The sequence below is a fragment of the Salvelinus fontinalis genome, chromosome 32, assembly GCF_029448725.1.
Source record: "Salvelinus fontinalis isolate EN_2023a chromosome 32, ASM2944872v1, whole genome shotgun sequence".
NCBI lineage: Eukaryota > Metazoa > Chordata > Actinopteri > Salmoniformes > Salmonidae > Salvelinus > Salvelinus fontinalis.
Window position 1 is genome coordinate 31,143,271 of NC_074696.1, and position 72,089 is coordinate 31,215,359.

Here is a 72,089-nt window from a genome sequence, read left to right on the forward strand (position 1 = left end):
CAACACCAACAGTGTTCCAGAACCCTGGCCAACACCAACAGTGTTCCAGAACACAAGCCAACATCCAGTGTTCCAGAACACAAGCCAACATCCAGTGTTCCAGAACACAAGCCAACATCCAGTGTTCCAGAACCCTGGCCAACACCAACAGTGTTCCAGAACCCTGGCCAACACCAACAGTGTTCCAGAACACAAGCCAACATCCAGTGTTCCAGAACACAAGCCAACATCCAGTGTTCCAGAACACAAGCCAACACCCAGTGTTCCAGAACACAAGCCAAATATCCAGTGTTCCAGAACACAAGCCAACATCCAGTGTTCCAGAACACAAGCCAACACCCACAGTGTTCCAGAACCCTGGCCAACACCAACAGTGTTCCAGAACCCTGGCCAACACCAACAGTGTTCCAGAACCCTGGCCAACACCAACAGTGTTCCAGAACCCTGGCCAACACCAACAGTGTTCCAGAACCCTGGCCAACACCAACAGTGTTCCAGAACCCTGGCCAACACCAACAGTGTTCCAGAACCCTGGCCAACACCAACAGTGTTCCAGAACCCTGGCCAACACCAACAGTGTTCCAGAACCCTGGCCAACACCAACAGTGTTCCAGAACCCTGGCCAACACCAACAGTGTTCCAGAACACAAGCCAACATCCAGTGTTCCAGAACACAAGCCAACATCCAGTGTTCCAGAACCCTGGCCAACACCAACAGTGTTCCAGAACCCTGGCCAACATCCAGTGTTCCAGAACACAAGCCAACATCCAGTGTTCCAGAACACAAGCCAACACCCACAGTGTTCCAGAACCCTGGCCAACACCAACAGTGTTCCAGAACCCTGGCCAACACCAACAGTGTTCCAGAACACAAGCCAACATCCAGTGTTCCAGAACACAAGCCAACATCCAGTGTTCCAGAACACAAGCCAACACCCACAGTGTTCCAGAACCCTGGCCAACACCCACAGTGTTCCAGAACACAAGCCAACATCCAGTGTTCCAGAACACAAGCCAACACCCAGAGTGTTCCAGAACCCAGGCCAACACCCACAGTGTTCCAGAACACAAGCCAACACCCACAGTGTTCCAGAACACAAGCCAACACCAACAGTGTTCTAGAACACAAGCCAACACCCACAGTGTTCTAGAACACAAGCCAACACCCACAGTGTTCTAGAACACAAGCCAACACCCACAGTGGCCAACACCAACAGTGTTCCAGGACCCAGGCCAACACCCACAGTGTTCTAGAACACAAGCCAACACCCACAGTGTTCTAGAACACAAGCCAACACCCACAGTGTTCTAGAACACACGCCAACACCCACAGTGTTCTAGAACACACGCCAACACCCACAGTGTTCTAGAACACAAGCCAACACCCACAGTGTTCCAGAACACAAGCCAACACCAACAGTGTTCCAGAACACAAGCCAAATATCCAGTGTTCCAGAACACAAGCCAACATCCAGTGTTCCAGAACACAAGCCAAATATCCAGTGTTCCAGAACACAAGCCAACATCCAGTGTTCCAGAACACAAGCCAACACCCACAGTGTTCCAGAACCCTGGCCAACACCCACAGTGTTCTAGAACACAAGCCAACACCAACAGTGTTCCAGAACACAAACCAACACCCAAAGTGTTCCAGAACACAAGCCAACACCCACAGTGTTCCAGAACCCAGGCCAACACCCACAGTGTTCCAGAACACAAGCCAACACCCACAGTATTCCAGAACCCAGGCCAACACCCAGAGTGTTCCAGAACCCAGGCCAACACCCACAGTGAAAGCACTGCTTGGCCAACTGCACCTCAGGTCATTTCATTGAAGGACATCCAAAGAGCTATCCTGAATATTTATAGCTAAACATATGTTGCGTATTGTACTGCAGCCTATCAAACTATGCCTCATGATCCATAGCAGTCAAAGAGACAGCTGCACTCTTCAATGACTTGCATCACAGTGACTTACCACCACATCACAGTGGAGATGTGTGGACTTGGTTTTGAATTAGGTTTCAGAATGACAAACAGGAGCTATACTACAGTAACATAATGGTTTTGTAACTGGAAAATGCTTTTTAGCCCATTGATATGAACGTCGGCTGTTTGATTCCAGTGCTCCGCATAGCAAATATTGCAGAAGGTTCTAGTTTTATAATTATTTGCTTGGCTTGTTTCTTAATTTCATATACATTTGTGATTATTCAAAACAACCAACTGTATGCAATTGATTTAGGTTTTTTGTTCATTATACTGTTAAATTATTTACAGTTTGAAGTACCTATAGCCTACCATATGTGGAATGTTAGAAATGGTTTTACAGTGGTAACCCTTACCTGTTTATCCTAACAAACTGGTGCTGAAATATCCTTAATTACTGGCTGGTATATTTCTAAGTATTGGAAAGGTATATTATGTACTGTATCATGTTGTAATAAATACCGGAACAGATCCCTTTTTATAGAAGGCATTTCCTTTCCTTTGTGAGTACTGTCATCTTCCTGTGTGCAGGTATGAATTTCATTCTCAATTATTAGGTTTCCTAGGCATTTGACAAGACCATGCCTTCTATTGAATGTCAATAGCAACTTCTACAGACCCATTCAAATGACCAGAAATTGCTCAGTTTTACATTTTCTCCCAGTATCATTTGCATAGCAAGCACGATTGCCACTTCTGTAAAATATCTAACCTGTTTGTATTGCTTATCAGAATTTCAATTTTACTGAAATGATCCATTGTGGAACTTTTGCATGTTAGTATTTTATGGACAATCTATTATTCTATGGGATGCCAGTAGATCCATGATTAGACCTATGAAGACAAAAAGATGCTGTTGAGGTGGAGGAAGGGAGAAGGGGGGTAAAGAGGAGGGGGAGGATGGGAAGGCTAGTTCCAGCATCTCCTGGTTACAGCCAACAGCCAGGAGCTATACTATAAAGGTCATATTGACTCGATAAATTAATCTCTGGTGTATAGACTCAGAGAATGGGATGTTGACTCTCCTCTCTCAGTAACTAGGCAACGATGGACCAGACGACCCTGCAACGTCTGTAACAAAGACTGACCAAACTGGTCTCTTGGTGGTCTTGGTCTGTCCCCTGGCTGCAACAGCTTCAACAAACAGAACTCTCTATGGTAATCGTGATGCCACAAAACAGCTCTCAAATGGTAAAGTCATGAAGCTGTCAATCTAGCATTTTGGTATTCTATGAATGCCTGTTATATCCGGCTCGAAGGACCAACATAAAACATGGACTAATGGTTTGTTCTAAAATGCTTCACTAAAGGTAAAGCTAGCTGTTTTTACGTTCATAAAAACAACTCACCGGTCTAACATGAAATATTTCCCAGACGAATCAGTTTATTACATTGTTAGAAAACAAAACAGGGAAAACGTATACTGTATAACAGATTATCCTATGATCAAGTGACTGCATGAAAACATGAACTACCAATATCGGTTTATAGCTCGTAACGGTAGTAGACTTTTTCTGTCATTGTTTATTGATTAACATTGAAAATGAATGATTCCAAAGCAAAGTTTGCAGTTTTGTTATTTGTGAAAGGCTGAGCTTCGTACTGTACATTGTGCTGGAGAGGACGTTTTTGATGACTTTATTTAAACAAGGAATTAAACAGTACATGCATAGAAGAAAAAGGCCAAGTATTTAACCTTTGTATTACTTGAAAACCAACATAGTGCCCTGTTTGTCTGCCCAACATACAGTATGTCTGCTGAGTGAGAGTAAGCAACAATATTGAACAATATGGTCATTTTATAAGTTTGTCTAGTTTGTATTGGTCTTTGGGGCAGCTCTTGTGCCATGATGGGCCACTTGCCAGCTGAAAGGCTAGATTAAAATCAATAGCAGCTGTCTTAGAAAGCACAACATCAGATCAGCTCTCTCTACAAAAAAAACGATGCATCAGTCTGTTTGAAAAATGTCTATACAGTATATTCTAAATTACATTTGCCATGTCTCTGTTTCCTGTTGTGTTTTTCTTTGGTTCTGTGGTGCGATGATGGAGACGTAAAGACTCCCATGTATTACCCCTCCTGAACTGGGTACCTCATGTCTCTATTGCTGCTGCTAGAGATGAAATGTGTTCCGGAATGTGTTCTGAGCTCCTGTTTGTGTTCCTCACGGCCCCTTCCTGTAGCTGGAGGATTTCTTCCCCCCATGCATCATGTAGAGAGGTGGGGGCCTGCCTATACAGTTTGAGGGGTCACAATAGCCTGGGGCTCCTGTAGCTCCCCTGGTACCAGAGGCACCTGGGCTACCATTAACACCGTCTTTACCGGGAGCTCCATCTTTACCGTCCTTCCCGATGCCAGGGCTGCCAGCCACACCTGAGAGAGAGACAAAGGATTAGGGAGATGACGGAAACAGGTACTGAACAACATCCCCTCATGTCAATGTGTGACCGACTGGGTTCGCACCCTCTTGAGCGACACCAGACTGTTAGCCTGCTGAGATAAAGCCTTCGCATAAACTTGAGGAGCTAAAGTCTTCAGGTCTTAGGCAAGAAAAGAACAGAGTGAGGGGTGGTGTTACCTTGTGGGCCTGGTTCGCCTGGACTTCCTGGGATTCCAACTCCATTTTGTCCCTTATGTCCTGTATCCCCCTTTACACCAGCATCACCTACAGAGAAGAGGAAGACATTTCCTTTCAGATGTTTTACATTGACTGTCTGAAATGGGCTATTATCCCCACAGGAGGTGTCTGTATGCCCGTGCCTGCGTGTGTGTGCGTGTGCGTGTGTGCGTGTGTGTGAACAACAGGGATGCAATTAAAAGGATTTAGCAGAGAGGGCTTTAAGTCTATACTGTCTGAGTCTATACTTTTCTAGTTGTAGTTTCTATGTTCTCCACTGTGCACAATGAAATGGGCATTTGCAAGATGGTCCGAGTATTCCATTGGAATGATCAGTTCTTTATACATTTCACCTTTTATCTAGTAAGTTATTGATGCATGATTCTCCATTACCTTGTTTTCCAGGTGTACCTGGTAACCCAAAGTATCCATGTGGTCCCTTCATTCCCATCAGTCCTCTGGGGCCGGCCTCTCCTACAGTCCCTGCTGGCCCCGGGGGACCTGGAGGGCCCGGCAGTCCTGCCAATCCAGGGGCCCCGATCGCTGCTGGTTTCTTCAGGACCTCCTTCTTAAACTCTGCCAAGTGTTCTAGATGGAGAGAATGATTAAAATGTCCATTTGACAAAGCACCCTACTGTACATGGCAGACTGCCTTGAGCTACAAATGTTACAGTGTGTACACAATATTCACGTACCTTCAACAATTGCTGAGCATAGTTCTCGAAGTTTAATATCATTCACTTTAGGACCCTATTGGATTTGAAAGTGGAAAAAGTATATTAATTAATACTAGAACATTTATATGTCACTCCATTCCAAAAAGTATTCTAGAGGATTATTTAGTACTTGTGTTTTACAGTCTTCGTTCACTTCGTGGAAGAAGGTACTTACAGGTAGGCCCCTAGGCCCAGGTGATCCAGTTAACCCTCTCTCTCCCTCCAGTCCATTGGTTCCCTGGGGACCGGTCAAACCTTCATGACCTGGCTGCCCTGGTCTACCATCTTCCCCGGTATATCCCTTCAGGCCCTTCTCTCCAACCTAGAGGCGAGTGGACAACGCAACATGTCTTCAATGTCAACGTATTCAATTATTCCACCCATCAATCAATCAATCAACCAGTCAATCAATTGATTTGTAACATTGTTCTGTACCTGTCCTTTGAGTCCAGGAACACCAGGAGGACCCTATAGAAACAACAATGGATTGAATTAGGACCATTGTAGTTATTACAAATACTGGGGAGTACTAAAGCTAGATCAAATGTTTCTCTCAGTAGAACATATACCTGGTCTCCCTTGACTCCAGAATCTCCTGGAAGACCTGGATCACCCTGTGGATAGCGGTAAGATTGTCAGTACAGATACTGTATCTTACGAAAGCATACTGTATCATCATTGACATGATATATGGTATTGACGTGAATCCATAGACTTACTTCACTTCCCTTTGGGCCAACAGGACCAATAGAACCCTAGGAACAAGGCACAGGAAATTAGAAGTCATTCAAGCCCCTTCATTTACAAACGGACAACTATTACCAAAACAGTAAGCTACACATCAGAACTTACCTGGTCTCCCTTATATCCAGTGTGACCTTTCAGTCCTTTTTCACCAGTGTCACCTTTGTCCCCTTTGTCACCCTGGATGCCTGTATCACCTGTGACGCCCACTGGTCCCTGCTTTCCTGTCTCACCCTGAGGAGAGTGATGCAGGACAAATGAAATGTAACTAAAGATACTCTCTGTCTGGTGGGTTTATGTGAGGTTAGCTATCAGCTCATTGTTACCATCAGACAGGGGTTGTTATTGAAGAGCAGTATGCATGACAATCCTAGTTGAATATATGAATAATAAATGACTACTGGCATGTATATTTAATAACCGATCATTATAAGCAGTTGAACTAGAATCAAATGTTACATATGGTCAACTTACAGAAGCTCCCTTGTCTCCTGGTTGTCCATCTCCTCCTGATGGTCCAGTTGCCCCCTAAACAACCACGACAGTCTTATTAAGCATCTTCAGCACCATCAGTAGAATATGGATCCACAGTCATGGCTAGCAGTGTTGAGTGATAGTAAACCCTGAAGTGTGAAATGTGATACTCACTGTCTTCCCAGGAACTCCGATTGGTCCTACTGGTCCTTCATCTCCTGTATCACCCTGTACAAAAAATATACTATTTTACAATAGACAAACACAAGGAGTGAAACTGTACCCAAGACAGGCATGCACCCACACAGTCACAGGCAGACACACAGTCACACACACACACACATACACTTCACCTTGGCACCTCCAGCTCCAACTAGCCCCTGCATTCCTGGTAACCCCTAGAGAAACAACACAGGATATCCTCAGAATACCGTACAGTATATTGGTATTTTTGAAAGCACTACGGCATTAGGGATAGACTACTTCCTTATTGTGTTGTTTCTGTTGATTCTGTTTTCCCTGCCATGGGAATGATTTATTCATCTGGTCTGCAGTACAGTTTGACTGGGAGATAAACGCTCTATTGATTTTCACAGCTTTTGCTTTCATTTAAATACCAGCAAAACCTTGTAAGGTCATCTAATCTACAACACTGTTTGTAAATGAATAATATTTCAAGACAAATGTCCCAGATTAATATTACACTCACTGGAATTCCAACTTTACCCCTGACTCCAACAGTCCCGGGAACGCCAGCCTCTCCCTGTTGGAAAGATGACAGGGATGTTTATAGGATAAACGATTGATTTCTTGACAGATCTTGTAAGACTGGATACATTCTCTTTATTTAAACTATATATGTATAGTAGCCATAAAGTGTAGACTAACTTTAGCTCCATCCACTCCAGGGAGTCCATCCATGCCGTCTTCCCCAGGAGTACCCTGTAATGACAGTTCATCATTGATCACAACAACAACAATAACAACAACACCACCACTCCGCATCATAATCACAGTTTATGTGTCGGGGGGCTAGGGTCAGTCTGTTATATCTGGAGTACTTCTCCTGTCTTATCCGGTGTCCTGTGTGAATTTAAGTATGCTCTCTCTAATTCTCTCTTTCTTTCTCTCTCTCGGAGGACCTGAGCCCTAGGACCATGCCTCAGGACTACCTGGCATGATGACTCCTTGCTGTCCCCAGTCTACCTGGCTGTGCTGCTGCTCCATTTTCAACTGTTCTGCCTGCGGCTATGGAACCCTGACCTGTTCACCGGATGTGCTACCTGTCCCAGACCGGCTGTTTTCAACTCTCTAGAGAACAGGAGTGGTAGAGATACTCTAAATGATCAGCTATGAAAAGCCAACTGACATTTACTCCTGAGGTGCTGACTTGCTGCACCCTCGACAACTACTGTGATTACTATTATTTGACCATGCTGGTCATTTATTAACATTTGAACATCTTGGCCATGTTCTGTTATAATCTCCACCTGGCACAGCCAAAAGAGGACTGGCCACCCCTCATAGCCTGGTTCCTCTCCAGGTTTCTTCCTAGGTTTTGGCCTTTCTAGGGAGTTTTTCCTAACCACCATACTTCTACACCTGCATTGCTTGCTGTTTGGGGTTTTAGGCTGGGTTTCTGTCCAGCTCTTTGAGATATCAGCTGATGTAAGAAGGGCTATATAAATACACATTTGATTTGATTTTGCAAAATGTTAATTATTCATGGAAATCTAACTATACAACTAACAATACAAAAGGATCTCGCATGCATCTGATAACTTATTGGTAAGGACATCGTTTATGATGTATTAGTTGTTTACTCACAGTGTCTCCCTTTGCACCAACAGGACCCTGATCTCCTTGAGGACCCATCGCTCCCTAAGAAAACACACATGCAATGAACCATGAAACAATTTAAGGCAAACAAAAAGAAAAACCTTTAGAGGTAGAAGAGAGGAGATACTCACATCATCACCTTTTTCTCCCTCCAGACCCTGACGTCCACGACTGCCCTCCACACCCTAAAAGAAGACAAGTGGTCAGTCACTACAGTACATAACGGCAGACATTTTGGAAAACACTCTTCAGCCCGAGGTGATGTCAACCACAGTCTGTCCTCCAGTCCGCCTACGGACATTGAAAATGGCAGTTATAATTGATTGGGTTAATTAAATGAGTAGTGCTTACAGGAGATCCCGGTGGTCCAGTGGGTCCTGGGATACCGTTGAAACCAGGGGGACCCTGAGTGGAGCAGAGAACACAGATGGTGAGTTTAAGACTTTAAACACTAGAGTAAAACGTCAATAAGACTTGCAGTAAATATTGTTTTAAAACCTTACCCTGTCTCCTTTCTCTCCAAGAGTACCAGGAAAACCAATTGGACCTCTTTGTCCCTGGAATGTATTACAGACGTTAAAATGAATTATATTTCATATGATTTACAGTGATGCGCAGCAAACACATTAATCAGTTATAAATGGCTGGTTGTATGAGCAATTTCCACTTGAAGCAGAAATCCTATGTACCATCTTTGAATGCGCAAGATACACATTTTGCGCTTAAGGCAGAAATCCTATGTAACATGTCGGTATTCTCATTACCTATGTTCAGCTTGGAACAGAAAAACAGAAGTATATAAATGACAAAGCAAGAGAATTTGGGACTTTCATTATCAGACAGTGAAGTAGATTAGATCAGTCTATATGTGTTGGTACAGTTGAAGTCGGAAGTTTACATACACCTTAGCCAAATACATATAAACTCAGTTTTTCACAATTCCTGACATTAAATCCTAGTAAAAAAGTCCCTGTCTTAGGCCAGTTAGGATCACCACTTTATTTTAAGAACGTGAAATGTCAGAATAATAGTAGAGAGAATGATTCATTTCAGCTTTTATTTATTTCATCACATTCCCAGTGGGTCAGAAGTTTACATACACTCAATTAGTATTTGGTAGCATTGCCTTAAACAATTTAATCTTGGGTCAAATGTTTCAGGTAGCCTTCCACAAGCTTCCCACAATAAGTTGGGTGAATTTTGGACCATTCCTCCTGACAGAGCTGGTGTGTGAATCAGGTGTGTAGGCCTCCTTGCTCACACATGCTTTTTCAGTTCTGCCTACAAATTTTCTATTGGATGTGGTCAGGGCTTTGTGATGGCCACTCCAATACCTTGACTTTGTTGTCCTTAAGCCCTTTTGCCACAACTTTGGAAGTATGCTTGGGGTCATTGTCCATTTGGAAGACCCATTTGCAACCAAGCTTTAACTTCGTGTCTGATGTCTTGAGATGTTGCTTCAATATATCCACATCATTTTCCTCCCTCATGATGCTATCTATTTTGTGAAGTGCACCAGTCCCTTCTGCAGCAAAGCACCCTCACAACATGATGCTGCCAGCCCCGTGCTTCACGGTTGGGATGGTGTTCTTCAGCTTGCAATCCTCCCCCTTTTTCCTCTAAACATAACAATGGTCAATATGGCTAAATAGTTCTAGTTTTGTTTCATCAGACCAGAGGACATTTCTCCAAAAAGTACGATCTTTGTCCCCATGTGCAATTGCTAACCCTAGTCTGGCTTTTGTTATGGCAGGATTTGGAGCAGTGGCTTCTTCCTTGCTGAGCTGCCTTTCAGGTTATGTTGATATAGGACTCGTTTTACTGTGTATATAGATACCCTGGTGCCTGTTTCCTCCAGCATTTTCACAAGGTCCTTTGCTGTTGTTCTGGGATTGATTTGCATTTTTCGCACCAAAGTACGTTCATCTCTAGGAGACAGGACATATCTCTTTCCTGAGCGGTATGACGGCTGCATGGTCCCATGGAGTTTATACTTGCGTACTATTGTTTGTACAGATGAACGTGGTACCTTCAGGTGTTTGGAAATTGCTCCCAAGGAGGAACCAGACTTGCGGGGGTGTACATTTTTTTTATTGAGGTCTTGGCTGATTTTTTTTGATTTTCTCATGATGTCAAGCAAAGAGGCACTGAGTTTGAAGGTAGGCCTTGAAATACATCCATAGGTACACCTCCAACTGACTCAAATGATGTCAATTAGCATATCAGAAGCTTCTAAAGCCATGACATCATTTTCTGGAATTTTCCAAGCCGTTTAAAGGCACAGTCAACTTAGTTTATGTAAACTTCTGACCCACTGGAATTGTGATACAGTGAATTATAAGTGAAATAATCTGTCTGTAAAAAATTGTTGGAAAAATTACTTGTGTCATGCACAAAATAGATGTCGTAACCGACTTGCCAAAACTATAGTTGTTGACAAGAAATTTGTGGAGTGGTTGAAAAACGAGTTTTAATGACTCCAACCTAAGTGTATATAAACTTCCGACTTCAACTGTATCTTTCAGAGCAAGTACGGTTCTTACATCATCTCCCATCTTGCCTGGTAGTCCCTGCACCCCAGATGGTCCTGGCTCACCCTGTGGATTAGCAACATAGGAAAAACACAAATACTCACATGTAGTGATTTGTATGCTTGCATAATCATCCTAACCACCCAATGTACTGTACTTAAGCACATTGTCAGACATCACACTTCTTCACTAAACATGAGAATTGATTGCTTGTCATACCTTTTGTCCAGCTTCCCCTGCAGCTCCATCATCACCTGGTAATCCATTGTGCCCCTAGAGAAGACATAGCAATCCAGTTCAGACTGAATGTCATCAAACTACTATCAGACGCTCTACACATCGGTAGTTCACACAGGGAGTTTCCCCCTAAACTGTAAAGCGCTTTGAGAATCTGGAAAAGCCCTACAGTACATCAATCCATTACAATTATTAGATACTGGGATCTCAGAGAAAACCAGTGACCACAATGGTATAAATGATGATAAGGGCTCTGTTGCTCAAAGCCAGGTACAGGGCCTTGCAAAAGTATTCATCCCCCTTGGCGTTTTTCCTATTTTGTTGTATTACAACCTGTAATTTAAACTGATTTTTATTTGGATTTCATGTAATGAACATGCACAAAATAGTCCAAATTGGTGAAGTGAAATGAAAAAAAATTACTTATTTCAAAAAACTAAAAACAACAACAACTGAAAAGTGGTGCATGCATATCTATTCACCCCCTCTGCTATGAAGCCCCTAAATAAGATCTGGTGCAACCAATTACCCCCAGAAGTCACATAATTCGTTAAATAAAGTCCACCTGTGTGCAATCTAAGTGTCACGTGATCTCAGTATATATACACCTGTTCTGAAAGGCCCCAGAGTCTGCAACACTACTAAGCAAGGGGCAGCACCAAGTAAGCGGCACCATTAAGACCAATGAGCTCTCCAAACAGGTCAGGGACAAAGTTGTGGAGAAGTACAGATCAGGGTTGGGTTATAAAAAATATCAGAAACGTTGAACATCCCACGGAGCGTCATTCATTATAATTTTTTTTTTTAAAGAATATGGCACCACAACAAACCTGCCAAGAGAGGGCCACCAACACTCACAGACCAGGCAAGGAGGGCATTAATCAGAGAGGCAACAAAGAGACCAAAGATAACCCTGAAGGAGCTGCAACGCTCCACAGCGGAGATTGGAGTATCTGTCCATAGGACCACTTTAAGTCGTACACTCCACAGATATGGGCTTTACGGAAAAGTTGCCAGAAAAAAGCCATTGCTTATAGAAAAAAATAAGCAACCACGTTTGGTGTTTGCCAAAAGGCATGTGGGAGACTCCCCAAACATATGAAAGAATATACACCTCTGGTCAGATGAGACTAAAATGTAGCTTTTTGGCCATCAAGAAAAACACTATGTCTGGCACAAACCCAACACCTCTCATCACCCCGAGAACCCCATCCCTACAGTGAAGCATGGTGGTGGCAGCATCATGGTGTGGGGATGTTTTCATTGGCAGGGACTGGGAAACTGGTCAGAATTGAAGGAACGATGGATGGTGCTAAATACAGGGAAATTCTTGAGGGAAACCTGTTTCAGTCTTCCAGAGATTTGAGACTGGGACGGGGGTTCACCTTCCAGCAGGACAATGACCCTAAGCATACTGCTAAAGCAACACTCGAGTGGTTTAAGGGGAAATATTTAAATGTATTGAAATGGCCTAGTCAAAGCCCAGACCTCAATCCATTTGAGAATCGGTGGTATGACTTAAAGATTGCTGTACACCAGCGGAACCCATCCAACTTGAAGGAGCTGGAGCAGTTTTGCCTTGAAGAATAGGCAGAAATCCCAGTGGCTAGATGTGCAAGCTTATGGACACATACCTCAAGAGACTTGCAGCTGTAATTGCTGCAAAAGGTGACTCTACAAAGTAATGACTTTGGGGGGGGGTGAATAGTTATGCACACTCAAGTTCATTTTTTTTGTCATATTTCTTGTTTGTTTCACAATTAAAAATATTTTGCATCTTTAAAGTGGTAGGCATGTTTTGTAAATCAACTGATACAAACCCCCCAAAAATCTATTTAAATTCCAGGTTGTAAGGCAACAAAATAGGAAAAATGCCAAGGGGGGTGAACACTTTCACAAGCCACTGTATGTACTCATTCAGTTTCTGTCATTAAGATTCCTCACCTTTATCCCTGGTAGCCCTGGGCTTCCCTGTGGTCCAGCTGGACAGGCAGCAGGGCACTGCAAACAAACAGACAGACACAGACATTACATTATCACTACACCTGCAAGGGGCTCACCTCCTATTCGATAGCTACTAACCGAAGAACACCTAAGCTACCAATTTTCCACATGCAGGTTTGTCAGAATTAAATGACAGCAACAACAACCGTTTATAAAAGAAGTGTGAATTAAGCTGAAGTGTAGTTATTGCAGCAACATTAGGCTCTGAAGCACTTAGTCCAGGGCTCTCCAACCCTGTCCCTGGAGAGCTACTGTCCTGTAGGTTTCCACTCCAATTCTACTCCAGCACTCCTGATTATAATAATTAGCTGGTTGATTAAACTGAGCCAAGTTAGTTATAAATGGGGGTTGGGGCAAAAACTTACAGAAGGGTAGCTCTCCATGAACAGGGTTGGAGACCCCTGACCTAGCAGACCCTGTGAAAGATGGTTTAACCCTGTGAAAGATGGTTTAACCCTGTGAATTTTTTGTTATATTTTTTTTATATTTTTATTTCACCTTTATTTAACCAGGTAGGCCAGTTGAGAACAAGTTCTCATTTACAACTGCGACCTGGCCAAGATAAAGCAAAGCAGTGTGACAAAAACAACAACACAGAGTTACACATGGGATAAACAAACGTACAGTCAATAACACAAAAGAAAAATCTGTACACAGTGTGTGCAAATGAAGTAAGGAGGTAAGGTAATAAATAGGCCATAGTGGTGAAGTAATTACAATTTAGCAATTAACACTGGAGTGACAGACATGCAGATGAGGATGTGCAAGTAGAAATACTGGTGTGCAAAAGAGCAGAAAAACAAAAACAAATATGGGGATGAGGTAGGTAGTTGGTTGGATGGGCTATTTACAGATGGGCTGTGTACAGCTGCAGCGACCGGTAAGCTGCTCTGACAGCTGATGATTAAAGTTAGTGAGGGAGATATAAGTCTCCAACTTCAGTGATTTTTGCAATTCGTTCCAGTCATTGGCAGCAGAGAACTGGAAGGAAAGGCGGCCAAAGTAGGTGTTGGCTTTGGGGATGACCAGTGAAATATACCTGCTGGAGTGCGTGCTACAGGTGGGTGTTTTTATGGTGACCAGTGAGCTGAGATAAGGCAGATCTTTACCTAGCAAAGACTTATAGATGACCTGGAGCGAGTGGGTTTGGCGATGAATATGTAGCGAGGACCAGCCAACGAGAGCATACAGGTCGCAGTGGTGGGTAGTATATGGGGCTTTGGTGACAAAGCGAATGGCACTGTGAAAGACTGCATCCTATTTGCTGAGTAAAGTGTTGGAGGCTATTTTGTAAATGACATCGCCAAAGGCAAGGATCGGTAGGATAGTCCGTTTTACGAGGGTATGTTTGGCAGCATGAGTGAAGGAGGCTTTGTTGCGAAATAGGAAGCCGATTCTAGATTTAATTTTGGATTGGAGATGCTTAATAATATGAGTCTGGAAAGAGAGTTTACAGTCTAGCCAGACACCTAGGTATTTGTAGTTGTACACATATTCTAAGTCAGAACCGTCCAGGGTTGTGATGCTAGTCAGGCGGGCGGGTGCGGGCAGAGATTGGTTGAAGAGCATGCATTTCGTTTTACTAGCATTTAAGAGCAATTGGAGGCTACGGAAGGAGTGTTGAAGGCATTGAAGCTCGTTTGGAGGTTTGTTAACATGGTGTCGTCTGCGTAGAGGTGGATCAAAGCATCACCTGCAGCAAGAGCGACATCATTGATATGTAGAGAGAAAAGAGCCGGCTCGAGAATTGAACCTTGTGGCACCCCCATAGAGACAGCCAGAGGTCCGGACAACAGGCCCTCCGATTTGACACACTGAACTCTATCTGCGAAGTAGTTAGTGAACCAGGCGAGGCAGTCATTAGAGAAACCAAGGCTGTTGAGTCTGCCGATAAGAATACAGTGATTGACAGAGTCGAAAGCCTTGGCCAGGTCGATGAAGACGGCTGAACAGTACTGTCTTTTATCGATGGCGGTTATGATATCGTTTAGGACCTTGAGCGTGGCTGAGGTGCACCCATGACCAGCTCGGAAACCGGATTGCATAGTGGAGAAGGTACGGTGGGATTCGAAATGGTCAGTGATCTGTTTGTTCACTTGGCTTTCGAAGACTTTAGAAAGGCAGGGCAGGATGGATATAGGTCTGTAACAGTTTGGGTCTAGAGTGTCTCCCCCTTTGAAGAGGGCCACTTTCCAATCTTTAGGAATCTCAGTGAAAGATAGTTTAACCCTCTGAAAGATGATTTACAGTAACCCTGTGAAAGATGGTTTAACCATGTGAAAGATGATTTACAGTAACCCTGTGAAAGATGGTTTAACCATGTGAAAGATGATTTACAGTAACCCTGTGCAAGATGGTTTAACCATGAGAAAGATGGTAAAAAGAGACTCACATCTTCCCCACTCCCTTCAGCTTTGCCAGCCCCAGGTGGTCCCTAAAACACAGCAGAGTGAGTGACAGAGATAAAACAGCACATATCTGTTTTAGACATAGGTCTAAAACAGAGTGTAGATGTCCACAGACACTACAGCAAAGATCTCCAGTGTTCGAGGCTGTGCAATCAGTGTCAAGTAATGCAGGAGTGATACTGATTATCACTCTACATCAGGGTTAAGATGTCAGTATAATAATTGGAGAGAACTCTTATGACAATATGGATTTAAAAAAACACTTAGGTTAATGGGAAAGACCAAAGAGACAAAGCTACATCTGAAACCTCAACAGATAGAAACATAGGTCAGACTCATGATGATACAGATGTTGAATTCACTTATTTCAGGTTAGATCCATAAGTAAGAGGTTAGCATCAGTACTTACCGCAGGTCCAGGTGGTCCTGGTAGACCAGGGGGACCAGCGAGACCCAGACCCCCTCTAGGCCCAGGGGCACCCTGATAACAATAGATCATTGCATTTAGAGCTCAAACACCTGGAATGTCCTTCTAGACATTTCAGACTTCTGAAAAGTCTGATATATATTAGTAACAAAATTGTCCACAGGATATCAAAAGAACCAATGAAACAGTACAGAAGGCAGCACATTATGCTAAAATGTTTATTCTATTCTACTGAGCCATTTACTATATGTTCATATTCTTATATTTTATTATTTCTTATTGTCAAAAATCCTGTACATATTGTATTGTATTGTTGTATTGTCAAATCCTGTACATATGACTAAGACAACTTGAAACATATCCTGTATGTTTTTATTGCTGGATGTGTTCTTGTTAATCACTCATCTACTGTAGTTATGTAGGATGTGATCCTTATTTGAACACTGACCTCAGGCCCAATGTTCCCCTCGTCTCCTGGAGTTCCTGCTTTCCCAGGTGGGCCCTGTAGGGAGCGACATACACAAGTTATACAATTATTCTATAGCCCCTTAGTAGGGCTCGATATAAGTACTGTATGCTGTCTTAATGCCATTTAGAACACGGGGTGAAGATTCTCTGAAGATGTTGAAGAGTTTGTAGTACATACGGGAGGTCCAGCTGTCGCAGGTCCCTGGGAAATGAGAGAAAACGCTATCAGACAAATCATATTATTTAGCTATAGAAATAAAGTGGTCTGACATGTTCCATGGCTTCATGGCTATTCATGTCAGCAAAATGTTCCCATTAATATCTGACGATCTAAAGATGACAAAGATAGTGGATACTTACAGGAGAGCCTGCTGGCCCAGGAAAACCTTGAAGTCCCTGTTATTAGACACAGAGCAGTCAGATATTAGTTAACATTGTCCCTGCTGTTACAGTTATTAGGAAGACATAGTTTCTTTAGTAGGTTCTGGTAAGAAAAAAAACTCACTCTCTCACCCACAGGTCCTCTTGGGCCCATTGAACCAGGTATTCCCTTCATTAAAAAGAGAAGAAATCCTTGATTCACACACAATCTACAAGCTAAAACATTCTCTCGCCACCAGCTTGAATTCTAATAATATCAGTTGAGTGGTGGATAGCTGGTGTTAACGGTTCAATGAATAAGGTGATAGAGAACAACTCTGTCTTGCTCCACAAGACAAAATAGAGGTTGAGTGTGTGACAGGAGGTGTGTGTTGTGTGTGCTACAAGTAGGAGGTAGTGATGCTTACAGCAGCTCCTGGTAGGCCAGGCATGCCTCTATGTCCAGGAAGACCAATCTCCCCCTGGTCCCCTTTGGCCCCCTGAGAAACAGACACAACACACAGCTGAGTTACAGACACAACAGACAGCCAAGTTACAGACACAACAGACAGCCTAGTAACAGATACAACAAACAGCCTAGTAACAGATACAACAAACAGCCTAGTAACAGATACAACAGACAGCCTAGTAACAGATACAACACACAACCTAGTAACAGACACAACACACCGCCTAGTAACAGATACAACACACAGCCTAGTAACAGACACAACAGACAGCCTAGTAACAGATACAACAGACAGCCTAGTAACAGATACAACAGACAGCCTAGTAACAGATACAACACACAGCCTAGTTACAGACACAACAGACGCCTAGTAACAGACACAACAGACAGCCAAGTTACAGACACAGCCGGCAGCTGAGTTACAGACACAGCCGGCAGCTGAGTTACAGACACAACAGACAGCCTAGTAACAGATACAACACACAACCTAGTAACAGACACAACAGACAGTCTAGTAACAGATACAACAGACAGCCTAGTAACAGATACGACAGCCTAGTAACAGATACAACACACAGCCTAGTTACAGACACAACAGACGCCTAGTAACAGACACAACAGACAGCCAAGTTACAGACACAGCCGGCAGCTGAGTTACAGACACAACCGACAGCCGAGTTACAGACACAACAGACAGCCTAGTAACAGATACAACAAACAGCCTAGTAACAGATACAACAGACAGCCTAGTAACAGATACAACACACAACCTAGTAACAGACACAACAGAAAGCCTAGTAACAGATACAACAGACAGCCTAGTAACAGATACAACACACAACCTAGTAACAGACACAACAGACAGCCTAGTAACAGATACAACACACAACCTGGTAACAGATACAACACACAACCTAGTAACAGACACAACAGACAGCCTAGTAACAGATACAACACACAACCTAGTAACAGACACAACACACCGCCTAGTAACAGATACAACACACAGCCTAGTAACAGACACAACACACAACCTAGTAACATACACAACAGACAGCCTAGTAACAGACACAACACACAGCCTAGTAACAGACACAACACACCGCCTAGTAACAGATACAACACACAGCCTAGTAACAGACACAACACATAACCTAGTAACAGACACAACAGACAGCCTAGTAACAGATACAACACATAGCCTAGTAACAGATACAACACACCGCCTAGTAACAGACACAACACACAGCCTAGTAACAGACACAACACACAGCCTAGTAACAGATACAACAAACAGCCTAGAAACAGACACAACTGTCAGTCTAGTAACAGATACAACACACAGCCTAGTAACATATACAACACACAGCCTAGTAATAGATACAACAGACAGCCTAGTAACAGATACAACACACAGCCTAGTAACAGACACAACACACAGCCTAGTAACAGACACAGCAGGCAACTGAGTAACAGACATGACAGACAGCCTAGTTACAGATACAACAGACAGCCTAGTAACAGATACAACACACAGCCTAGTAACAGATACAACACACAGCCTAGTAACAGATACAACACACTGCCTAGTAACAGACACAGCAGACCGCTGAGTAACAGATTTAACTGACAGAATAGTTACAGATACAACAGACAGCCTAGTAACAGATACAACACACAGCCTAGTAACAGACACAACAGGCAACTGAGTTACAGACACGACAGACAGCCTAGTAACAGATACAACAGACAGCCTAGTAACAGATACAACAGACAGCCTAGTAACAGATACAACAGACAGCCTAGTAACAGATACAACAGACAGCCTAGTAACAGATATAACAGACAGCCTAGTAAGAGATACAACAGACAGCCTAGTAACAGATACAACAGACAGCCTAGTAACAGATACAACAGACAGCCTAGTAACAGATACAACAGATAGCCTACAACAGACAGCGAGAGAGAGATTAGAGGCAGGCAAGGTGGAGGAGAGAACACTGATCTATTTTTGCAGCTAAATTGATTGTAAGTAATGAGGTTGAGCTACAGGATGGCAACAAAGAGTCAAATAAATAGTTAGAGAATGAAACACATTTAATAATATGACATCTCGTACTTACAGAAGTGCCAGCATTGCCAGGTGAACCTGGAAGGCCCTGCAAGAAAAAAGGAAGACAGTTGTTGTCCATTCTAGTCATTGAGAATAGAGAAATAAGAAAAGTGCGTACTGTCTGTCTAATACATCTTACCAATTCACGCAGTTTGAGGCAATATCCAGCATGGTTAATTACATAACGCTATGGTTAATTCTTCATTCTACATGTAGTTTGGATGAGGTGGATAGACTTACATCTCTACCGTCCCTGCCGTCCTCTCCATGTGGCCCCCGGGGCCCCTCAGGGCCGGTGGGACCGGGAGGGCCAGGGATAGGCTTGGGGTCAGGCTGGAGGGAGAAGAGACATCACAGTCGATGAGTACATGAGAAGGAGTGAAGGCCACTCTGAGGGGAGTGGAGAAGCTTCTTACTCCAGCCAGAGTTTGATTGTGCCACTAAAGTAACAAAGCATCAAGGCAATTAGGCAACAGAGCATTGAAGTAGATTATTTGCCCCAAAAAACACCAAGAAAAAAAGGAAGAAAGATAAATACCTCAGCATTGGCATACATCTGAAGAAGCAAGAGAAATGAGAAACATGTAGAGTTAGTGAAGTAGTCACACCACCTTCACCCAGAGTGTCAGAAGAAGCTAAAGCACCTGTCCAAAAGAAACCCTCAAAGCTAGAGGGAATAGACCATTGCCAAATTGATATTTGAATCATAAAGAAAGACATTACTTTTTTCTGCAGTCTACGGGACAATAGGACAGCCCCCTCATAATAGCATGTATTCTAATATACAATTCTGACCTGAGGAGTCAGACTTTAATATGCTGACAAAATGGGGCTAAATTGAGAGTGAGATCCAGCAGTATTCACTCTGTATGGAGGTAAGTGCTTATTTGACGTACAGTACCAGTCATAAGTTTGGAAACACCTACTCATTCAAGAGTTTTTCTTTATTTTTACTATTTTCTACAATTGTGAAGACATCAAAACTATGAAATAAAACATTTGGAATCATGTAGTAACCAAAAAAAGTGTTAAACATATGAAAATATATTTTACATTTTAGGTTCTTCAAAGTAGCCACCCTTTGCCTTGATGACAGCCTTGCACACTCTTGGCATTCTCTCAACCAGCTTTACCTGGAATACTTCTCCAACAGTCTTGAAGGACTTCCCACACATGCTGAGCACCTGTTGGCTGCTTTTACTTCACTCTGCGGTCCAACTCATCACAAACCATCTCAATTGGGTTGAGGTCGGCTGATTGTGGAGGCCAGGTCATCTGATGCAACAACATCACTCTCTTGCTTAGTCAAATAGCCCTTACACAGCCTGGATGTGTGTTTTGGGTCATTGTCCTGTTAAAAAACAAATTATAGTCCCACGAAGCGCAAACCAGATGGGATGGCGTATCACTGCAGAATGCTTGAATTCTAAATAAATCACAGACAGTGTCACCAGCAAAGCCCCCCACACCATCACACCTCCTCCTCCATGCTTCACGGTGGGAACCACACATACGGAGATCCTCCGTTCACCTCCTCTGCGTCTCACAAAGACATGGCGGTTGGAACCAAAAATCAGAAATTTGTACAGATTTCCACCGGTCTAATGTCCATTGCTCATGTTTCTTGGCCCAAGCAAGTCTCTTCTTCTTATTGGTGTCCTTTAGTAGTGGTTTCTTTGCAGCAATTAGACCATGAAGACCTGATTGACACAGTTGATGTTGAGATGTGTCTGTAACTTGAACTCTGAGGCTAGTAACTCTAATGAACTTATCTTCTGCAGCAGAGGTAACTCTGGGTCTTCCTTTCCTGTGGTGGTCTGAAGAGAGCCAGTTTCATCATAGCCCTTGATGGTATTTGTGACTGCACTTGAAGAAACTTTCAAAATTCTAGACATTTTCTGGATTGACTGACCTTCATGTCTTAAAGTAATGATGGGCTGCCATTTCTCTTTGCTTATTTGAGCTTTCTTGCCACAATATGGACTTGGTCTTTTACCAAATAGGGCTATTTTCTGTAAACCAACCCTACCTTGTCACAAGATGCCGCCTGGAGAAGAAGGAAGACGTTTAATGTGCCCACAGGCGATTGTAACTCATTTAAAAAAATGATTTTGTAAATAATGTTACATTATGACCGAAAATATGATGTACGGGCAGGATAGAACAGCGGCATCTGGTAAGACAAGTGGTGGCGGTACATGTATTTTTGTAAACAACAGCCGGTGCACGATATCTAAGGAAGTCTAGAGATATTGCTCGACTGAAGTAGAGTATCTCATGATAAGCTGTTGACCACACTACCTACCGAGAGAGTTTTCATCTGTATTCCTTGTAGCTGTTTACATACCACCACAGTCAGAGGCTGGCACTAAGACAGCATTGAATGAGCTGTATTCCGCCATTAACAAACAAGAAAACGCTCATCTAGAGGCTGCACTCCTAGTAGCCTGGGTACTTTAATGCAGGAAAACTTAAATCCGTTTAACCAAATTTATATCAGCATGTTAAATGTGCAACCAGAGGAAAAATAACTCTGGCCCACCTATACTCCAAACACAGCGATGCAAACAAAGCAATCCCTCGCCCTCCATTTGGCAAATCTGACCATAATTCTAACCTCCTGATTCCTGCTTAGAAGCAAAAATTCAAGCAGGAAGCACCAGTGACTAGATCAATAAAAAAATGGTCAGATTAAGCAGATGCTAAGCTACAGGACTGTTTTGCTGGCACAGACTGGAATATATTCCGGGATTCCTCCGATGGCATTGAGGAGTACACCACCTCAGTCATCGGCTTCATCAATAAGTGCATTGACGACGTCAATACATACATACCCCAACCAGAAGCCATGGATTACATGCAGCATCCACACTGAGCTAAAGCTAGAGCTGCCGCTATCAAAGAGCCCTCCGACGAACCATCAAACAGGCAAAGCGTTAATACAGGACTAAGATCGTAATACACCAGCTCTGATGCTAGTCGGATGTGACAGGGCTTGCAAACCATTAAAGACTACAAAGGGAAGCATAGCCGAGAGCTGCCCAGTGACACAAGCCTACCAGACGAGCTAAACTACTTCTATGGTTGCTTCGAGGCAAATAAAACTGAAACATGCATGAGAGCACCAGCTGTTCCCGGAAGACTGCCGATGTGAGTAAGAACTTTAAACAGGTCAACATTCACAAGGCCTCAGGCCCAGACGGATTACCAGGACGTGTACTGCGAGCATGCGCTGACCAACTGGCAAGTTTCTTCACTGACATTTTCAACCTCTCCCTATCCTATCCGTCTGTAATACCAACATGTTTCAAGCAGACCACCATAGTCCCTGTGCCCAAGAACACTAAGGTAACCTGCCTAAATGACGACCGACCCGTAGCACTCACGTCTGTAGCCACGAAGTGCTTTAAAAGGCTGAAAAGATTTGGCATAGGTCCTCAGATCCTCAAAAGATTCTACAGCTGCACCATCGAGAGCATCCTGACTGGTTGCATCACTGCCTGGTATGGCAACTGCTAGGCCTCCGACCACAAGGCACTACAGAGGGTAGTGCAAACGACCCAGTACATCACTGGGGTCAAGCTTCCTGCCATCCAGGACCTCTATACCAGGCGGTGTAAGAGGAAGGCCCTAAAAATTGTCAAAGACTCCAGCCACCCTAGTCATAGACTGCTCTCTCTGCCACCGCACGACAAGCGGTGGCAGCTTCTACCCCCAAGCCATAAGACTCCTGAACATCTAGTCAAATGGCTACCCAGTGTCACGCCCTGACTTTAGAGAGCCATTTTATTTCTCTATTTGGTAAGGTCAGGGTGTGATGTTTTGTATTTCTTTGTGTTTGGCCGAGTGTGGTTCCCAATCAGAGGCAGCTGTCTATCGTATTCTCTGATTGGGAATCATACTTAGGTAGCCTTTTTTCCCACCTATGTTGTGGTATCTTGTTTTTGTACAGCTCTTGTAGCTTACGGAACGGTACGTTCGTTTTGGATTCACTTTGTTATTTTGTTGCTTGTTCTCATTTAAATAAATATGATGACCACAAATTACGCTGCGCCTTGGTCCACTTCTTCAGACGAACGTTACAGAAGATCCCACCACAAAAAGACCAAGCAGTGTTTTCTGGAGGAGGACATGGGAGGAGATACTGGAAGGCAAGGGACCCTGGGCGCAGGCTGGGGAATATCCCCATTCTAAGGAGGAGATGGAAGCAGCAAAAGCGGAACGGCGAGGATACGAAAAGTTGGCACGACGAAGCATGCATGAGAGGCAGCCCCCCCAATTTTTTGGGGAGGGGGCACACGGGGAGATTGGCGGAGTCAGGTTGTAGACCTGAGCCAACTCCCCGTGTTTACCATGGGGAGCGTGTGACCGGTCAGGCACCGTGTTATGCGGTAAAGCGCACGGTGTCTCCAGTGCGCATGCACAGCCCAGTGCGCTCGGAGCCAGCTCTCCGCAAATGCTACACTAGAGTGGACATCCAACCAGGGCGGATTGTGCCAGCTCAGCGCTCTTGGTCTCCGGTGCGCCGTTTTGGCCCAGGGTATCCTGCGCCGGCTCTGCGCACTGTGTCTCCGGTGCGCTGTGACAGATCAGTGTGTCCTGTGCCTGCGCTCCGCACGTTCCGGGCTAAAGTGGGCATTCAGTCACGAAGAGCGGTGCAAGTTCTAAGCGCCAGATCTCTAGTGCTCCCCCACAGCCCGGTTCGACCTGTGCCTGCGCTCTGGAGGTGCCGGGCTAAAGTGGGCATTCGGCCTGGAAGAGTGGTGCCAAGGATAAGCACCAGATCTCCAGTGCTCTCTCACAGCCCGGTTCATCCTGTGCCTGCTCCACGGGTCAGTCCGGAGCCTGCAGCAACGGTCTCCAGTCCGGAGCCTCCAGCGACGGTCCCCAGTCCGGAGCCTCCAGAGACGGTCCCCAGTCCGGGGCCTGCAACGGGGGTCCCCAGTCCGGGACCTGCGGAGAGGGTCCCCGCACCAGAGGCGCCACCAAAATGGGTGGAGTCAGAGGTGGAGCCGCCTTTAAGGGTAGATGCACACCCGGACCCTCCCTTATAAGTTCAGGTTTGCGCCTGGAGTCCGCACCTTTGGGGGGGGGGGGGGGGGGGGGGGGGGTACTGTCACTCCCTGATTTTAGAGAGCTGTTTTATTTCTCTATTTGGTGAGGTCAGGGTGTGATGTGGGGTGGGCATTCTATCTTTTGTATTTCTTTGTGTTTGGCCGAGTGTGGTTCCCAATCAGAGGCAGCTGTCTATCGTTGCCTCTGATTGGGAATCATACTTAGGTAGCCTTTTTTCCCACCTATGTTGCGGGATCTTGTTTTTGTACAGCTATTGTAGCCTACGGAACGGTATGTTCGTTTTGGTTTCACTTTGTTATTATGTTGCTGGTTCTCATTTAAATAAATATGATGACCACAAATTACGCTGCGCCTTGGTCTCCTTCAAACAACGAACGTTACACCCAGACTATTTGTATTGCCCCCCCTACCCCCTCTTTACACCACTGCTACTCTCTGTTGTCATCTGTGCATAGTCACTTTTAGTAACTCTACCTACATGTACTATTACCTCAACTAACCGGTACAAATTGACTCTGTATTGGTACCCCCCTGTATATATATTGCAATTTTACTGCTGCTCTTTAATTATTTGTTACTTTTATCTCTTATTCTTATCTGTATTTTTTGAAACTGCATTGTTGTTTATGGTCTTGTAAGCATTCCACTGTAAGGTGAAATACCTGTTGTATTCGGCGCATGTGACGGATACAATTTGATTTGATTTGAATGGCTCAAACGCATTAAGAAGGAAAACAATTCCACAAATTAACTTTTAACAAGGCACACCTGTTAATTGAAACGCATTCCAGGTGACTACCTCATGAAGCTGGTTGAGAGAATGCCAAGAGTGTGCAAAGTTGTCATCAAGGCAAAGGGCTACTAGCTACTTTGAGGAATCTCACTTTTTTGGTTACTACATGATTCCATATGTGTTATTCATAGTTTTGATGTCTTCACTATTATTCTATAATGTAGAATATAGTAAAAAATAAAGAAAACCCTGGAATGAGTAGGTGTGTCCAAACTTTGACTTGTACTGTATGTATTGTAATCATGGCACTCCTACAGTAGTATAACAGGCCATCCTATCTTCTCACATTTTGGCAAGTGCAGATTCACAGAAGCCAGTTAGTGAAATCTATGTTACTGGTCGATATGAATCCAAACCCAAAGCAAGTAAAGACCAGGTGGAGACAAGGTCGTTGTTGTTACCTCTGTGATAGGCAACTCCTGGCAGTTCTCTCTATTGGCTCTCTTCGGGTCACAATGGATCAACATCCACTGAAGTTCAAACTAGAAAAAGACAATGGCATGATATTGATCATATAACATGACTCATATGATAACGCTTACTGTATAACAACGCACCACTGGGGAACCAACACCTTCTCAGCCTTAGCCTGATCCCAGATCGGTTTGTGCTGTCTTACCAACTCCAACTCTGTCATGCCAAACAACGACCATAAGAGTTGGCAATACAGCACAACCGGATCTGGGGCCAGGCTATCCTTGCCCTGCTCACCACAACAGAAGCATCAGCGTCAGTATCCAGCCTCCCAATAAGCGTATCTCCCTCTGTGTTGACGGGGCCTTTCCCCTTGATGGGCTTCTTGTCCACCGGCTGACAGTCCACATACAGGGTGACCTGGTCTCTCTCCACCCCAATCATCACCTGTAAGGATATGCTATAGGGTTACTGTTGTTGATCCTCAGGGGCCACCGTAATTCATGTCATTGCGAGACTACTAGCTAAATAAACCAGTTTAGAAAATGCTAATTAGTGATCAGTTATCACTAATTACATTGTATCAGGAGTAGGGTTGCACATTTCCAGTAACTTTATCAAAATTCCTAGGCTTTCCAGGATGTACAGCTTATTCCCTCTTGATTCCGGAATCTTCCATCCGAGACTTCTGGAAAACCGGGGAGTTTTGGGATAGTTACTGTATTTTGCAACGCTAACCAGGAGTGCCATCACTCATTCCATCACCTTGTGCCACTTGGTGTTGAACAACACAGAGAGCCCTGGGAAGGTGACGGTCTGCAGGTTGCCATCCTGGCCCATCAGGAAGTACTCCAAGGCCTGCTGGTCTCCATTCAGCTTGAGCCCTGCCTGCTTCCGGCCGTCTTCATCCACCACCTGCCACACGTTCCACACCTTGTTCACCGTGTTCTTGATCATACGGAATGTGACCATGACAGAGTACTCGTCAGGGAAACCCCGGGGGAAATTGAGCCTGGGTGGAGAAGAACAGAAGATGAAAATGAAGATACAGATGGGTGGGAGAGAAAAGGGTTAATACATGAATGAGTCCAGTGAAGCCCCTGTGGAAGGTCATCCTCAGTGGGAGAGGGATAGATGGACAGAAGAAATGGTTAAAACTTCTCTTTACAAAATCATAAAGAATGCAGTTCATTTAGAGTCATAGAGAAAAGGGCACTGGGGGCGACACTTCACAGTGGGTAAAAAAGCAGCTTTCCATCGCATACACACAGCACACATTGGGTGGTTCTAGGATTTCAGATTTCTGATGGCGGCTAATGTCAAAGACACTCCATGATCACAAAGCAGAGGTAAAGCTGCTGCAGGCCACGTTTAAAAAGCATCACACACAGCGGCTCAGTTCCCTTCCCGGTCCTCACGCCCACGATAACATCATGAATGGAGACATCAATCAAACCCTAACACTTTTATGTTCAAAGCACTTCCATTCTCTTTCTCTCTCTATCCCTCCATCTCTCCCTGTCTCAAATGCATGATGCATGCATAACGCAACAGTTACAAATACTCCAAAGGAACAACGAGGCCCTTTATTTTTCCATCAAACCCTTTTGTTATAAACAGAAGCAGAGCCTCGGTGGCTCTGATCAACAGATCAATTAAGCAGTCGTCCCGTCTCCGTCTCCAACACGTAAACTGCTCTCCAGTCTCCCCAGTCCTAAACCTCTAGGCTGGTATTAATAAAGAGTCTCAGATGCTGATCTCAGATTAAAGCCCCTTCAGTCCATTCATTATCATCTAAAAGGTTAAACTGATCCTAGAGCAGCACTCCTACTTGTCGCTTTATGAATACGAGCCCTGGGGTTTTAACTAGCCAGGCCAAGGGCTCCATAGGTGGTGCCTTTATGGACGGGAGCTGCAGAGCTGCAGCCGGCTTGTAAATGGATCAAGACAAGGCAATAAAAAAGGAGTTTCCTGTAACCCAATAAAACAAATGAAGACCACTCTCTCTAACGTTCCTGCAGTGTGCCTATGTGTGTGTGTGTTTGTGTGTGTTGAAGGCACCTTGGGCGAAAGTATCTCACAGCCTATGCCAGAGTTTGATGTGTGTTGTGTTTTAGGCCTTATCCCCTGCAGTGATAAGGACACAGGTATCGGAAATGAACCTTTCTGACGACAGACTTCAAAGCCCAGACAGACTGGCCACTGGACTCCGAGAGATAAATGTTTTTGTGATTAGCGTCACGTTGTCCTGAGTGGCATGAGGCAGACTGGAAGATGTCAGTATGTTACATAACAGTTTATGTGAAAACAGGACCAATACAAGTCATTTGCCAGACCAGCAGTGAAACACCAGAAGACAGCTTTAGTTATGTAAGGAGGTAACCACGTAACAACAACTTCTAGCCTACTAAGCAATATGAAAACAGTCTAAGCTGAAAATGAAAGTTTGTGCACTGGTTTTCGTATTTTCTTTTTACAGGGTAGAATACTAGGCTAGAGGATCCCCACACGTAAACTGCTTGATCTAGGCAAGACACACACACACACACACACACACACACACACACACACACACACACACACACACACACACACACACACACACACACACACACACACACACACACACACACACACACACACACACACACACACACAGGAAGGTGCTCGGGCTGTCATCACCTGTCTCTTTTGATTTCCAGAATCCTTTATGAGCACAGACAGAAACAAGTGAATAAAACTACAACTAAAAATGCTGCATGATGAAATATGTCTCTATGTTTCTGGTACGAGATATTTAATGGTTACACGAGGTCTGGGCGGGTGGGGTCCACTGCTTTCCCCCCTCGTTGCTAAGAGATGCCAAATCAGTTCAGACATGTTGTTCTCTGCCAATTATAAGCTGTTTCACAGAGTGATAACACCTGTCTGAGACCTGCAATAATACAACACCTGCATCGACCCAGGGGAAAGTATTTATTATGTGTGCGTGTGTGTGTGAGTGTAGCGATTATGTGTGTGTTTCTGTTTCTGGTTTCTTCATTCTTTCTTCACCTGGTAGGTATTTGAAAGCTGGCCTCCGTATTGAGCCAGAATAATACAACACCTGCAGCAAGCCTGGACAAGCTCCAATATCATGTTTCTTTTTCTATCTTTCCTTACCTGGTAGGGATCTGGAAGTTGGCCTCTCTATCGAGGCGATATGCCACCTGGAGAGGAGTGGAGCCCTCCACCTTCCTCACCCCCTTCAGAGGAATAACATCCAGCTGGAACTGGGTGATCAGATCAAATCCTAAAAGAGAGGGGAATGGATTTTCAGATATCTCCTGTTGCAGTATTATACAACTGGTGGGTCTAATTCTGAATGCTGATTGATTAAAAGCGCATTCCAGCCGGTGTCTATTCCACAAGTTACCACCAGATAAATCTATGATGTTAAAATGCCTATTTACTCTGTTCCATCTGACTGAGCAATCCACTGTCTCATCAGCCCAGCCAGGCACTTTATCAACTATAAAAAACATCTAGACATTATCTCACATTTCTTTTAGACTAACATTTGGTTTTCAACAGTGGATATTTGTATAAACATTGCTGTCTGTCTCTCCGACATTTGCAACGTTGTTCCAATATTCAAATTGATCTCCAGCTGTCCCATAGTAATGAAAGTGTTGGGAGTCGGGACAAGACAGGCAAGCAGTGTTTCTTAAACAGTCCTGTAGTTTAGCATCTGCTTCATCTGACCACTTTTTTATAGACTGGTGCATATTCACGAAGTGGACATTTTGGAATGTCAGTGTTTTCCCACTTTACTATGTTTAACGGTTTATTCTTGTTTCATAATCTGTATGCAAAACAGGGTGCAGTGATATGACAAACATATGATTCTAATTAGTTGTTCTCTTATATGTAGGCCTGTACCTTCCCTGCCTGGGCTCGCAACACATTGTACACCATGTGATTTGAAGGTAGATAATGCATCTGTTCCTACCAGGGTGCTGGTACACAATTAACGTCTTGCTGAGCTAGAATTGTTCCTACTAAAATCTATCAGGCTTCAGCGGAATATTTTATGTGGCTCATTTGAAATCTAAACGTGTCTCAAGCCATTAAGCATTTAGACAGCCCAGCCTAGTTCACTAAGCAATCACAGCAGCTAGCTTAGTTGTGATGTTCTGTATTTTGCTTCCTCAGGGATTTCTGTAAACCAAGGCTAGTGGTTTCCTGGGCATTTAAAATGTACGTCTATGCTGTCTAGCAAAGAGAAAAACCACAGGGACTATAGTGTTAAACTACTGCTCCATACGGAGCCCCTTCTGACCTGGTATGTTGATGTGAGGTGAGACTTGGTCACAGAAAGACATCTCAAAACTACTAGCTCAGACCTCCTGAGATGTCTTGTAGTGTACGAGACAACGTTGAGATATGTAATATGTCTTCCCCTGCAGGTCTCCTTTGATGACGTCATAAACTATATCCACATCTCATGGGACAGGGCACAAGCAAGATATAGCCAAAGACATACCGGAAGCAAATTGTTGCTGTTTTACAGTATGTCCAACCAGGGATGAAGAGGACTAAGTTAGTACGCATATTCACAGAGTCATAGTATCTATACTTCACCTGGAAGGTCATCTTGTCCATTTCTCATGGGAGGGCAGACAGCCGTGTCCCCATCTAACCTGTTGAGATCTAACTCTGATGGAACACATACAGAGACAGAAGCTTGGTTAGGATGTTTCCGTTCACAGCATTCACATTGTAGTTATTTAGCAGACACTCTTATCCAGAGCGACTTACAGTAGTAAGGGGATGCATTTTGTACTTTTTCCTGTACTGGTCCCTCGTGGGAATCAAACACACAACTGTGGCATTGCATGCACCATGCTCTACCAACTGAGGCACCAACCAAACACTGAATCAGAATTCACAGAGGCAACTCCATGGGAAAGCCACAGGGAGATCAGGCAACGGTGAGAAATCAAGGTAAGAACGTAATTCCCCTTACACTCTTGATTCATTTTTTATGTTGGTTATTCTTAAAGCTGTGGCATCCTATATTTGATATCACAAGCACACACACAGGTATGTAGAGAAGTATCAGATTATCAAAAGATAACAGCCTGGTCTCATAGACTAGACAAAACAAATTGAAAATGTAAATAAGGGACACTCAAATTAGTATGTTACTTTTGGTATGGTTACATAAGACACAAGGTTACTTAAGGCAAAAACGAAAGTAGGGTGGTTGGTGGGTGTATAATGTGAACGTCTAGCAACTCAAAGGTTGCGTGTTGAAATCTCATCATGGACTACTTTGCAATCTAACACTAACCCCTGGCTAATGTTAGCCACAATAAATTGGAATTCATAACATATTATATGTTATTATATTCTTTGCAAATTCGCAACATGTTGAACATACGACATACAAGATTTACATTTACTATGCTACGTCTACACCTGAGCCTAGATTGAAGATAATATTGATGTATGCATGTAGCTGTTGTAGCCTGAATGTGGATCGGGGTAAGGCCATATCAGTTTATTAATCTACAGATGTAGCATCTAAATTTGATCACCCTGTTGAAAACATGTATTGTATTTGAGGTTCAAAAAGGCTTCTGAAGTTTGTAATTTCCACTTTGAAATTTCAGACTTGATTGTCCCTTATGAAAAATGTATGAACCCCTACAAAAACATAACAATTCACATTTTCTTTTTCTGCAGGATTATTTTCCTGCTGCAGCAAATGGGCTCAAATGTAGATGCTACATCTGTACTTGTGATTTATTGAGATGAAAATCTCTCTGTGGAACTAACTTAAAAGGCCATCAATAATCAATCACACTGTCATGCTATAATTTCTGCTTTCATCCTCAATGTTTTTCTCGGGTGATTGAGTAACCTATAATATTAGTCTTGTGTATTTAGTATTTGTTTATGTACTATAACCTACATATCTGGCTGGGATTAACTGTCATTGGGATTAATTGAAAAAGAGAGCTACTGTAATGTAACTGAAACCTGAGGTGATTTTTGAAATGTCCTTCTCAACTAAAGCTTTAAGTGAATCTTGAAACAATGAGAGCGGAAACATTTGATAATGTTTCATTAAAGAGCCTTGCTCTACTGTAGAAGTATTATCTCAATGTGATAATTGTAAAGTATTCAGAGAACACATCTTCTCCTCTTCTCCCCCTGTTTGATTTGAGGATGAAAACGCAGTGCAGGGGAAACTAGGAAACAAAGATCTGGAAGTAATGAAACAACGCTGGGAGCCGGAGGGCTTCTAGCCTCTACTCCCAGAGTCAATAACCTGATTCAGCTCATTTGGAGGTGCAGAGTGTGGAGGCAACACATCTGGAAGACCCTATCGGTTCCACCATAACTGCTGAGTAGAGGAGATACTTTGGTGAGATGGTATTTATCCTGTGTGTTTACTAGCCATAAACACTTCTCTCGCTGTGCAGTGGGAGCTGTAAGTAGTTAACCACTCCCTCCCCAATACCATGGGGTACGTCCCAAATGGCATCCTATTCCCTATATAGTGCACTATTTATTTTTTTTACCAGATCCTTTCGGGCCCTGATCAAAAGTAGTGCACTATAGTGGGAATAGGGTGCCATTTGGGATGCACCCCATGTGTTTTAGCAGCCTATTCATTACGCTAAACGAGCAGTAGATGGAGATGGACCTCAGCTCAGCTTTTACGACACCGCCGTCACGTGTGACTGAGTGCTATAAGGATGACTAGTGGATATAAGCAGACCCTTTCCAAAAGGAAAGTAATCTAGCTACGTATTAGACCACACATCATGTGCTTGAACTGCAACAGTAAACCATGCTATAAGATGGTATTCACTTTACATGTAATAAGAATCAACATTTTGTTTGTTTACTGCTGTAAGTATACCCCAAGTCTGTATTGTATTTGTGTTGATGGTGAAAAACATCCCATAATGTGGATAGATGTGTTATTGCATCTCTCTTGACAGCTTGCGAGAGAGGCTTATACAGATGCAGGATCTTAATTTGAGCAAGTTTGCTACATTAGGAAAATAATGTGAATTATTATGTGGATTATAATTAATATTTGTTTTTCATTGTAGGGGTTGAAACATTTTTCGTCAAGGCAAATCAAGTCTGACATTTTTAATTGGAAATTACAAACATTAGAATCCTTTTTAAACCTCAAATACACTACAAGTTTAAAAAAGACAAAAACAGGATGATCAAAAACTGGATAATCAAATTAAGATACGGTATCTGTAAGAATTAAGAAACTAGAGATTATCTGAATTAATTTTACAGACTAGTACAGTAGGCTACACTACATCTGCTGTTTCTGTCTTAATCTTAGATTTGCATTTATATTAAATGGAATGACTTGGGATAGTATTCCTGAAACAACGTGTGTGTTTTGATACCAAAATCAAAAGTAGTCGTGCAAACAAATACCATATCCCAGTAGTACACTGCTACGTGTCTATCATGAGCCTGAAGGCTTCTGGGTAACTTACGGCCGAGGGCAGGAGAGAGTAGCAGAGAGAGGAGGGCCATGCAGGTAGAGGGATACAGCAACATCGCTGGGTGCTGTGGTCGCTTCCTGAGAGAAGAGAGAGAGGGAGAGGGCGAGAGATAGTGAGGGAGAGGGCAAGAGAGAGAGAGAGAGAGAGTGAGAAAGAGAGAGAGAGAGGGAGAGGGCGAGGGAGAGCGAGAGAAAGGACAGCTGGGTCAGTGATCTGATGTCTTCAGTCATCATGTCTACCATCTCTGGCCTGATTTGATAAAGCTTTAGAGTAGCGACACATTAAAAGACATTACAACGCACATATACACATCAATATTATCTGAAAAGAGTGACAAATGTGTCATACTGATCAGTACGATCAGTTTGATCGATGAAGACCTCATGACAACACAAGCACATGTTATCATGGAAATACAGAAACCCATACATTTCTCCTTTTGCAGGTAATGGAGGAAACTGTGACAGGATGACGTGCATAAGCAGTCGAGTGTTGTTTTACTGATGCCAGACATGAGTGTACATTGTCTAATACATTAGCTCAACTCCATAGTACGAATGTCTGTCCATACTAAGTAAGCTTACAGAAATAGTGAAGTAATAACTACACACAGTAAAGACAGACATTGTGTCGTAGAAAGCAGCAACAGTGAAAATGACTTGCTCGAGACGGCCATTGTTGTCATACATAGGCCTACACCACATAATAATGGCCGGAACGGAGAGAGTGGAATGGCACCAAACACATGCACACCATGTGTTTGATACCATTCCACTTATTCCGCTCCAGCCATTACCACAAGCTCGTCTTCCACAATTAAGGTGCCACTAGCCTCCTGTGGCTTACACATGAATGTGTACTACATAAAAGCAAAACGTTGTGTTGTGTGTCCTCAGACCGCTCCACTGGCCTTGTTTTCCTCAACCTTCCTCAGCCCCTTCATCAGCCCTATCAGAAGGCTGACAGGCAGGGTGATATGGAGTGATGGCCGAGGGTGTATGTGGAGGTCTTTTTTCATAAGAGAGATGACGTGTTAAAGCCTTGATCCGCATTAGGAGAAACAGTGCCGCTGGCTGCCCCCTGGCAAATTTGCTATTGCTGTTTCTTTGTTTATTAAACGGCAGTGAGGATCTCCAGTGTCAAGAAAAAATAATCGCAGTACATACTCTGCTGTTCTATCAAGAGAGCAATGGTGTCCTACGGAAAAAAAGGGTTTTCTGTTTGAAGTAACGTCTTCGTTGGTGTAATATCGCAAACGAACGTGGCAGTTTCACCGCTACAGATTCCAACTTTAAGGAGACAGGGAAGACAGGGAGAGAGAGGGGGGTGCTATCAGAGAAATTAATAATGGCTTACTCAGCAAGGTCCCTACAGAGGAGGGAGGGAAGAGGCAGTTAGCCACTAACATATGTCCTTCACTATGGAGGACACTGCCCAAATCACTACAGGCTGGCAGCCCTGCATCTCCCCATGCCCATTAATCTATCTACTAGCCTGGCAGCCAAGAACAGCCCTGACCTTATAATGGTTATGGGGAGGGCTTTCACTGACAGGAACCCTGGACCACAGTACAGTACACCCGCCAACACAAACCACTGGACTATATGGATCAGGTAGCTATCTGAATTTGTTTGCTTTACTGTGAAATGATCTTGCCCTGCACTTCCATATATGGCCACTAGTTGTGCTGAGCAGCTTTGGTGTGAAGAGAGAGAGAGAGAGAGAGAGAGAGAGAGAGACAGAGAGACAGAGAGAGAGAGAGAGAGAGAGAGAGAGAGACAGAGAGAGAGAGAGAGACAGAGAGACAGAGAGACAGAGAGACAGAGAGAGAGAGAGAGAGAGAGAGAGACAGAGAGAGAGAGAGAGAGAGAGAGAGAGAGAGAGAGAGAGAGAGAGAATAGAATAGAATAGAAATGTAGCACTAATTGGGGTTCATTCACAACAGAGATGTCCTTCTGTGCTATCAGCTTTTGGGCATTTCAATTTGCATTTGTCCTTAGATCCAGTCTGATGTTGTAATATATAGGAAAGGAAAGCTTAGCGTTCTTTGATGCCTTGTGTACAATAGACTCCCAACCCCTCGAGATAAACTGTCACAGCAAGCAATAGCATCAAAAACATTCTGACACTGATGGTCTGGGAAAAGCTTGACAGCGGTCTTAACATCAGCTCTTGAGCTGCAGGAAATATATTTGGAAAAACAATTGTGTTTTGACTTTTTCCCCATACTATGTTCTCAGAGCACAGTTGAAACTATAAACCAAGTCAACAGGGCAACAACCTCAACAACTCTATTCGCAGTGGGAAATTCTAAATCAATATGCTGCATCTCAGACAGAGTCTCTAGTCTCTAGTACTGTGTTGTGAAAGGTCAAGGGCATTACTGATAAGAACATAAACATCTTCAAGATTGTGCCTCTTTCATCAAGAGCAATTACAACTCTGTGATCAGTCATCCCTCTCCCTGAGTGAAAAGCACAGTGTGTGATCTCCAGCTTCCAGAGCTTGTTTGAATGTTTTCTGGCCTTCTCGCTGTGCCACCCATATGCCTTGTCTTCCAGCGTCCCAGAGCCTGGACCGTGTAGTAAGCCAGCTTTCCAGCTCTCCTGGAGTGACTTCATTGCCCTCATTTGTCTTAATTACACCAACTGGACCCCTGTTACACTCTCTGCTGCTCAGCCTTACAAATTAAACCTATCACTCACTTTAATTAGTAAGCTAATAATTTGGGAGCAAAACTTTAGGACTATAAAAGTCAAAAGTATGTGTGTGTGTGTGTCACTCACTGGGGCTATTTGAGAGGCCAGACTGCTTTTTAACAGAGCAATACGCCATGATAAAGACACAGTTGACCACCCCATTGGCGAGGTAAGGAGGAAAGGAAGGCTGGTTCTTAAGGTTTAACAGCTTTAATTTCCCCTGTTTAAATACCCACCAAACAAGGTTTATAGTCTGTGTGTGTGTATGTGTGTGCGTGTGAGTGAGTGCGTGCACCAGATTATAAAGCTGTGCTATCTCAGTGTTGGCCATGGAGCTTCGATTAACCAGCCCCAATATCACTGGTTAATTTTAAGGCAGTATAAATTCAAGCACGATTATTTCCTATTGCTAACAAAAGATGTGTAAGGATTTTTTTCCTATAAAATATTGATTTGTCATATTTCTAGAGTGAGTCAATGGTTCAGGGGAATTTGATACTAGAAATCAGTCAAAATCATTAAGGTTTCTTTAAAAAAAATGTTTTCAGATTAAATATCTCACTAAATGTATTAGTGATTAAACTAGTTATTTCCTACCGAGCAATGTTTCTCTAATCTCTCCTATAGTACCCCCAGCCCTTCCATTTATTTGATGTATTCCAGTTGTAGCACACCTGATTCAACTGGTCAACTAATCACCAAGCATCTCATTACAATATTTGAATTGTGTAATCTGGCTCGGGAATACATCAGATAAGTGGAATGACTGAGGATACAAGAGGAAATGTTTGGGAAACACTGCTATTGAGAGAATGTCATATTGTTCATCATCTCCTAACTAGCAAGTCCTCAGACTAGAATGAATCAATCAAAAAAACATATATTACATTAAGACAACAGTAAGCCTGACTAAACTCTTACCTCACGATTTCCCCACATCAAGGTCAGAGTCAAGTGGAACACACTGCCAATCCACCAAGATATTACCACTTCAACATATAAATAACTACTTTAATAATACATGTTTCATTCAGAAAGCTCTTACCTTGTCAAGAGAGCACAGTGGTGCTCCATGTTTTGCTCCCGTCTAGGAGCGAGGGGTAACGCAGGGCTTTAAGAGCGGACAGACAGACAGACTGATAGCAGTGGGTGAGGTAGAGGAGCAAAAGGAGCAACAGACATGAACGTTAGGTAAGTTCCCCTTGAAGATCAGTCCTGGTGCTGGGAGAGCATGGTGAGGACTGACTGGTGGGACCAGGGCTGGGGATGCTCAAACTGGGGCTGAAGACACATAAAACCCGCTTCAATGGGTTCCCATTGGACAGGAGCTATTCAGGAGGTGGTGACTAGGTTTTATTACCAGCACTTAAAAGACATGTTGGAGGCCTCTAGGCCTTCCCTTCCTCCTGTTACACCTTTCTCCTCCTCCCTCCCTCTCTTTCTCTCCTTCACTGTGCCCCATAATGATATGTGTTGGCTGTGTGTAATTCTGTTAATAATTCTGTAGCAGGTTAGGGATAGGGATGCCGTAGGAGAGTGTAGAGGGATGGAGGAAGGAGGATTTAATCGTGTACGTCATTTACTGTACCTGAAGAATGCCTCTATAGTGACTAAATACCTGCTTTTTAATTCAAAGGTCCTGGTCCACACAGACAGGGTGGTTTGGTTTTACACTTCTTATATTTCTTGGGCCCCCGAGTGGCACAGCGGTCTAAGGCACTGCATCTCAGTGCAAGAGGCGTCACTACAGACCCTGGTTTGATCCTGCGCTGTATCACAACCGGCTGTGATTGGAAGTCCCATAGGGCAGTGCACATTTGGCCCAGCGTCGTCCGGTTTAGGGGAGGGTTTGCTGGGTTAGGCTGTCATTGTAAATAAGAATGTGTTCTTTACTGACTTGCCTAGTTTAAATAAAGGTTAATTAGGTTAAAGGTTAAATTATATAATGGAGTGTGTGATTGGCTTTTTAGAAAAGTTGGTGAAAGATATATTGTATGTTCAGCTGTTTATCAAGTCCTAGGGACAACTACAAAAGGCCTGGAAATGTTACATTGTACAATAATAGACTAGTATGTCGCTCACAATATGTTTTATTACATAGCTGTACATTATTGCATATCTGTCAAGTGAAAAAAAAATATATACATTTGTTTCTTTCTGTCAAGTGAAATTGATCCTAACTGATTCAAGTACTGTATGTTTAGTCATAACTATATAATAGTCAATCAAATAACTATCTAGCTATCCTATCAAGTATCTGTAACGATCGTTGTTGGAAGGATGGTCGGACCAAGATGCAGCGGGGGTAGGTTAATCATTTTATTTATGATAACCGGCACAAATCAAGAAAGAGTAACAAACGAAACGTACCGCTTTGTAGGGCTAAAAAGCAACAATACAAAAACGAGATCCCACAAACAACAGGTGGGAAAAGGCTGCCTAAATATGACGATAGACAGCTGCCTCTGATTGAGAACCATACCAGGCCAACATAGAGATACACAAACTAGAGTACCCACCCTAGTCACACCCTGACCTAACCAAAATAGAGAATAAAAAATCTCTAACTTCATAGGCCTACAGTACTGTGACTGACTGAGTCTCCCCACTGAGTTGTGTGATCATATGTCCATCTAGGTTTTATTTTTTTCTACCTTTATTTAACTAGGCAAGTCAGTTAAGAACAAATTCTTATTTTCAATGACGGCCTAGGAACAGTGGGTTAACTGCCTGTTCAGGGGCAGAACGACAGATTTGTGCCTTGTCAGCTCGGGGATTTGAACGTGCAACCTTTGGCTTACTAGTCCAACACTCTAACCACTAGGATACCCTGCCGCCCCTAGGTAATGGAGAACGCGTGACTTCAATGGAAGTACAGACCGATAGAAAGGGGGAGGAGAGAGGAGAGGAAAGAGAGAAAAGCCAAAACAACTTGTGATTATTCAGCCAGACCAGACCTCATGACTAGCAGACTCATAACCTACTGAGTCACATTCAGAAAAGCCAGACAACAGCCTGGTCTGGTCCGTCCTGAGAGGAACTCTCTGGGCTTTTACAACGACATGTTTAGACTTTAGCTCAACAGGTTGATACAGTCTTATTGTGTGTAGGAGACACGGGTTTGAACTCAGTTGGTCAAAAACACTAGGGCAACTCTAACCAGCCTAGTGGTTAGAGTGTTGTGCCAGTAACTGAATGGTTGCAGGTTCAAATACTCTAGCTGACAATGTGAAAAATCTGTTGATGTGCCCTTGAGCAAGGCACTTAACCCTAATATGTTCCAGGAGTGTTGTACTACTATGGCTGACATTGCAAAACAACACATTTTATTGCACCTATTTGGTGTATGTGACAATATAACACCTATTTAGTGTTGTGTAATGGAATGTGTGTTGATCAAGTTTTGATAGATTGCTGGCAAGGGCCATTTACGGAGAACTCAATGCAAATGCTTCTATTTCTGTTGTAGACTAGTGTGTGAACTGCGACCTATGAGTAGCCTTGTCCTACACTGTCAAGGAATGATATGAAGCCAGTCAGTCTCAATGCCAGCTCTGATGATGGTCTTGCTAAATGCAGGACTTCTGTTTGAGAGAGAAAAACATATTTCACTCCGCAGGTCCTAACAGCACATACTGTATGGATAACTATATAGATAACTACAGGAAGTGTTTATACCTGTACCAGATGGTTCTAGATGCTTCTGGTCACATGACTCCGTCTACACACCTGCAATTCATCTTCTGTCGGCTGCATGGGGGATAATGATGGTGTCACGTCCTGACCTTAGTTCCTTTTTTATGTCTCTATTTTAGTTTGGTCAGGGCGTGAGTTGGGGTGGGCAGTCTATGTTCTTTTTCTATGTTGTTGTGTTTCTATGTGTTTGGCCTGGTGCGGTTCCCAATCAGAGGCAGCTGTCTATCATTGTCTCTGATTGAGAGCCATACTTAGGTTGCCTGTTTTCCTACTATGATTTGTGAGTAGTTGTTTTCTGTCTTTGTATTTGTTACCAGACGGAACTGTTTCGGTTGTTCTTTGTTTGTTTATTTTGTATTTTAGTGTTCAGTGCATTTTCATAAAATGACGAACACTTACGACGCTGCACATTGGTCCGATCCTTCCTACTCCTCCTCAGACGAAGAGGAGATCCATTACAGATGGGTAGAACCTGTAAGAGATTAACTCTGGGCCCTTAGATAAGAAGGGGTTGTTGGTCCCATGTTTCATGAGCTGAAATAAAAGATCCCCCCCCAAAAAATTATATGCACAAAAATCTTATTTCTCGCAAATTTTGTGCACAAATATGTTTACATCCCTTTTAATGACCATTTATCCTTTGCCAAGATAATCCATCCACCTGAAAGGCGTGGCATATCAAGAAGCTGAGTCAACAGCATGATCATTACACAAGTGCACCTTGTGTATGGAACAATAAAAGGCCACTCTAAAATGTGCAGTTCTGTCACACAACACAATGCCACAGATGTCTCAAGTTTTGAGGGAGCGTGCAATTGGCATGCTGACTGCAGGAATATCCACCAGAGCTGTTGACAGAGAACTGAATGTACATTTCTCCAACGTTGTTTTAGAGAATTTGTCTGTATGTCCAATCGGCCTTACAACCGCAGACCACGTGTATGGCATCGTATGGGCGAGTGGTTTGCTGATTTCAACGTTGTGAACAGAGTGCCCCATGGTGGTGGTGGGGTTATGGCATGGGCAGGCATAAGATACGGACAACGAACACAATTGCATTTTATCGATGGCAATTTGAATGCACAGAGATACCGTGATGAGATCCTGAAGTCCTTTGTCGTGCCATTCACCCGCCACCATCACTTCATGTTTCAGCATGATAATGTGCAGCCCCATGTCGCAAGGATCTGTACACAATTCCTGGAAGCTGAAAATGTCCCAGTTCTCCCATACCCTGCATACTCACCAGACATGTCACCCATTGAGCATGTTTGGGATGCTCTGGATCGACATGTACGACATCTTGTTCCAGTTCCCGCCAATATCCAGCAACTCGCACAGCCATTGAAGAGGAATGGGACAACATTCCACAGAAAAGTTTGTGGTCATACGCACATCCTTAATCACATAGGTGCTGGGCTAATAAAGAAGACTTGTATAGAACAAGAAGGCCTGTACACTGTTGAAGCTCCCAATTCACTGCTTTATTGACAACGTTTCCATCCCAAACAGATCTTCCACAGGCCACAATCAACAGCCTGATCAACTCTATGCGAAGCAGATGTGTCGCGCTGCACACCAGATACTGACAGGTTTTCTGATACACACCCTTACCTTTAAAAAACAAAAGATATCTGTATTCCCAGTCATGTGAAATCCATAGATTAGGTCCTAATTTATGAATTTAAATTGAGTGATTTTCTTATATGAAATGTAACTCAACAAAATCTTTGAAATTGTTACATGTTGCGTTTATATTTTTGTTCAGTGTATCTCTGTCTGTTTATGAGTGTTCCAACTTGTTTACCAGGAATGAGTATTTATTTAAGTTTTTCTTGAGTAAACCCTATCACTGGATTACTTCTTGTGTTTACTGAAGCACAGAGGCCTACCTAAAGTTCAGGTCCTGAACTCATAACTCCATGACTTCTTGGCTATGTTGCTTCTCCTTGTTGTTATACACCAAACTAAGAAATGCTAACAATCCAATGACTGTAAACATAGCCTATTGTGTAAATGTGTTGATAGTGCTGGTGAAAGTTCTCAGGTGGGCTAGTTCAGCGTTTTAATTTCTCAACCGGCAGTGACGTCAGCCCGTCAATTGTACGCACAGTGCGCAAACTGGCAGAAACCACTGCAGGACACTCTTAATGTTCTCCCGAAACGATGTGTCAACCACCGGACAGAGGATAAACACGAAGCTAAACCACGAGACAGGTCAGGCGCACCACTTAGACTATTTGAACATTACTGTCATGATGGGGGAAACGTAAGCTAAGCTAGGAAGCTGTTAGCTAGTGGTTTGCACTGCAGAAGAAGAGGATACAGGGGCTAAATGGATAACCATGGCAACAGCAGCAGCAGGAGAAGCGTTGAGCAGCAGCTTACGACAGCGATATAAACACTGAACACAGACCGGGAAGGCATCATACATCCGCCGACCGAAAGGCAAGTGTCGCTGCAGGTTGTAAAGCCAAAGCCTTGTGGATATTAATTAGACAGTGGTGGACACTGGGTATTGCGTGGAGATTCTCAGCGCATCAGTGAGCAAGGTAAGGTTTGTTACATTGTATTATAGCTATCCTCATTGTCCACCACAGTGTAGTGAGACAGACGGAGAATATAACGGGCCGGCTGTTGCTTGCTGCTGTATTGTGAAACGGATAATGTTTTGACGAGATTGTAACAGACCCGACCGCTAAATTGTTGTTAAAGCGCCAGCTCCTAATTTAGTTACGGTTAAAAGTTCGACGAGTCTATAATAGCAGAATTGGCTATAGCAGCAGCATGCATGCTATGCACGCACGCACGCAGGCACTGACACACACGCACATACACACACACAGAGCAAATCGTTTTATGGACATTATTTGGCAAACACCCATAGCTGCTTTGTCATTTGAAATAGTTTGGGTGTTGATTTAGTGTGATTTATCTAACCACAACTGACAGGACTTAGACCCCCCCCCCCCCCCCCCCCCCCCCATCATAATTCAATACATGCGGAGCTGTTGGACCAATATTTGGAATAACGCAATAACAATGATCGTCTACCTAGCAAGAATCACTATGAACTATGTTGCTATCACATACAGTTGAAGTCGGAAGTTTGCATACACCTAGCCAAATACATTTAAACTCAGTTTTTCACAATTCCTGACATTTCATCCTAGTAAAAATTCCCTGTCGTAGGTCAGTTGGGAATACCACTTTATTTTAAGAATGTGAAATGTCAGAATAATAGTAGAGAGAATGATTTATTTCATCTTTTATTTCTTTCATCACATTCCCAGTGGGTGGGTCAGAAGTTTACATACACTCAATTAGTATTTGGTAGCATTGCCTTTAAATTGTTTAACTTTGGTCAAACGTTTCTGGTAGCCTCCCACAATAAACTGGGTGAATTTTGGCCCATTCCTCCTGACAGAGCTGGTGTAACTGAATCAGGTCTGTAGGCCTCCTTGCTCACACACACTTTTTCAGTTCTGCCCACACATTTTTGATGGGATTGAGGTCAGGGCTTTGTGATGGCCACTCCAATACCTTGACTTTGTTGTCCTTAAGCCATTTTGCCTCAACTTTGGAAGTATGCTTGGGGTCATTGTCCATTTGGAAGACCCATTTGCGACAAAGCTTTAACTTCCTGACTAATGTCTTGAGATGTTGCTTCAATATATCCCCATAATGTTCCCATCTCATGATGCCATCTATTTTGTGAAGTGCACCAGACCCTCCTGCAGCAAAGCACCCCCACAACATGATGCTGCCACCCCCGTGCTTCACTGTTGGGATGGTGTTCTTCGGCTTGCAATCCTCCCCCTTTTTCCTCCAAACATAATGATGGTCATTATGGCCAAACAGTTCTATTTTTGTTTCATCAGACCAGAGGACTTTTCTCCAAAAAGTACGATCTTTTTCCCCATGTGCAATTGCAAACTGTAGTTTGGCTTTTTTATGGCGGTTTTGGAGCAGTGGCTTCTTCCTTGCTGAGCTGCCTTTCAGGTTATGCTGATATAGGACTCGTTTTACTGTGGATATAGATTATTTTGTATCTGTTTCCTCCAGCATCATCACAAGGTCCTTTGCTGTTGTTTTGGGATTGATTTGCACTTTTCGCCCCAAAGTACGTTCATCTCTAGGAGACAGAATGCGTCTCCTTCCTGAGCGGTATGACATCTGCGTGGTCCCATGCTGTTTATACTTGCGTACTATTGTTTGTACAGATGAACGTGGTACCTTCAGGTGTTTGGAAATTGCTCCCAAGGATGAACCAGACTTGTGGAGGTCTACAGTTTTTTTCTGAGGTCTTGGCTGATTTCTTTTGATTTTCCCATGATGTCAAGCAAAGAGGCACTGAGTTTGAAGGTAGGCCGTGAAATACATCCACAGGTACATCTCCAATTGACAAAAATTATGTCAATTAGCATATCAGAAGCTTCTAAAGCCATGAAATCATTTTCTGGAATTTTCCAATCTGTTTAAAGGCACAGTCAACTTAGTTTATGTAAACATCTGACCCATTGGAATTATGATACAGTGAATTATAAGTGAAATAATCTGCCTGTAAACAACTTCTGGAAAAATTACTTATGTCATGCACAATGTAGATGTCCTAACCGACTTGACAAAACTATATTTTGTTAACAAGAAATTTGTGGAGTGGTTGAAAAACGAGTTTTAATGACTCCAACCTAAGTGTATGTAAACTTCCAACTTCAACTGTAGGTTATTCTATGCTAGTAGCCTATGTTAGGTTATACATTAGATAATATAAGTATAAAAATAAATGAGCTTATAAAGTTAAGGACTTCAGACATTTCCATGTCAGTGATGGTAGTCAGGTGCAGTGGATTCCTAATAGCCTACTTCTATGACTGAAGGTCTGCTTAGCGGAGGGCAGGTGCTTTGTCTACTGCACACTGCATGCAGCTGTCCGCTTGGTGAACAGTCTACTCTCCTAGTATTTCAGCAGACCCACACAGCAGATTCCTGAAGTGGTAAAACAATGATTTTCCAGCTAACTTCAACCCACCTTGGTCCATCCTCTCCGTGCTAAGTGTAGTCAGACCACATGGGACCTTCGTGTGGAGACAGCATAGATGCTTTTCACAGTCTGCAGTTAGACATCTTATTCCACCACCCTCAACCCTCCAACATCTGTATGAACAGCCCCAACCACTGTATGAACAGCCCCAACTACTGTATCAACAGCCCCAACCACTATACGAACAGCCCCAACCACTGTATCAACAGCCCCAACCACTATACGAACAGCCCCAACCACTGTATCAACAGCCCCAACCACTGTATCAACAGCCCCAACCACTGTATCAACAGCCCCAACCACTGTATCAACAGCCCCAACCACTGTATCAACAGCCCCAACCACTGTACTAACAGCCCCAACCACTGTATCAACAGCCCCAACCACTGTACTAACAGCCCCAACCACTGTATCAACAGCCCCAACCACTATACGAACAGCCCCAACCACTGTATCAACAGCCCCAACCACTGTATCAACAGCCCCAACCACTATACGAACAGCCCCAACCACTGTATCAACAGCCCCAACCACTGTACTAACAGCCCCAACCACTGTATCAACAGCCCCAACCACTGTACCAACAGCCCCAACCACTGTACCAACAGCCCCAACCACTGTATCAACAGCCCCAACCACTGTATCAACAGCCCCAACCACTGTACCAACAGCCCCAACCACTGTACCAACAGCCCCAACCACTGTATCAACAGCCCCAACCACTATACCAACAGCCCCAACCACTGTATCAACAGCCCCAACAGCCCCGACCACTGTATCAACAGCCCCAACCACTATACCAACAGCCCCAACCACTGTATCAACAGCCCCAACCACTATACCAACAGCCCCAACCACTGTATCAACAGCCCCAACCACTATATCAACAGCCCCAACCACTGTATCAACAGCCCCAACCACTGTATCAACAGCTCCAACAGCCCCAACCACTGTATCAACAGCCCCAACCACTGTATCAACAGCCCCAACCACTGTATCAACAGCCCCAACCACTATACGAACAGCCCCAACCACTGTATCAACAGCCCCAACCACTATACGAACAGCCCCAACCACTATACGAACAGCCCCAACCACTGTATCAACAGCCCCAACCACTATACGAACAGCCCCAACCACTATACGAACAGCCCCAACCACTGTACCAACAGCCCCAACCACTGTATCAACAGCCCCAACCACTGTATCAACAGCCCCAACCACTGTACTAACAGCCCCAACCACTGTATCAACAGCCCCAACCACTGTATCAACAGGCCCAACCACTATACGAACAGCCCCAACCACTGTATCAACAGCCCCAACCACTGTATCAACAGCCCCAACAGCCCCAACCACTGTATCAACAGGCCCAACCACTATACGAACAGCCCCAACCACTGTATCAACAGCCCCAACCACTGTATCAACAGCCCCAACCACTGTACCAACAGCCCCAATCCACTGTATCGACAGCCCCAACAGCCCCAACCACTGTATCAACAGCCCCAACAGCCCCAACCACTGTATCAACAGCCCCAACCACTGTATCAACAGCCCCAACCACTGTATCAACAGCCCCAACCACTGTATAAACAGCCCCAATCCACTGTATCAACAGCCCCAACCACTATACGAACAGCCCCAACCACTGTATCAACAGCCCCAACCACTGTATCAACAGCCCCAACCACTGTATCAACAGCCCCAACCACTGTATAAACAGCCCCAACCACTGTATCAACAGCCCCAACCACTGTATCAACAGCCCCAACCACTATACGAACAGCCCCAACCACTGTATAAACAGCCCCAATCCACTGTATCAACAGCCCCAACCACTATACGAACAGCCCCAACCACTGTATAAACAGCCCCAACCACTGTATCAACAGCCCCAACCACTGTACTAACAGCCCCAACCACTGTATAAACAGCCCCAACCACTGTATCAACAGCCCCAACCACTGTATCAACAGCCCCAACCACTGTACCAACAGCCCCAACCACTGTATCAACAGCCCCAACCACTGTACTAACAGCCCCAACCACTGTATCAACAGCCCCAACCACTGTACCAACAGCCCCAACCACTGTATCAACAGCCCCAACCACTGTATCAACAGCCCCAACCACTGTATCAACAGCCCCAACCACTGTACCAACAGCCCCAACCACTGTACCAACAGCCCCAACCACTGTACCAACAGCCCCAACCACTGTACCAACAGCCCCAACCACTGTACCAACAGCCCCAACCACTGTACTAACAGCCCCAACCACTGTATCAACAGCCCCAACCACTGTATCAACAGCACCAACCACTATACGAACAGCCCCAACCACTATACGAACAGCCCCAACCACTGTATCAACAGCCCCAACAGCCCCAACCACTGTATCAACAGCCCCAACCACTGTATCAACAGCCCCAACCACTATACGAACAGCCCCAACCACTATACGAACAGCCCCAACCACTATATCAACAGCCCCAACCACTGTACCAACAGCCCCAACCACTGTATCAACAGCCCCAACCACTGTATCAACAGCCCCAACCACTGTATCAACAGCCCCAACCACTGTATCAACAGCCCCAACCACTGTATCAACAGCCCCAACCACTGTACGAACAGCCCCAACCACTGTATCAACAGCCCCAACCACTATACGAACAGCCCCAACCACTATACGAACAGCCCCAACCACTGTATCAACAGCCCCAACCACTATACGAACAGCCCCAACCACTATACGAACAGCCCCAACCACTGTACCAACAGCCCCAACCACTGTATCAACAGCCCCAACCACTGTATCAACAGCCCCAACCACTGTACTAACAGCCCCAACCACTGTATCAACAGCCCCAACCACTGTATCAACAGGCCCAACCACTATACGAACAGCCCCAACCACTGTATCAACAGCCCCAACCACTGTATCAACAGCCCCAACAGCCCCAACCACTGTATCAACAGGCCCAACCACTATACGAACAGCCCCAACCACTGTATCAACAGCCCCAACCACTGTATCAACAGCCCCAACCACTGTACCAACAGCCCCAATCCACTGTATCGACAGCCCCAACAGCCCCAACCACTGTATCAACAGCCCCAACAGCCCCAACCACTGTATCAACAGCCCCAACCACTGTATCAACAGCCCCAACCACTGTATCAACAGCCCCAACCACTGTATAAACAGCCCCAATCCACTGTATCAACAGCCCCAACCACTATACGAACAGCCCCAACCACTGTATCAACAGCCCCAACCACTGTATCAACAGCCCCAACCACTGTATCAACAGCCCCAACCACTGTATAAACAGCCCCAACCACTGTATCAACAGCCCCAACCACTGTATCAACAGCCCCAACCACTATACGAACAGCCCCAACCACTGTATAAACAGCCCCAATCCACTGTATCAACAGCCCCAACCACTATACGAACAGCCCCAACCACTGTATAAACAGCCCCAACCACTGTATCAACAGCCCCAACCACTGTACTAACAGCCCCAACCACTGTATAAACAGCCCCAACCACTGTATCAACAGCCCCAACCACTGTATCAACAGCCCCAACCACTGTACCAACAGCCCCAACCACTGTATCAACAGCCCCAACCACTGTACTAACAGCCCCAACCACTGTATCAACAGCCCCAACCACTGTACCAACAGCCCCAACCACTGTATCAACAGCCCCAACCACTGTATCAACAGCCCCAACCACTGTATCAACAGCCCCAACCACTGTACCAACAGCCCCAACCACTGTACCAACAGCCCCAACCACTGTACCAACAGCCCCAACCACTGTACCAACAGCCCCAACCACTGTACCAACAGCCCCAACCACTGTACTAACAGCCCCAACCACTGTATCAACAGCCCCAACCACTGTATCAACAGCACCAACCACTATACGAACAGCCCCAACCACTATACGAACAGCCCCAACCACTGTATCAACAGCCCCAACAGCCCCAACCACTGTATCAACAGCCCCAACCACTGTATCAACAGCCCCAACCACTATACGAACAGCCCCAACCACTATACGAACAGCCCCAACCACTATATCAACAGCCCCAACCACTGTACCAACAGCCCCAACCACTGTATCAACAGCCCCAACAGCCCCAACCACTGTACCAACAGCCCCAACCACTGTATCAACAGCCCCAACCACTGTATCAACAGCCCCAACCACTATACGAACAGCCCCAACCACTATATCAACAGCCCCAACCACTATACGAACAGCCCCAACCACTGTTTTCTTTAAACATTTTCTTTAACCTTTATTTTACTAGGCAAGTCAGTTAAGAACAAATTCTTATTTACAATGACGATCTAGGAACAGTGGGTTAACTGCCTTGTTCAGGGGCAGAACGACAGATTTTTACCTTGTCAGCTCAGGGATTCAATCTAGCAACCTTTCCTTGGCTAGTTGGATGAGTTGATGAGGTGAATTGCTATTATAAATTATATTAGAGTCTTTGGATGAATACTAGATCATGTTATCAGCACAGAACAAGTCACTGCAACCCCCCACCCGCTCTCCACCCTTCCTCAAATGTATGTGTGACTCTGATCTAAACAAAGTATTTCTACAGTAGCTAATGTCCTTAGAAGAACTTGGCACAGAGTTCACTATCACATGATTTACATAATCCTCTCTCTCCTTTACACTGTCAGTCAGACTCTCTCTGTATCACATCTGTGTCCTTCTGCTCCTTTCCTTACGAGGTGCTTTATTCATAAGGATGGTGGCTTGTATTAGTCCATTGTTTCAATAGTCCATTGTTTCATTAGTCCATTGTTGATGTTGTCCCAAGATGCAAAATGCATCATACGGGGATCATTTCTGTAATTTGAAAGATACATATGTTGAAAACTTGAGTGCTGACAAGCAAAACATTTTGGGACTATGTCAACAAAGGACTATTGAAACAAGTACCAAAATATAGTTTTCCTTTAAGAAGCGGGTAGTTCATGCATCTCATATAGCCTAGTTCCAGTCGGTGCATGGAGAAACAGATTAGTGTACAACTCCAGTATAGGCTACTGGTAGTCTTGTAACTCAGCAATACATTTAGGCTACTAGGTCTTAAAACCAAGAAAATAGCTATTTCATTTATTGTGTGGCATATAAGGATACCAGTGTGTTGGAGTGTTTTTTCTGCGGGATGATGTTTTTTTATTCCAGTTTGTTGTATTTATTCGTAGGGATGGTGTCTTTGTCTTTCGTTGTAGCCTGCCCAATGAGATGAGGGTTAATTCCTGTCATGTGACGATGGTGTGTAAACATTTAACCGGTTGTCATGGCACTGTGACTGTGCTATGATTACACCTACGCTTGGCCCGTTGTCTCAGTTATGCCGATCCAAATACTCACTCCAAATATAGGCAAGTAGCTACAGTAGGCTGCTACACTCTGAGTAATGTCCCCCTCTGATCCTGAGATACGCTATATATACAAAGGTATGTGAACACCCCTTAAAATTCGTGGATTCGGCTATTTCAGCCACAACTGTTGCTGACAGGTGTATAAAATCGAACACACAGCAATGCAATCTCCATAGACAAACCTTGCAGTAGAATGGCCTTACTGAAGAGTTCAGTGACCTTCAACGTGGCACCGTCATAGGATACCACCTTTCCAACAAGTCAGTTCGTCACATTTCTGCCCTGCTGGAGCTGCACCGGTCAGCTGTAAGTGCTGTTGTTGTGAAGTGGAAACGTCTAGGAGCAACAGTGGCTCAGCCGCGAAGTGGTAGGCCACGCAAGCCCACAGAACGGGACTGCCGAGTGCTGAAGCGCGTAGCGCATAAAACTTGTCTGTCCTCGTTTGCAACACTCAATACTGAGTTCCAAACTGCCTCTGGAAGCAAGCCAGCACAATAACTGTTGGGAGCTTCATGAAATGGGTTTCCATGGCCAAGCAGCCGCACACACGCCTAAGTGTGGGCTGGAGTGGTGTAAAGCTCGCCGCCATTAAACTCTTGAACAGTGGAAACGTGTTCTCTGGTGGGACGAATCACACTTCACCATATGGCAGTCCGACGGACGAATCTGGGTTTGGCATATGCCAGGAGAACGCTACGTGCCTGAATGCATAGTGCCAACTGTAAAGTTTGGTGGAGGAGGACTAATGGTCTGGGTGTTAAGGCTGTCGCTTTCCTCATCCTCGGATGAGGTGAGGAGAGAAGGATCTTCAGACCAAAATGCGGAGTCAGGGAAATAAGCCATCTTTATTAAAAATACGACGGCCACTAAACAAAACAAAACACTTTCAAAACTTACAAAATAACAAAACGTAACGAACGGAACCTGAACATAAACTTACATCGACAAACGTAAACTCACGAACAGGAACGTTACATCGAAACGTACGAACAGCCAAACAGTCCCGATAGTGAATAACATCGAACACAACGAAGACATCACAGGAGACAATCACCCACAAACAAACAGTGAGAATGCCCTACCTAAATATGACTCTTAATTAGAGGCAAACGCAAACCACCTGCCTCTAATCAAGAGCCATACCAGGCAAACAAAACCAACATAGAAACAGATAACATAGACTGCCCACCCAAAACTAACGCCCTGACCATAAACACATAAAAACAACATAAAACAGGTCAGGACTGTTACAGTACCCCCCCCCTCAAGGTGCGAACGCCGGGCGCACCAGCACAAAGTCCAGGGGAGGGTCCGGGTGGGCAGTTGACCACGGTGGTGGTTCCGGCTCAGGACGCTGTCCCCATACCACCATAGTCACTCCCCTCTTCTGTCTACCCCTTCTAATGACCACCCTAACACTACCCTCCCCTAAATAAACGGCCAGCACCGGAACAAGGGGCAGCACCGGGACAATGGGCAGCACCGGGACAAGGGGTAGCACCGGAACAAGGGGCAGCACCAGGATAAGGACCAGCACCGGAATAAGGGACAGCACCGGGACAAGGGGCAGCACCGGGACAAGGGGCAGCACCGGGACAAGGGGCAGCACCGGGACAAGGGGCAGCACCGGGACAAGGGGCAGCACCAGGATAAGGACCAGCACCGGAATAAGGGACAGCACCGGGACAAGGGGCAGCACCGGGACAAGGGGCAGCACCGGGACAAGGGGCAGCACCGGGACAAGGGGCAGCACCGGGACAAGGGGCAGCACCGGGACAAGGGGCAGCACCGGGACAAGGGGCAACACCGGGACAAGGGGCAACACCGGGACAAGGGGCAGCACCGGGACAAGGGGCAACACCGGGACAAGGGGCAGATCCCGGCTGAAGGACTCTGGCAGGTCCTGTTTGGACGGCTCTGGCAGGTCTTGGCTGGACGGCTCTGGCAGGTCCATGCAGGCTGACGGCTCTCGACACTCATGGCAGACTGACGGCTCTCTACGCTCATGGCAGGCTGACGGCTCTCGACGCTCATGGCAGGCTGACGGCTCTAGCGGCTCCTGTCTGGCTGACGGCTCTAGCGGCTCCTGTCTGGCGGATGGCTCTGTAGGCTCATGGCAGACGGGCGGCTTTGCAGGCTCATGGCAGACGGGCGGCTTTGCAGGCTCATGGCAGACGGATGGCTCAGACGGCGCTGGGGAGACGGATGGCTCAGATGGCGCTGGAGAGACGGATGGCTCAGATGGCGCTGGGGAGACGGATGGCTCAGATGGCGCTGGGGAGACGGATGGCTCAGATGGCGCTGGGGAGACGGATGGCTCAGATGGCGCTGGGGAGACGGATGGCTCAGATGGCGCTGGGGAGACAGATAGCTCTGTAGGGAGGAGAAGGAGAGACAGCCTGGTGCGTGGTCTAGGCACCGGCTGCGCTGGAGAGGAGGAAACAGCAGGAGAGAGAACCCGGAGAGACAGCCTGGTACGGGGGGCTGCCACCGGAGGACTGGTACATGGAGGTGGCACCGGGTCTACCGGACCGTGAAGGAGGACACGTGCTCTTGAGCACCGAGCCTCCCCAACCCTACCAGGTTGAATGGACCCCGTAGCCCTGCCAGTGCGGCGAGGTGGAATAGCCCGCACTGGGCTATGCAGGCGAACCGGGGACACCACCTGTAAGGCTGGTGCCATGTACACCGGCCCGAGGAGACGTACTGGAGACCAGCTACGTTGGGCCGGCTTCATGGCACCCGGCTCGATGCCCAACCTAGCCCTCCCAGTGCGGCAAGGTGGAATAGCCCGCACTGGGCTAAGCACGCGTACTGGGGACACCGTGCGCTTTACCGCATAACACGGTGTCTTACCAGTACGACGCCTTCTACCTCCACGGTAAGCACGGGGAGTTTGCTCGGGTATCTTACCCGGCTTTGCCACACCCCTCGTGTGCCCCCCCCCAAGAAATTTTTTGGTCTTACTCACGGGCTCCCAACCGCGTCGTCGCGCTGCCTCCTCATACCAGCGCCGCTCAGCCTTCGCTGCTTCCAATTCCTCCTTTGGACGGCGATATTCCCCTGGTTGAGCCCAAGGTCCTCTACCGTCCAAGATCTCCTCCCAAGTCCAGAAGTTCCTGTTGCTCCGTCGAGCATTCCCATACCGCTTGGTCTCTGTTTGTAGGTGGGTGATTCTGTTAAGGCTGTCGCTTTCCTCATCCTCGGATGAGGTGAGGAGAGAAGGATCTTCAGACCAAAATGCGGAGTCAGGGAAATAAGCCATCTTTATTAAAAATACGACGGCCACTAAACAAAACAAAACACTTTCAAAACTTACAAAATAACAAAACGTAACGAACGGAACCTGAACATAAACTTACATCGACAAACGTAAAATCACGAACAGGAACGTTACATCGAAACGTACGAACAGCCAAACAGTCCCGATAGTGAATAACATCGAACACAACGAAGACATCACAGGAGACAATCACCCACAAACAAACAGTGAGAATGCCCTACCTAAATATGACTCTTAATTAGAGGCAAACGCAAACCACCTGCCTCTAATCAAGAGCCATACCAGGCAAACAAAACCAACATAGAAACAGATAACATAGACTGCCCACCCAAAACTAACGCCCTGACCATAAACACATAAAAACAACATAAAACAGGTCAGGACTGTTACACTGGGGTTGTTTTTCATTGTTCCCGCTAGGCCCCTTAGTTCCAGTCAAGAAAAATCTTAACACTACAGCATACAATTATATTCTAGACGATTTCATACAGAAATGGTTTGTTGAGATCAGTGTGGAAGAACTTGACTGGCCTGCACAGAGCCCTGACCTCAACCCAATTAAACACCTTTGGGATGAATTGGAACACCGGCTGCGAGCCAGGCCTAATTGCCAAACATCAGTGCCCGACTTCACTAATGCTCTTGTGGCTGAATGGAAGCAAGTCCCCGTAGCAATGTTCCAACATCTAGTGGAAAGCCTTCCAAGGAGAGTGGAGGCTGTTATAGCAGCAAAGGGGGTACCAACTCCATTCTAATGCCCATGATTTTGGAATGAGATGTTCTACAAAAAGATGTCTACATACTTTTGGTCATGTAGTGTATGTGTTATACTGTGATGTCAGAAGTAAAAGCAGAGAAGGTAGCCTACCTGCAGACTCTGTAGTCTCAGCATTGTGGCGAGGAAGAACATTTGAATCAATGTTTTGACTGCGGATGTTCTTTCTAGACCATTTCAGGTCTACCAACCTATTTTTACACCAACCTTATGTAAAAAAAATATTAAGACTGTACTGGGTTTTGTCTTTATTTCAGTTACTTAAATGTCTATTTGCCAGCTTAACATCCAAGCCAGTTCAGTGAGAGAAGAGCCAGGGGCTTGTTTTGCTTGTTGTGGTTGAGAGATTAGTGGTGACCAACTCAAGTCCCCCCATAGAGCCCCAGCCTCAGTAGTGTAACCTGTAATAGCCTCATAGAGCCCCAGCCTCAGTAGTGTAACCTGTAATAGACTCATAGAGCCCCAGTCTCAGTAGTGTAACCTGTAATAGCCTCATAGAGCCCCAGCCTCAGTAGTGTAACCTGTAATAGCCTCATAGAGCCCCAGCCTCAGTAGTTTAACCTGTAATAGACTCATAGAGCCCCAGTCTCAGTAGTGTAACCTGTAATAGACTCATAGAGCCCCAGTCTCAGTAGTGTAACCTGTAATAGCCTCATAGAGCCCCAGCCTCAGTAGTGTAACCTGTAATAGCCTCATAGAGCCCCAGCCTCAGTAGTTTAACCTGTAATAGACTCATAGAGCCCCAGTCTCAGTAGTGTAACCTGTAATAGCCTCATAGAGCCCCAGCCTCAGTAGTGTAACCTGTAATAGCCTCATAGAGCCCCAGTCTCAGTAGTGTAATCTGTAATAGCCTCATAGAGCCCCAGTCTCAGTAGTGTAACCTGTAATGGCCTCATAGAGCCCCAGTCTCAGTAGTGTAACCTGTAATAGCCTCATAGAGCCCCAGTCTCAGTAGTGTAACCTGTAATAGACTCATAGAGCCCCAGTCTCAGTAGTGTAACCTGTAATAGCCTCATAGAGCCCCAGTCTCAGTAGTGTAACCTGTAATAGCCTCATAGAGCCCCAGTCTCAGTAGTGTAACCTGTAATAGCCTCATAGAGCCCCAGCCTCAGTAGTGTAACCTGTAATAGCCTCATAGAGCCCCAGTCTCAGTAGTGTAACCTGTAATAGACTCATAGAGCCCCAGCCTCAGTAGTGTAACCTGTAATAGCCTCATAGAGCCCCAGCCTCAGTAGTGTAACCTGTAATAGCCTCATAGAGCCCCAGCCTCAGTAGTGTAATAGCACTCAGCATTACTTAGTCATCTGAAATAGTGTCTGTAACCCAAGCAGGTGGCACTTTGTCATGATTAGTTTAATGATTTTTATCAGCTAGCTCATCAGAATCGTAGGATATGGCCACAAGCAGCAGCACATTAGAGGGCCTATTGTAATTGGACTTCAGAGCATCCCCATCAGCTACTAGCATGGTAAATGATGAAGATCATACTGGACAACAATCTGCAGGTCCTAATATTCTGTCTAGACTTCATCTGTTTTAACACTTGAGTTACAGTGTGTGTGAAGGTAACTTTGAATCACAGAGGGTCTGAGTTGTACACAGAGCAACAATCTATCTGGCTTATCTCGTACATACAGTAAGCTTCATTTAACACCCCCCCCCCAAAAAAAAAATTAATAATAATAATAATAAAAAAAATATATATATATAAAAAAAAAAGAAAAGCTTCATTTAACTGACTATAAAGACAACATTTTGATTGAAAGGAGAGATCAGGTGAGACAAGGCCACAGCAATTGACCCAGCTGGAGAAGTGCAGGTCAGGGACAATGTGACAATGACAGAATCTAGCAGCACCTGTTCAATTCTATGGTTCAATGCACACTCTGTGCAAGCAGGCCCACACATCTCTTCTATTGCTATAGTGACTACCACACTGCTATAGTGTCAGCAGTAAACTTTGAAATGGAAGCTGATGGCTCAACAGAGTGGTAGAGACGAGGTGGTAAGTTCCTTTTTTCATCATCGACATCATCATCAACGTCATCATTAGTATCGTCGTCATCATCATCATCAGCATCGACATCATCATTAGTATCGTCGTCACGTGGTCCCGTGTGGCTCAGTTGGTAGAGCATGGCGCTTGCAACGCCAGGGTTGTGGGTTAATTTCCCACGGGGGGACCAGGATGAATATGTATGAACTTTCCAATTTGTAAGTCGCTCTGGATAAGAGCGTCTGCTAAATGACTTAAATGTAAAATGTAAATGTCATCATCATCATCATCATCATCGGCATCATCATTAGTATCGTCGTCGGCATCATCATCATCATCAGCAGCGCTAACAGACGAGCTCAGTAGAAATAAGGAAATTATTGTAGACATGTAATACCCTTGAAACTGTTTGTGTGTGTGGATCACAGGGATCCTATCAAAGTTCTATGTAATTCTATGGTGTGTAGAGACGGTGCCTGTGACCTATTGAATTGTCCTAAAATGTCATTCAGTCATTGATCAATTTCTGCTGAGGTTGATAACCAGGGGAGAGAATTCAGCCTCCGCTATATACAGTACTTCTGCTGGCAGTGAACATGATCTAGCGGTTACACTGGGAGTGTGTGTGAGTGTGTGAGAGAGAGAGGAGAGAGAGAGAGAGAGAGAGAGAGAGAGAGAGAGAGAGAGAGAGAGAGAGAGAGAGAGAGAGAGAGAGATTGAATGATATGCATCCGCCTGTGTTTCTGTAAGGCACACAGTGTTCAGTCCCAGCTGTAGCCTGTATATCCCAGACTGAGGGAAATGTGAGGGAAATGCAGAGCGCCTGCTTTTGACTACATTTTTTGCAGAGCGCCTGCTTTTGACTACATTTTTTGACTACACCTGACAACAGCTGACTAGAACTGGGCTTAAGCGAAACGTGAGAAAAATTTGACTTAACCAAATACATTACACATTTTCCATTGTGTTATACACTCTTAGAAAACAAGTGCTATCTAGAACCTAAAAGGGTTTTTCGGCTGTCCTCATAGGATAATCCTTTGAGGAATGCTTTTTGATTCCAGGTTGAACCCTTTAGGGTTCCATGTAAAACCCTTTCCAAAGAGGGTGTGATATGGAACCCAAAAGGGTTCTACCTGGAACCAAAAAGGGTGCTCCTAGGGGACAGCCAAAGAACCCTTTCGGAACCTATTTTTCTAAGAGTGTACAGTAGATAACTAAAGAGCAACACACTGTCACAGAACCCAGAGGACGGATGTACAATACATCACCCTTTACACAACAGCACAATATCCTCTGCATCCTCTCCCACAACAACTGTCTGAGGCTGCTGGGTCAAGGCTCTGTGTCAGGACGGGTCAATATGACCCACGGACTGGCACAGCACAAACCTCAGCACCCTATCATAATCTTTATTACAGTAGCCAGTTTCGGCAGGGGAGTGTGTATGTGCACGTGTGTGTGTGTCTGCCTGTCCCCTTACATGTCAATGTGACAGAAAAAGTAATGTCATGCAGAAGGCAGCAACGCTGTGTCACATATCTCTTCCCTCCCTGTAGGCGGTTTTCATCAGCAGCGGGATAATGAACCACACAGTACAGGAGGAGGCTTTGTTATTGTGTTTCTCAGCCTCTCTGCCTTTTAAATAGAGCAGCATCTTCTAGGCCTGGGGTTCTGAATCTGAATCACATTCTAAAAAGTTTGAAAGCCAAAGTTCCTTTTTCAGTGAGAAAATACAGACAAATTGTTTTGTTACTTTATAACACTAATCTGCACCCTGTCATTTTTATGCAGAAACATTGTCAAGATTGTGGCGTTAAAGGTGTTTTACTGGTCTTACAACTCTAGGATTTGGCATAATGGGGACGGCATATTACGTATAGTTGTTATACACGTTTCTAGCTTGAAAGACACATCAAAACAAAGGGATCACGGATAAAAACATGATCGTTCGACCCCTTAACGGGGGAAAACAGGTTTTTGCATGGGTTTTTGGAAGTTGATTTTAATGCAGATCACATAGAAAAATGCGATGCAGTATGCTTTATTTTCATTTTGTAGCTTAGTTTACTGATCGATGATGTCCTACAGGTGTGGTGGCTATGCTGTAGTTTAATGCGGCCTCATCGGTCCAACTGTGTGGCTCAGTTGGTAGAGAGAGCATGGCGCTTGCAACAGCAGGGTTGTGGGTTTGATTCCCCTTATGTTAAATGTATGCACGCCTGACTGTAAGTCCCTTTGGATAAAACCGTCCGTCCACTAAATGGCATATCTTTTGATCTTATATTTGGTAGAGTTATTACATGGGGATCAAACAAGCTGAATAGATCAACTGTTTAATAACTGTGACTCGCTAGTACAGTAGAGGTTGATCACGTCAGCATCTGGGCTTTAAATCGAGACAATAAACACGACGGCTACTACCATACTGTAGTAAAGCATGGCAGTAACAAACTTACCCATGCTATTGCTAACTATCATCGTTATTGAGAGGAAGGCTAGATTTCTGTCTTAACGACTGCGATATGTGGTTGTTTTATCAACCTAAGCTGAATGCGCTGACTGTAAGTCGCTCTGGAGAAGAGCGTCCGCCAAATGACGACAATGTAATTGGGAATGTGTCAAAGAACACAGTCTACAACATGGTATCATAATGATTAGAAAACACATTAAGGAGTGAATGGGAAGACGGTTAGATTGTGAGTCAACACTTTCACATGTACTGTAGAGCAGGAGCCGCCCCATCAATGTATAACCTTTTTCTAAAACTCCATCCCGGGTGTCTCTCCATTCATCTCAATGTTCCATGCTGAGGTTGTATGCAGTCAAGGTGCCTGTTGACTCTGTGAATAGCTTCCTGGGAGATGGACGGATCAAGGCAAACACTTCCTGAATGACTCATTGTTTGTCTAATTAGAAACCATGGTGGAGGAGGATGTGTGTGTGTGTGCGTGTGTGTGTGTGTATATATATATACATAGGAGCTTCTATATCCAGTCTGGGGTTTCCTCCCCAAATGCCAGTGTGCTTCTCACTGTGAGGCCTGAGGTCAACTGAGTCACAGAGGCTCTACAGGGAAGAAGACAAATGACTGTGTTCAATGATTAGGTGATAAATGTCATGGTTTGATTCGATTTTGATTCCTTGTGAATGCCTTTGTTTGTGAAATGATGCTTACTTGACCATGAATTCAATGATGAATCATGAAGGTACTCCTGGCTTTGTCACTGCAATCATAAAACAATGGGGCTAGTGCAATAGAGCATTTTCCACTGCAATACCGTGTGTCTTTTGTGACAACATTTTGACCCCTTGGGTCTTTCTCAGATCTTGAAATACTGTAAGTAACTGTAAATAACTGCATTATATAACTGTAAATGACTGCACATTAATAACTGTAAATAACTGCACTTTATAACTGTACTTTATAACTGTAAATAACTGCACCTTAATAACTGTAAATAACTGCACCTTATAGCTGTAAATAACTGCACCTTATAACTGTAAATAACTGCATTATATAACTGTAAATAACTGCATTATATAACTGTAAATAACTGCATTATATAACTGTAAATAACTGCACCTTATAACTATAAATAACTGCACATAATTGCACCGTATAACTGTAAATAACTGCACCTTATAATGATATACTATATTTTCTCTCTGCAGGGGATGACCTGGAACATATCATGTCTGAAGTACAGGGAACGTTGGAGTTTTCTGTAGAGCTGCACAAGTTTCACAATGTGGATCTCTTCCAGAGAGGGTGAGTGTAACGGAGGTGGACCGGTGAATCATGTCCTGTGATGAGTAACCTTGCCTTGTGACCTGAAGACTTGGGTCAGCTCCCTGGGCTATTAGTTAGGCTTTAGCTCTGAGGGCTAACACATTCCTGTGGCATGTAGGAGACTTGGGTTCAAACTACAATCTGACAGTCTCCGTCTGTATCTCTGGCTGCTTCATAGTTCATATTCATACCCACTGCCGCCGCAGTCTTAATGATAACGCTAAAATGGAAGTTATGATTTAAAAAATGGTCATCTTTATGCTGCACGGTAGGATATGTCTGAGGACAGATATGAGTGCTCTACATAGGGAATAGGGGGCTATCTGGGACACAGACACAATGAAGAATAGGGTCATCTTTATGCCCTACAGATACAGTGTATCTACTGAGAGATTATGATCTGCCATCTGGCTAGCCTCTGGGTTGTGACTCTGGCTGACGGGAAGGTCATCTTTACCCAGATTAGATTTTCCTGGGTCCAAACAGGACAGAGGGGGGATGAAGCTTTTTCATGATATAATCCTTAGCTAAACCTGAGTGCACTAATATTAGAGTTTTTATGGATTGCCATGTCTGCCATGTTTCTGCTCCGAACAGCAAGGAGGGAGTAGTTCTGATGGGAGCACAGAACAGCAAGACAGAGAGTTAGAGAGTCCAAGTGACTGATGGGAGCACAGAACAGCAAGACAGAGAGTTAGAGAGTCCAAGTGTCTGATGGTAGCACAGAACAGCAAGACAGAGAGTTAGAGAGTCCAAGTGACTGATGGGAGCACAGAACAGCAAGACAGAGAGTTAGAGAGTCCAAGTGTCTGATGGGAGCACAGAACAGCAAGACAGAGAGTTAGAGAGTCCAAGTGTCTGATGGGAGCACAGAACAGCAAGACAGAGAGTTAGAGAGTCCAAGTGTCTGATGGGAGCACAGAACAGCAAGACAGAGAGTTAGAGAGTCCAAGTGTCTGATGGGAGCACAGAACAGCAAGGAGGGAGTAGTTCTGATGGGAGCACAGAACAGCAAGACAGAGAGTTAGAGAGTCCAAGTGACTGCTGATGTAAAGATAACACTGTGCTTTGCTATTGTGAGTTTAGGAGAAATGTACATTAGAAAGACAATTAGGTTAAACATCTTATATACAGCCCTGAAAAAGCCATTCACTTGTAGGCTTCATACAAACCCTATAGAGGAGTTATTACATTAAGCAGAAGTCTTTGTTTGATGTTTAAACCAGGAGATGGTGATAAGAGCAGCGCAGGCCTTCTAGTTGAGTTTAATGGAGGGTGAATTAGTCGCTTCTAACGTTGCTCTTGATGTTCTAATCTGGTTTGATTAATAATCCTGGCTGTAGTTTCTAGGAGCATGTCTCCATTCGAAGTCCTGTGTTTATCCGTTGATGGCGTTCTAACTAGCAGCAGGCACAACGCCACAATGACTGAATGTCTCCACTGTTGTTTTTATTGGAAATGTGTTCAAATGTCATAATGATGCAGTGCATGATATCAAGACTACAGGTATATTGAATATCGTATCCACATCCCCCGCTTCTCTCTGTAATGTTTTCTCTACAGTACACTCTGAACCGTAACAGGCCCTACAATGCGTTGTGTGCAGTTGCGCTCTCACCTGCTTTAAGCTTTTTCCGAGCGATGACTCTACCCTTATTTATTTATCAACCTTAAAAACCTTATCCGTGCTCTTCACTGTCACGCCTCCATCTTCCAGAGGTGGTCACTCACTAAAACGCTGCTGGTACCATGTCTGTGCTCACAGCTAGGCTCTGGTGTCTTCCATTGCCGACGGATCTCAGGGGGCGCAATGCTTTTATACAGACCCACGTCCATTCCCACTCCGATATTCAAAGTGACCTTTGAAGATGCGTGTTTCACTGCACTTTTGGTGCCCATATCTTTTTAATGGGGGAATGCTGTATGTCAGCATTGGCAGGATGATAATACTAAATTGAATTGTTGTTATATTTAAATCTTATTTTACCAGGTAAGTTGAGTGAGAACACATTCTCATTTACAGCAACGACCTGGGGAATAGTTACAGGGGAGAAGGGTGGAATGAGTCAATTGGAAGCTGGGAGGTGATTAGGTGGCCAGATTGGGAATTTAGCCAGGACACCAGGGTTAACACCCCTACTCTTACGATAAGTACCAAGTATGCAAGAGACAATTACAAATGATATTATTAGGTATGTAATATCTGTTTTATCAGCTATTGTACAGAGCTCTACTACTGTTAACCTTCAAGCACAGACACCAGCAGACTCACTGAATGGATGTGCATTATTTTGAGTAATGTATTATTTATTGCTATTTGATCCTGTCCTTATTAATAATTAAGGTACATTTGTACAATTCCATACCAGTTGTGTTTAACAGAACAGTTCTAGCCTTTCCAGCTATTTCTTTCCATTCCATTCTGAACATTTGTTTCATATGCATTAGTATGTGTGTGGAATGTGTAGTGATGTGTACAGTAGTGCCGGTATGTGTGTAGTAGCTATGTACAGATATTTATGTTAATTTGATCGCCCTGTTGTTGCAGACATTTTATAAAGACTGCTAACGTTTGTAATTTCCACTTTAAGATGTCAGACTTGATTTGCCCTAATGTAAAATGTATCAACTCCCTACAAAAAATGTCCATTAATTATAATCTACATAATAATTCACAGTTTCTGTTGCTGCAGGATTATTTTCCTGCTATAGCAAACTGGCTCAAATGAAGATCCTACATCTGTGTAGTAACTGAAGGTATTGTATTGTTTTCTCCCTCCAGATTCTACCAGGTCCGAGCAGGGCTGAAGGTCTCTCCTCGTGTACCACACAGGTTGATAGCAACAACACCAGGGAATGCAGGTAATGAATTATGTCTTCTCACATTGTGTTATATATTGATAACGCTGGGTGTTTTTAATGCATAGTTTGCATAGAACTGTTTCTGTAGTTTTACAGATACTAATTCCCACACAGCATGAATCTCACTGATTCCAGCAATAGGTGGGCAAGACCCACACCAGGTTGTAGCTAACTGAGACTTCTATACTGGTAGTTTGAGTTCATGCATAACTTGCCAGTGGTTGGGACACTGTCTGTATCTATGCAGCCTGTTAGGCCAGGGACTCTGGTGGGTTGAGTGTGAGAGGATCATGGGTTGTCTGAAAGGGAGAATGTTCTGGTTACCATTCTACCTCATGATTACGATCATCTTCTGTGATCCACATTCTTTGGACAGTTTCCTTTGATGTTTCTGAAAACAGAAATCTTTCACAATGTCTCCTTTTTATAGCGTGTGGCCACTGAAACTCTAGTGAATGGGAACGGTAGTGTGTTGGTAGTGTGCTGTGCTGGAGCCTTGTTCTTGACTGTTATCAGAGGGCTCAGGCCAGGTATTCTGTGTTGATAGATACTGTATGTTGAGTTTTATTTTACGGTCACTCTCTAGAATCTGAAACGTTTTGGTGGAATTCAGTCTGTACAACATGCTAACTGTGTGTACGGCCCATATTATTCATGTTTCTGAGGTGTTCTGCCATCGTGTCAGACCACCATTAGCTCTATGGGGTGCTTCAGTGTTGCATGCTGGGCAGGAATCTAAGACAGCCATGAAAACTGCTCATCTTTGTCTTAGAAATGTGAAACTAAAAGGTTTATTGAACATCATTGTGTTGACTAATGATTTAAACATTGCAAGTGCCTCAGCTGGCTATAAATAGACTGCATGTTCTGTAACAGAGAAAGTAGTCCCACAGAAAGAGAAGTGAAAAAGTTCCCATGGCAACCAAGTGGCTCCTGCCTGTTTTACGTCGTCTCAAACAATCCGTTTAGGGGTGTGAAAGTATTCACAAGAATGTTGTTATAACATGACAGAGTTATATGGTAGAGTTAAAACAAAATACATGTGTGTTGAGAGAACAGAGGAAGCTGGCCTTGGACACGCCAACGGTAATAGTAATACGCCTTGTTGTTATTGGGGGAGAGTGTTTTCTCTTTGTGAGGAAATGTGAAAATCAGTCTAGCTTATGTGCATGATGTAATTTCTCCCTTTGTGTTGCATCACAACTACAATTGTGTAGACCGGGCTGACACACTGTCGTTGTCCTGTACTGTAGTCCCATCAGCATTAGCAGACAGAGCTGGTCCTCTGGATAAGCAGGAAGACATATTCCAGACATATTATCGGATTTGCTGTAATAAAAAAATCTATTTATAGTTCATTATGATTGGAAAAGGACGCAGGGAACAGTGTGTGTGTGTGCATGTGCGTGAGTGTGGGCATGGCTGCAGTACTATGGGGTGTTCCGTCTTTGACAAGGGAACGCATGGTTGCGGCTACAAAACCCCCTTGTTGTGCTGGTCTGACCCTGACATTGAGATGTGGCACTCAGGCATTTAATCAGACCCACCAGCCACCTGTTCCTCCTACTGAGACATGAATAATGTCACACTGACCTATGTAGGGAAGTCAGGGAGTCATTGATCAGACCAATGTGACCTGTTGTATGGTGGAGCTTCTCATGGTGCTGTGCAGTATAAAACAGCATAGTATTTTACTCTATCAGTTTGTGAAGTAGAGTGCAGTATATAATGAGATTTTAAATGTATATTGAACTACAGTATGCATTGTATCCAGTCTTTGATTACAGAGGAGAACTGCATAAAGTGGAGGGCATCGACTTGAGCGAAATTGCAGCATTTATTGTCCATAATATGTACAGTCTGATGTTGATAATGTTTTGTTTATTGTCCATAATATGTACAGTCTGATGTTGATAATGTTTTGTTTATTGTCCATAATATGTACAGTCTGATGTTGATAATGTTTTGTTTATTGTCCATAATATGTACAGTCTGATGTTGATAATGTTTTGTTTATTGTCCATAATATGTACAGTCTGATGTTGATAATGTTTTGTTTATTGTCCATAATATGTACAGTCTGATGTTGATAATGTTTTGTTTATTGTCCATAATATGTACAGTCTGATGTTGATAATGTTTTGTTTATTGTCCATAATATGTACAGTCTGATGTTGATAATGTTTTGTTTATTGTCCAAAATATGTACAGTCTGATGTTGATAATGTTTTGTTTATTGTCCATAATATGTACAGTCTGATGTTGATAATGTTTTGTTTATTGTCCATAATATGTACAGTCTGATGTTGATAATGTTTTGTTTATTGTCCATAATATGTACAGTCTGATGTTGATAATGTTTTGTTTATTGTCCATAATATGTACAGTCTGATGTTGATAATGTTTTGTTTATTGTCCATAATATGTACAGTCTGATGTTGATAATGTTTTGTTTATTGTCCATAATATACTACATGACCAAAAGTATATGGACACCTGCTCGTCTAACATTTAATTCCAAAATCATGGGCATTAAGTTGGAAATGGAGTTGGTCCCCCCTTTGCTGCAGCCTCCACTCCTCTGGGAGGGCTTCCCAATAGATGTTGGAACATTGCTGCTGGGATTTGCTTCCATTCAGCCACAAGAGCATTAGTGAGGTCGCGCACTGATGTTGGGTGATTTGGCCTAGCTCGCAGTCAACGTTGCAATTCATCCAAAAGGTGTTTGATAGGGTTGAGGTCAGGGCTCTGTGCAGGGCAGTCAAGTTCTTCCACACCGGTCTTGACAAGCCATTTCTGTATGGACCTCGCTTTGTACACCCGGAGCGTTGCCATGCTGAAACAGGAAAGGGCCTTCCCCAAACTGTTGCCACAAAGTTGGAAGCACAGAATAGTCTAGAATATAATTGTATGCTGTAGTGTTAAGAATTCTCTTCACTGGGGCCTAGCCCGAACCATGAAAAACAACCCCAGACCATTAGTCCTCCTCCACCAAACTTTACAGTTGGCACTATGCATAGTGTTCTCCTGGCATCCGCCAAACCCAGATTCTTCCGTCGGACTGCCAGATGGTGAAGAGTGATTCATGCATTTTCACTCCTCCAGAGTCCAATGACAGCAAGCTTTACACCACTCTGGCAGTCTCTATGGAGGTACCACAGGGTTCAATTCTCGGGCCGACTCTTTTCTCTGTATATATCAATGATGTCGCTCTTGCTGCAGGCGATTCCCTGATCCACCTCTACACAGACGACACCATTCTGTATACTTCTGGCCCTTCCTTGGACACTGTGCTAACTAACCTCCAAACGAGCTTCAATGCCATACAACACTCCTTCTGTGGCCCCCAACTGCTCTTAAACGCTAGTGAAACCAAATGCATGCTTTTCAACCGTTCGCTGCCCGCACCCGCCCGCCCGACTAGCATCACCACCCTGGACGGTTCCGACCTAGAATATGTGGACAACTAAAAATACCTAGGTGTCTGGCTAGACTGTAAACTCTCCTTCCAGACTCATATTAAACAATCAAATCTAGAATCGGCTTTCTATTTCGCAACAAAGCCTCCTTCACTCACGCCGCCAAACTTACCCTCGTAAAACTGACTATCCTACCGATCCTCGACTCCATAATGTTTTTATTTGATTTGTTTTTCTGCTCTTTTGCACACCAGTATCTCTACTCGCACATCATCATCTGCTCATTTATCACTCCAGTGTTAATCTGCTAAATTGTAATTATTCGCTCCTGTGGCCTATTTATTGCCTACCTCCTCATGCCTTTTGCACACACTGTATATATACTTTATTTTTTCTACTGTGTCATTGACTTGTTTATTGTATTATTGGCTTGTTTATTGTTTACTCCATGTGTAACTCTGTGTTGTTGTCTGTGTCTCACTGCTTTGCTTTATCTTGGCCAGTTGCAAATGAGAACTTGTTCTCAACTAGCCTACCTGGTTAAGGTGGGGAAAAAAATAACTCCAGCTGACGCTTGGCATTGCGCATGGTGATCTTAGGCTTGTGTGTGGCTGCTCGCCCATTGAAACCCATTTCATGAAGCTCCCGACGAACAGTTCTCGTGCTGACGTTGCTTCCAGAGAAAGATTGGAACTCGGCTGTGAGTGTTGCAACCGAGGACAGAAGATTTTTACATGCTATGCGCTTAAGCACTTGGCGGTCTCATTCTGTGAGCTTGTGTGGCCTACCACTTCACGGCTGAGCCGTTGTTGCTCCTAGACGTTTCCACTTCACAATATCATCACTTACAGTTGACCGGGGAAGCTCTAGCAGGGCAGAAATTTGACGAACTGACTTGTTGGAAAGGTGGCATTCTATGACGGTGCCATGTTGAAAGTCACTGAGCTCTTCTGTAAGGTCATTCTACTGCCAATGTTTGTCTATGGAGATTGCATGGCGGTGTGCTCAATTCTATACACCTGTCAGCAATGGTTGTGGCTGAAATAGCCAAATCCACTAATTTGAAAAGGTGTCCACATACTTTTGTATATATAGTGTATGTGCACATTCAGCATTAACAGTTTGTACGGATTATCTCTGCACTGCCATACGATAACATCTACAAATCAGTTGCTGTAGTGCAGAATATTCTTATATCCTAAACCACAGTATCAGGATTGCCTGCACACACAAAGTGCAGCAGTGCCATAATATCTGTACACAGTGAGCGTCGCTAGCTACATTGCAGCAATGCACCATACAGTAACATTATATTTCCATATTCTAATTGGAGGGCTTAGCCAGAGCCCTCTTTCCCATCTCCCTCCCGTCTCCTGCACACCTCCTCTACACGGTCACGTATTACAGCTATATGCCTTAAAGACAGACAGAACAGACATGGCTACCAACCATAAATTCACCAGCCAATGATAAGCTCCGCTCTGGCCAGCCAGGAGAAAGACATTTATCAACCACAGAGACGTGGGAAATAATCCACCCACCGTACTGTGGGAGATTAAAGTGTTGTGTGCTTGACATTTCAATTGTCTGGTGCCCTTCAGACAAGGTATGAAGGATTGTCTCGCTTCTGAATCCCAGCCATTTAATGACTGTACTTCATATAGAAAAACATTGTGGTTTGTTAAATCAGGATGGTGTTATATGAATTAGTTTAGTGTTTACTGTTCTGCTGCCTCCTTACTGTAGCTTAACTCTAATGGTATTATGTCACACAAACAGTAAGAGAATATCAGAGAGAGAGCTTTTTATGTCTCTATTTTGGTTTGGTCAGGGTCTGATTTGGGTGGGCATTCTATGTTCATTTTCTATGTTTTGCATTTCTTTGTGTTTGGCCGGGTGTGGTTCTCAATCAGAGGCAGCTGTCTGTCGTTGTCTCTGATTGAGAACCATACTTAGGTAGCTTTTCCCCACCGATGCTTTGTGGGTAGTTGTTTTCTGTGTTGTGTTTCTGCACCTGACAGAGCTGTTTCGGTTTCGTTCGTTCTCTTTGTTGTTTTGTTATTTAGTGTTCAGTTTTATTAATAAATCATGAACACTTGCCACGCTGTGCTTTGGTCCACTCCTTCTTCATACGATGGCCGTTACACAGAGAGAGAGAGAGAGAGAGAGAGAGAGAGAGAGAGAGAGAGGAGAGAGAGAGAGAGAGAGAGAGAGAGAGAGAGAGAGAGAGAGAGAGAGAGAGAGAGAGAGAGAGAGAGAGAGAGAGAGAGAGAGAGAGAGAGAGAGAGAGAGAGAGAGAGAGAGAGAGAGAGAGAGAGAGAGAGAGAGAGAGAGAGAGAGAGAGAGAGAGAGAGAGAGAGAGAGAGAGAGAGAGAGAGAGAGAGAGAGAGAGAGAGAGAGAGAGAGAGAGAGAGAGAGAGAGAGAGAGAGAGAGAGAGAGAGAGAGAGAGAGAGAGAGCAGGACAACATACAACATTATTAAATCAGTGTACACAAACAACAAGTGTGCGGTTACAATTGGCAAAAAACACACACGTTTCTTTCCACAGGGGCGTGGGGTGAGACAGGGATGCAGTTTAAGCCCCACCCTCTTTAACATATATATCAACTGTCACGCCCTGGCCTTAGAGAGCTTTTTATGTCTCTATTTTGGTTTGGTCAGGGTGTGATTTGGGGTGGGCATTCTATGTTAATTTTTCTATGTTTTGTATTTCTTTGTTTTGGCCAGGTGTGGTTCTCAATCAGGGACAGCTGTCTATCGTTGTCTCTGATTGGGAACCATACTTAGGTAGCATTTTCCAAACTGTGTTTTGTGGGTAGTTATTTTCTGTTTTGTGTTTCTGCACCTGACAGAACTGTTCGTTGTCGTTTTGCTCTTTGTTATTTTGTTCAAGTGTTTTTTGAGGATAAATCATGAACACTTACCACGCTGCGCTTTGGTCCACTTCTTCATGCAACGATGACCGTTACATCAACGAATTGGCAAGGGCACTAGAACAGTCTGCAGCACCAGGACTCACCCTACAAGAATCTAAAGTCAAATGTCTACTGTTTGCTGATGTCTCTGTCCCCAACCAAGGAGGGCCTATAGCAGCACCTAGATCTTCTGCACAGATTCTGTCAGACCTGGGCCCTGACAGAAAATCTCAGTAAGACAAAAATAATGGTTCCAGAAAAGGTCTAGTTGCCAGGACCTCAAATTCAAATTCCATCTAGACACCGTTGCACTAGAGCACACAAAAAACTATACATACCTCGGCCTAAACATCAGCGCCACAGGTAACTTCCGCAAAGCTGCGAACGATCTGAGAGACAAGGCAAGAAGGGCCTTCTATGCCACCAAAAGGAACATAAATTTCCACATACCAATTAGGATCTGGCTAAAAATACTTGAATCAGTTATAGAACCCATTGCCCTTCATGATAGTGAGGTCTGGGGTCCGCTCACCAACCAAGAATTCACAAAGTGGGACAAACACCAAATTGAGACTCTGCATGCAGAATTCTGCAAATATATCCTCAGGGTAGATTGTAAAACACCGAATAATGGATGCAGAGCAGAATTAGGCTGATACCCGCTAATTATCAAAATCCAGAAAAGAGCTGTTAAATTTTACAACCACGTAAAAGGAAGCAATTCCCAAACCTTCCATAACAAAGCCATCACCTACAGAGAGATGAACCTGGAGAAGAGTCCCCTAAGCAAGCTGGTCCAGGGGCTCTGTTCACAAACACACCCCACAGAGCCCCAGGACAGCAGCACAATTAGACCCAACTAAATCATGAGAAAACAAAAAGATAATTACTTGACACATTGGAAAGAATTAACAAAAAAACTGAGCAAACTAGAATGCTATTTGGCCCTAAACAGAGAGTACAAGAAAAGTGCAACCAGTGAAGAACAAACACCATTGTAAATACAACCCATATTTGTGTTTATTTATTTTCCCTTTTGTACCTTAACTATTTGCACGTAATATGACATTTGAAATGCCTTTAATCTTTTGGAACTTTTGTGAGTGTAATGCTTACCATTCATTTTTATTGTTTATTCCACTTTTGTTTATTATCTACTTCACTTGCTTTGGCAATGTTAACATCTGTTTCCCTTGCCAGTAAAGCACTTAAATGGAATTGAAATTGAATTGAGAGAAGGAGAGAGAGAGAGAAAGAGAAAGAGAAAGAGAGAGAAAGAGAATGATTGTATGTGCGCAGTGGCACAGTGGCTGAAGTATCTCCTTTGTAATGCTATAGAATATTCATTATTTGGTTGCAAACATACTGTATATCTGTACTCGTATTGCTCATAACTAATTGCATCCCTTTAAATCAGAGTGAAGCCTCTTTAGTGCCTTGCCAGTTCTGCTCACTGTCTCCGTCTGTCCCCTCCCTGTAGAGCAGAACTAGAGATGCCATGTTTTTAGATGAGCCTGGAGTACTGAGCATTCACCCTCATTACAACTTTGTTGACAAACTGACTCTTCCTCTGTAATAGGCTAGGATTGGTTTGGAATGAACTGAGAGTATTTCCACTAGCTGTAGCACATCATGCTGCCAGCACACAACAGCCACACTGCCTTTCACTAAATTTAGTACACAATCTGACACTCATGCTGGTTGAAGTGACTGTTCTTTCTGGAGAGGGCTGCTGAGAGAGGGAGAGAAGGGGAGAACAGAGAGAAGAGACGGAGAAACAGAGGGAGAGAAAGAGAGGCATAGAGTTCGTATCTATCTCTATATTGCAGAGGTAGATAAAAGGAGAGCACCTCAGTGGGGTGCTTCCTTCACAAAGGTCTATCACAGCTGCACCTCCAGCAGCCAGCTGCTGTCTCACATCTACTCTACAGAAACAAGCAGAACACACCACTGACTATATAGAGATTTACTGGAAAACCATTTATTTTTATACCCAGAGAAATGTCAGATTGTATATAATCCACTGCTTCTGAGCCTCAATTATGTGGAGGACACGAAATGACAGTGATGGGAATGGTGATGTGTTTGTCAGGTATGATGATGATCAGGGCCACCTCTAGCCTTTTGGAGCCCTAAGCAAGATCTGGTTGGGGGGCATAACCATCTCGCTGGCAAAACATTTAAGTTCATTTCCTGCAATTCTACACTTTTTGCCATGGGGCAGGGAGAGCATTTTGCAGTTTAACAACACATTTCATGCAATTCTACTAATTTTGCCATAGGCTGAGAGAAAATTGGGCAGTTTTCAAGCTAATTCTCTGCCATTATACACATTTAATCATTGGGTGGATACAATTTTTTGCAGTTTAAAAGCTAATTTCCTGCAATTCTACATATTTTGCCATGGGATGGAGAGAACATGTTGCCATTTTAAAGCTAATTTCCTGCAATTCTACACATTTTGCCATGACTTATACCAGGTTCATATGATATCTGAGTGAGAGTGACGAACAAACTCAATGTGACCAGGCACGTACCTTGCTTGCCTGGTCAGTAATTCAGCCATGATTACTACACGGTTTAGATAGCTGGCTAGACTAACTTATCTAGCAATCTATAAAATGTTAGCTGCCATGGCTAATTGAGTGACTGTCAGTAACTGACATAACAAGAGAAAAACTGCTGATGCACAACCAAATGTCGAAATTGCACCTTGTGTATTTTACTATTCTAACTGTCAATAATAAGTTGAGATCCTAACTGACTTCCAAAAAATGTATGCAAAAATAGACAGACAGACAAGTTATTATATTTTGGTCGGGACCCCGTAGCTGCCACGGGCCCTGCACGCAGCAGTTTGCGTATAGGCAGAGGCAGTACTGGTGGTGATGACGACGATGATGATGATACTGCTGCTGATGATGCTCTCTCCCATCCCCCTAGGTGACTGTAGTTTCAGCTCTGC

At 44.2% G+C, this 72,089-nt stretch overlaps 2 protein-coding genes across 2 annotated transcripts in view; one reads left to right on the forward strand and one right to left on the reverse strand.

The window, feature by feature from the left end:
• Window positions 1-3,954: 3,954 nt before the first annotated feature.
• LOC129831076 (collagen alpha-3(IX) chain-like) lies at window positions 3,955-37,113 on the reverse strand. The gene is made up of 38 exons (XM_055894101.1): window positions 36,957-37,113; window positions 33,204-33,289; window positions 30,304-30,378; window positions 28,843-28,972; window positions 26,446-26,692; window positions 25,978-26,127; window positions 25,668-25,748; window positions 19,936-19,953; window positions 19,638-19,730; window positions 19,408-19,443; window positions 17,244-17,315; window positions 16,961-17,005; window positions 16,816-16,851; window positions 16,634-16,657; window positions 16,436-16,489; window positions 15,970-16,041; window positions 15,545-15,586; window positions 13,093-13,149; window positions 11,131-11,184; window positions 10,924-10,977; window positions 8,884-8,937; window positions 8,732-8,785; window positions 8,512-8,565; window positions 8,369-8,422; window positions 7,430-7,483; window positions 7,251-7,304; window positions 6,895-6,939; window positions 6,716-6,769; window positions 6,542-6,595; window positions 6,176-6,301; window positions 6,043-6,078; window positions 5,893-5,937; window positions 5,759-5,791; window positions 5,499-5,645; window positions 5,303-5,357; window positions 5,001-5,195; window positions 4,569-4,655; window positions 3,955-4,363 (listed from the first exon to the last, which is right to left on the reverse strand). Exons 1-38 carry the CDS (start codon window positions 36,983-36,985, stop codon window positions 4,155-4,157), a joined length of 2,865 nt encoding a protein of 954 aa, XP_055750076.1. The 5' UTR covers window positions 36,986-37,113; the 3' UTR covers window positions 3,955-4,154.
• A 4,603-nt stretch (window positions 37,114-41,716) lies between these two features.
• Window positions 41,717-72,089, forward strand: part of LOC129831077 (protein FAM135B-like) — a 67,371-nt gene continuing 36,998 nt past the window's right edge. The window contains exons 1-4 of the mRNA XM_055894102.1: window positions 41,717-42,159; window positions 59,810-59,906; window positions 62,710-62,789; window positions 72,068-72,089. The exon at window positions 72,068-72,089 is cut by the window's right edge and continues 133 nt beyond it. Coding sequence (XP_055750077.1) covers window positions 59,830-59,906; window positions 62,710-62,789; window positions 72,068-72,089 — 179 coding nt within the window. The 5' untranslated portion in view covers window positions 41,717-42,159; window positions 59,810-59,829. The remainder of the gene's footprint in view (window positions 42,160-59,809; window positions 59,907-62,709; window positions 62,790-72,067) is intronic.

What these genes read in the sequence shown, in the direction of transcription:
- LOC129831076 (XM_055894101.1), bottom strand. Translation starts at nt 36,985, where the DNA reads ATGGAGCACCACTGTGCTCTCTTGACAAG. An exon ending in TGGACAAGATGACCTTCCAG is followed by an intron (nt 28,973 to 30,303) that starts GTGAAGTATAGA and finishes CCTCTCTTTTAG; the next exon opens with GATTTGATCTGATCACCCAG. An exon ending in CAGGACCACCTGGACCTGCG is followed by an intron (nt 15,587 to 15,969) that starts GTAAGTACTGAT and finishes GCTGTGTTTTAG; the next exon opens with GGACCACCTGGGGCTGGCAA.